Below are 72089 nucleotides of genomic sequence, written 5' to 3' on the forward strand. Positions count from 1 at the left end.
TTATTAAAATAAAATAAATATTTTTTTTTGAAATTTGCGCCAGCCACCATGGTATGGCTAGCCGAAGCCGGCCACAGTGGTCGTACACCGTGACGGTGTACGCTGCATAGCAGCGACATGCGATATCAGCAGTGCCGCGCATCTGTTGCACGGTGCGCCGTTGCTGCAACGGCAGCTGCCGTGGCTGCCGCTCAATTTTTTTTATTTTAATTTTTAATTAAAACAAAACTTTTGTTAGAAATAAATTAAATTAACTTAATTTAGTCCAATTAAATTTAAAATTAAATCATATTCAATCTCAAAATCATGGTTCATCATGAAATTAATCCCCAATTCAATTTTTTATTTCTTAAATTAAATAATTTGATCATGAAATATTCATAATTAATCATGAAAACAAATAAATTGAATCCATGAATCACATGACAATCGAATTAAATCAAAACCAAAACACAAAAATCAAAATTTTAACAGTTTAGGGTTTCGCGAATTTAGGGTTGGGGGAGGGTCGAAATTTTTGAACCAAAAGGGGGAAAAATTCGGTCCATACTAGTTTAATTTTGAGCACATCAATCAACTTTTAATCATTCCATATGTTAAATCGCATTTAAAATAATAATTGACGCATAATTAAATTATTCTCCCTCTTTATTAAATTAAAATTTTATGCGGACATTCAAAGAATTAAAATTCAATATACGTACATACAAAGGCTAACTGATACCACTGTAGGACTTTATATACTCTAAGCAGAATTGCATGAATCATATTCATAAGAATCTAAACATCAAGATCAATGTATAACACATAAAAGATCATATAACTTTACCTTTGAAGCGTGATTCCACGTGCGATCGAGCAAGAACAATGGGAGATAAAGAACCCCAAGCGTGATCTCTCTACTTGGTCCACGGGCAAAGATTAAACCTCCACTAATGCTAGTTAGTTGTGATTTAATCTTTCAATAAACCTTCTACGGAGAAGAGAGACACGAACAACCACGAACAAGCACCACACGCCACATAGGGTGGGCGGCCGTACTGACGTGAAAGGGAGGGCTGTGAGGTGAGGAGAAAGATTAGGGTTTTGGGATTTGGTTGCCTTAATTTACAATTTACTGAATGTTAATTGTTATTTCAACCTTAGTCATGGATCTTATTTACAGACCGATCATATCTCTAAATAAGAGTCCATGTCAAGCCCAAATACCTTGTCCAAATCAAACTATTCTAGCCCAACACTCCATATTGTATGTCATGATCTCATGAGACCCATTAATGGGCCTCTTAGATGTTTAACCCACTACTCTTGTTGTGTGATCTCATAGCTTAGGATCCATTCTATTGGGGTTTGGACTATTTAACTAGCCCATATTTCATTTATCATATCTAGTAACAGATAATGACGACCCAAAAAAACAAACATATTATCTCCATTATAATGATCCTTGATGTATCTAGTAATTTACTTATCGAAGACATAATTCCCTCATTTAGGGGGGAATTTTGGTCTTTTTTTTTACACGGGAAATTTTGGTCCTACGAGTTCAATTTGAGTTTAGAATTGACAAAAAATGATCGTAAATGGTTCATTTTTCTTAATAAATGATCGTAAATGGTTCATAGAGCCAAAGTGCCCTTAAACCCGTGAAGATTAGGGGTGTTCAAAAAAACCCGACCCGGCTGTCCCGACCGGCTAACCCGCTGTCCCGGTAAATACCCGATGGGAATTTTAGGAAAAAAACTTGTTTTTCCGGGTCGGGTACTCGTCCCGAAAAAACTGCCTTCTATCCGGGTCGGGACATGGGCCGGATTTTTTCAGAATCAGGTACCCGATTACCCGAATTAATAAATTAAAAAAAAAAATTCGCACAAAAATCCTTACTTCCTCAGACCAGCCTCCTTTCATGAAATTAAGGTTCATTCTCATACTTTTCAATCTCCTCTCTCTCTCTCCGCCGCTCCCTCTCTTCCTCTCTCTATCTTCCTACCTCTCTTTCTCTCTCTCTCATCCTGCTCTGTCTTCTTGCCTTCTTCATCCTTCACGTGTCTGCAAACACCACACTTCTCTAGCTCTCTTTCTCTTTCTCTCCTTCACTCATAGTCACAAATCATGCAAACATCAACAAAAATCAAGAGTAAACATTATCAACCCACAAATTAAATCATGTGAAGAGTTGTGGGTTAATTAACATCAAGATCAGAGCAAGCATTTATCCAACGATAGCCATGCAAGACAGTAGGCTGATGAAGATTTTGGGAAGGTTAATTTTCAATTGTGGTTTTTGTGAAGATTTGTAAGTTGATGAAATTATCAAAGATGAGGGTTTATGGATGATTTTCAAAATTTGAGTTTTTCTTTTGTCTAATTTCTTTCTCTTTTTTTTTTTTTTTTTTTTTTTTTTTTTTTTTTTTTTTTTTTTTGACGAACTTTGATTTTGGTTTAATTATGTAAATTGATGAAATTAGGATTTGTTACTTGTTAATGATTAACCTTATTATTACTACTGTACTATGTGTATAGTCTTTGTTTTTTAAAAAAATTCAAGTTAATTATGTGGGAATTATACAAATTAATCTTTGATTTAATATGGTTGATTACTATGTATATCTATTTATTGTTGGGATCTTGATTGCCTGATTGGGGTTGTAATTCGAAAGAGTTATGTGTTTTTTTAAGTATGGTTTGTGTTTGATATATCTTTGGAAAAAATTCGGGTACCGGGTACCCATGTCTCGACCCGATAAAACCGGGTACCCGCTAGGCGGGTACCCGGTTTTATCGGGTCGGGACACGGGTCGACTTTTCAACTACCCGAAGACCCGGGTACCCGCATTTTCGGGTACCCAAAAAGCCGGGTACCCGGATTTGAACACCCCTAGTGAAGATTATGTTTTGCGCACAAAAATCGAGGAATTTTTTTAAACTGTTAAATTTAACAATTTTCTTGATGATAGGTGGTAAAAAAACATTTTTTAGAATTTTTTTTTGTAATAAAATAAAACTTTTAGAAGTTTTGGTGGTAAAAAACAATTTTGTGTTTTCTTTATTGTGGTAAAAGTAAAAAATTCTTAAAATTACAATTCATAAACTTCCTCCATTTTGATGAGTGTTCAGTTATTTATTGTAGTTTTGTAAATCATGGAAATGAAAAATAAGGACCATGCATATGGGACTATGGGTAATAGGAGGAGAGAGATAGAGAATAAGAGATTTATAAAATGAAATTGGGTCACACAAAGTGGAGTTTTAGATGATAACAAATGAATAAAAAACTATCAGAAACAAAGTAAAAGTGAATAGAACTTACAAAAATAGATAAAAATGGAAGTGGAATTTTTTGAAAACAGATGGAGCAAAATTAAATAATTGATATCTTAATTTTTTTTTATTTTTTTAACAAATTGAGATCTTAAAATTTGATACGAGTACTGCCCAATTTTCTAACATGATGGAAAGAGCATGTTGAATTAAAAAAAAAAAAAAATGTACGACAAACTGATAAGGTGCATATCTATACTAATATTTAAAAACATGAAATTTAAGGACTCTTGTCCTCTTCCTAAATATTAGCAATATTGAATTTAAGGGAGCAATCAAAGGTATATTTTCTAAACTTTATTTACAATTTTTTTTTTCAAATTTCTTTTTACTCTTTCGCTATTTTTGTATTTAATCATTTTTTTAAAAAATTGTAATTTAGAATTTTGTCTAGGTTTTTACAAATATTTATATAATTTTATTTCCGTTTTCAATGTTTACAAATAATTTTTTTCTATTAATTTTACTTTATTCTAGTTTTATCATGTGTCACTTTTTTTTTTTTTTTTTTCAGATTTTGATTTTTTATTAAGTTTATGTAGGATTTTAATATTTTAAATTTTTTTTTGAGATTTGTTTTAGAATTTTTGGGTGATTGGTGCTTAATCGCTTTCTTTTTAAAAAAGAAGAACTGTGTATCAAAATTTCGTTTGGATTTTTAATTGAGTTGCATAATCAATTTTCTTTTTAAATGTTTAAAGATTGAGTTTTTTTTTAAGTTCTATTTTTGTTGTGAAATAGTGAGACAAACATGAGAGATTGTGAGAGAATTAATGTATGTATCTTTATTCCATATGATAAGGGTATATATACATACAATATAATTAGGGTTTGTTTGGATAATAATAATCCCTAGATCTAGAATATTCTGGATGATACAAGAAGGATAATGGGCATCCACCCAATATTTCATAACATTCCCACTTGGATGTCCATTATTAAAGATTGTGCCTCATTAAAACCTTAATAGGAAAAACTCTATGGGATAAAAACCCAATTAAGGAAAAAGAGTACAACATTATTCGTAATACGCTTTAGATACTGCCTCATTAAAAACCTTACTGGAAAACCCAATGTGGGACAAAACCATGGTCAAGGGAAAAGGAGTGCAGCTCGTATTTTCTCCCCATGATGAATACAAACCTGATATCTTCTAGTGCCGCAACAATGAATCTAATATGGTTGGATAGATTCTCATATGTAGTAAAATATCATTTGCTTATCTTTGATCCTCCTAAACTGAAATTGCATCTTCAAATCTTCAAGTCTTCACGTGAACATGTGAAGTGTCTTCATTTCATTGTACATGTGTTTATCTCTAATGTCATTATTTCAAATCTCTGTTTAATAGTAGATTTGAAAGTTAAACTTATGCGGTTATGACTTTTTCTGGAAGTCATGAATAATAGCAATCGATAATCATTATTTGATCAAACATTCATTAATAATAATTTGATGACAAAACTTGATATTATTAATGTCGTTCTTCAATCTCATATGAATTACAATATAACACATGTAATTGTATACGCTAATCATGGTGCTTCTGGGCCATAAGAAAACATTCTCACGCATAAAGTTCCATTGATATTCTCTTGACATTTCGTAATTGACCAAATACCTCTCTTGTAAATACAAGTAGTAAATCTAACTAACTTTTATATGCTCAAACTTTAGGTTGAGATCGATGTCAATGATGTAGTCACATAGACTTTTCAAGAGTTTGATAATAATTTCAATATTCAAGATATAAACTTTGTAGGGCTAGATATTTAAATACATCGTATATAGGTTCTTCATGATTTCTTCTTACATGATTCATAACATGTAATTAAGTCAGCATCATCAATAATTTCATCACAATTATAAACCCATTGGAATATTAATATCTCTTTCTAATTTTCCATCAAAGTTGTAAATATGCCTTACTATATATATAATGAACATTTACATATACCAAAAATATTATATAGAAACTAATGCATGCAATTTGAGATATAGTAAGCATGGTAACATACTAAACAAAAATTGTAATGAGTGATGCATCTAACAACTTCCGACACATGCAATGAATAATCCATTAACCTATGATTCACACATGTATATGAACATACATACGACTCTAAATAATGCAAGACACTGTACAATGTGGATTATTATTGGTCCATGTTAAACTTATGATAATTATCATTATGTTATTCATCGGTTCATGTTAAACTTATGATAATTATCATTATGTTGACATCAAAGTGGACATATGTTTTAGATCCCTTATTCACTAGTCCACTCTATTGTGCATATGCATATTATTCATCGGTTCCATTATGTACCGGTATCATAAAATTCCTTTAACGTACATTTCGCATGCTATTTTACTATGATATCTGAATACATTTTCTTATTAGTACCATCAAAACTTTCTTACATCATAAGCCATCTATTGTAATAATTCATATGTCTATAATACTGTTAGGGTATTTCATACACTATGGTTTTTGTATACTATTACACTATTAGTGTTAACACCACTATCTTGCCAAATATCATATCTATTAGACATATCTTTATTTTGGAACCAATCATACAACCTACACTTCAGGTGTAGTGATTCAAGTATAATAGGCAAGAATTTATCTCAATGTATACACATAACTAATGCGACCAAAATGTATCTTCAACACTATGCAACATGAGTCATAACTTAATACAAATCAAGTCGTAAATGTGCAACATATCTTGATAATATATAGACAAAAATTGACATAACTTCTCAAACTACCATTATAGGTATCATAATTATTATTTTATTATTTTTTTTAATTTTTCTAACTTTTGCTAGTTCGTTTTTCTCCACCTAAGTTGGTAAAATATCTCATTTGTAGGGGCATCTAATTCTATACCAACTTAGTAAACAAATTTTCATTATTAATATTCACTTCATTAGGAGGATCACAGTCAAAATTTATTTCTCAGAATATTTGTATTAAACAAATTCTATCTCTTTTAGAGAACAATTTCAATGAAGAATCAGTTCTTCATTAACTTTACATTGCATGTGTATTTACTATTACCCTTTTCATAATATCTTCTGGAAAAACAATGTTAATAGGGAGACATGTGTTTTACAGTTATACATTTTTCCTTATTTTCCAATTTCTTATGTGCGGACATATAATAGCCCCAATCAAAAGAATTGTTGTACAAGAATAAATCACTTGCTTGTAATTTTACTAGGTCGTGATCTTCAAGATCTTTGCAAACTTAAATAATGTATTTGGTGAGCTTCTGGTCACGTGATAGTTGACAATAATATATAAGTTATTTTGGTGAACTTCTTGTCACCCATTACTCTTTTATATACGAAAACAAAACCTATTAACTCTTGAAATTTCATTTATACAGATTATTATGAATTACAATCCAAATATAGCTAAATCTCAATGTTATGTCTTGCCATTCAATTCATTTCATATATCTAATATTGCGACAGCGTCAGCACATTATCAAATGAAACTTCAGGTTTCCATAACGAGTAATTATTAAACCCGGAGGACCTAATTTAACTATCACATCCAACCACTTCTCTAAATTTTAACTCTGGTAAGTTTTCCGACACTAGTGATCACTTTATTAAAGTTACTTTATGTATGACCATGAATGTGATGTGATATTAGATTACCAATGTGTTTCTTTCTAAAATTGGCAAGACATTTAATTAATACTGTAGACACCTACTTTTGGCCTCTTGTCCCGAAAGTAAGTGCAATGATGTTACAGAAATCCGTTCTTCATGTTAGATCAAAGTTGAAGTGTTTATAGACTACGAAAAGAATTATGAAGTAAGTTAAAACTTATATTTGAGACCAATTTATCTTAGAGCCTTGTCTGATTACTAATTAGGCCTAAAACATGTTCATACATGTTTAAACTTGATTAATAACGGACCCAAATGCGTCAAATGCAATGATTGGATCCAATGGAACCTACATTGTTGAAAACCGAACCAAAAAGATAAAAAAACCATCAAATTCCCATGCAAGGCCTATGAAGATGGATAGCCCTTTTAAAGAGCTTTCCAAAAGTATATTATAAGCCCAATTTCGAGCCAAAACGAAGAAGTTATGATTAAAACACTAAATCGGGCCCTAAAACCGACACCCTTGCACTCCAACGGCCATAACTTTTGATCCATAACATATTTTAACCTAATTCTAACGGCATTGCAAAGTAGACATTCATAGCTTTCCAATGATATCTCACGCGCTTTAATACAACTCCACAATCAAAAGTTATGGAAGTTTTAAAAACGCATTTTCTTATAAGGCAAACCGCAAACCAGCGTAACTCAATCAGTTGCGCGCGCCTGGCACGCGCGACTCATTGAGATGCGCGCGGCACCCAGCGCGACTCAGAGAGTTGCGCGCGCCACCTGACGGCGCGGCTCTAAAACCCTAAACCTAGATCCCTACGCCTATAAATAGGGGTCTTTGTTCAGCGTTATGAGGACAAAAAAATTCAGAATTAAAACCCTAGTATTCTCAAAACCCTAATATCTCAACTTCTCTTACTATCATAATACTTTTTCTTCTCTCTTTCCAAATACTTTCCAACGCTAATTGAATCCATTGAAGCTCTTGAATGTACGAAGAAGAAAGAAAGTCCATAAACACGTTAAACGGAGATTTAACATAAAAGAAGGACGGTTAGTTTCCAGAGCACTTAGATAAATCACTTTTCCTTTATTGTTAAATAAATTTAATTGAATAAATAGTTTTGTTTGATCACTTTAAACAAACTTTTAATTAATTAATTCACATAGTATTCTTTTGTTAATCAAGAATAGAATTTGATAATCAATTGTTGTTTAATTACTTAAGACAAGGCGAATATTGTTTATTTTGTTCTTTTCACGAATATTGATTAAACAAAGAATAACGACTTTTGCAATGTAATTCCTACGTGATTAATGCTTGTAAATAAAATCAACTAACTTATTCTTTAGGTATCAAGTTGCATATATTGTTTGGTAATGAAATTGTGAAAAAACAAGAGCTAGTAGAGGTCGTACTAGGGCTAAGATAGCGATTCTCCTCTAAAGGGAACGTTATCTTAGTACCCTCGCTCCCGAACTTATTTCTGGTTCATGTAGACCAATTTGGGCATGGGTAAACTTACGATTCGTGCTAATTATCCCTTGAACTCTACTTGGGAGAAAGGCATGAACGAGGTTTATGAGTTTTTCCTAAAACTCATTGGCGACTCCTACTTATTTCTTACCAAAAAGCGTGATGAGAGTATCATTTCTAATTCAAGATCTCCCAAACAGTCAGGAATTCAAATTCTAATACACCCTAACAAGTGTAAAGTCCTAGGATTTTAAATGGTCATGGGCATCTAAGGAAGGACCCCCTACGATGGGATCACCCTCCTTACAAATACTCATACTCCACTAGAGCATTGATTGTAATCTCTATTCATGCTAATCTTGTTGGACAACATTTTTATACGCTTTTGGAGTACTATATATAATCATAACACATATTAATATACTAGAAATGATCTATCTCTTCAAGAGATCCATCAAAATGTGTTACTTTATCAAATTTGTCATTGTCAATTATTGCTCCTTTCCTCTTTCAAGGATTCTTATCGTTGTAACCCTTTGGCTTACAACACTTTAGGTCTGCTAGTTTCAATAGCAACTGATCTTGTCCTTCTAGGACATCAACTTATATGTACATTTATAGATAGTATATAGGTAATGACATTTATTCATATCCATCTTTAGAGTGGTATCATTCTAAATATTTGATTATATCATGTGGCCATCTCTATTAAATAAATCATTGATATTTAGGCTAGTGCATGTACCAAACTGACTATCAACATATTTAATTATTCATATACTACACGTATCTTCCCCTAATTCTTGCATATGAGGGTATAAAAATAGTCAAACAATCTTTAAATCCCTTGCTCCTTTTAAGCCATATATTCTTTTAGCAATGCATGTATCAAACAAAGCAAAGTTATTTTTTTCCTCTAGCCCAATTATATGAATTTTTATATTGAAAAATTCTGAAAAGTATGTCATGCTCAATTTCTTAAATTCATACAATTATTTCTTACTCAAATTAATATTATGTACTCATGTTTACATTTCTTATGAACTTTTCCATGAATCATGATCAATAAAGTCAACAAACATTCTTGTTATCCTTTTCCATCATACATCAATATCTCATTCACTTCGGTGGATGAATACATCTTAGTTACAAATATTTATTTTTTGAAAACCATAGTTCATTATTTTATATATTTATCAAAAAGGTAGTATATTCCATTCTTCAAATTCATTCCACATATAATAAAGAATAAAGTTATAATAGAAGAAAACAAAGCAAAATCACCATTATATATAGATGCAAACTTTATAATTAAGACATCTGATTTCGGTAGGAGGACGGAAAAATGAACTATTCATAAGGTGAGTATGTTGATAGAAATTAAAGAGTATATATGAATATAATTAGCATGCAAATTCACCCCTTTTCAATAGATTAAATTAATAATTAGATTTGATCAACCATCTCATAATATTTTGTATAGTGTTGCTTTGAGGAGATCAACAAAAACAAAAAACAAAGTGGTATTGAAGTCTAGTAAATTAAACAAGGCTACAATATATTACATATAAATGGAGAGCATCTATGATTAGATATGCACAGTCAACTTTTCTATAAGTTCAATAATTTATATAACCATAAAACTAACTATAAAGAGTATAATACTTTAACCATCAAGAGAGCACCCATAATAAATATATATGCAGTAAGTTGTACTTCAATTCATCAAATTATGCTACCAATATGACAAACGCCTATTATATAGGTTAAGATTTGGAATTTGATCTTTGACAAAACCATCATGCAATTATGCAAGACCTAAAAACAAACTAAGCTTAGGAATAAAAAGAAAATAATAATACAGTAGGATTTATAAAGGAAACTGATTCCGTGAGGTTTGCATTATCATTAAACATAATATATACAAGCTAATTAAAAGTTAGCTAGGCAGATAATCTCCTAGCTAAATCCCTTAGTACATGGGAAAACTATTGACTAAGATAAAGCCTAACTAATTGCTGGACTATGGCCCTGTTCTTTTGAGCTTCTGGGCATAGCAGAGTAGGACTATGTTTCCACACACTGCGGAGCAGAGCAGGATAGAGCAGAGCAGATTTCAGCAGAGCAGAACAGAGCAAGGTAGAGCAGCTCTAAAGAACAGGGCCTATGATAAGTACAAAGAGTGAAGATATATACATTAAATATAATGCATATATTCTGACAATTTAGAAAACTATATAAAACTGAAGATATCACGAATATTCACTATAATCCTAATTACATTAATAGTGGTCAATAATATTATATGTACTATACATACACACATGTTTCAAAGCATCTATGTTGTTTGCAAACCACAACTAAGTCAACAAAACATGAGACCTCACCTAATGAACATATACATAGTATTATCAATGTCCGTCTACTTAACTAAGCATAACAAAACATGGCAAGCAAAGTGAACCATTGACTCTGAAACTCGACACTAATACCAAACAAAATTTCAAGATAATTTGTTCAATAATGTTAGCTACCGCTAAAGTCTTATAGTGATAATTCAAGGCATATATAACAGACTATTAATTGAAACGGAGAAACCACATACTCCTTAATGATACAATTACGAATTCTAAAACTTATAACCAGAAAAGTAATTTATTTAAAGAAGAGCCTGACTACTACTACTTTGTTAATTCATTAATAAACTAAGCCCAAAACTAATGTGTACTTGATACAACTATATACTACCTCCGATTTTTTTTAGTTGCAACTTTGTAATATTTTATATCTCTCAAATAATACCCCAACGTTGTAACTAAAAAAAATCGAAGGTAGTAAATCATTGATCAAACAATAAGGCAGTGACTAAAGTGTAAATTAAAGATTTATTTTAGTTTATAATATAAACCAATCACAAAAAATAATTAATGATTATTGATAAAAAAAATATATATGCCATCAAATAAACAAAGTAGATAGTAATCACATACAAGTACAGTGAAAAAGAAATACATGCATGATGATATATAGCCATGAAAAATAAAAAAAAAGTAATATTATGACACAAGAGTTGAAAGGAATGGTGTCCTTCGAACAAGTGTATTATTCTGATAGCGGGTTCAGAATTATTAGAAAGCTAATATATTCAGTAAGGTCAAGTAATCGGAATGCCTGGGTGGAGGCCACTTCCAATCAGTAATATTAATATATTAAATATTACAGCTTAATCTTGACTGAACCCTTCGGGTCACACCCAAGCAAAATATACGAATCGACTCGACGAATTAATTCGGATGAAATTAATTCGTCGCCCGAGTGTTAAATATTTAGACATCGGTAATTCGAGCTAGGAGCGTCGAAACTGATCGTCGGAAGTCGAGTCAAAAATAATAAAAAGACAAGACGCGCAAAATAATAATAAATCGACCATGTTCCCAAAATACCCCTAGCATCGGAATGCCCCGAGCATCCGAATGCTAGGGGCAAAAATGTCCAAGCATAGGTGGCTAGCAAGCGCACCAAGCCGAGCCTAGCATGGCTGGCTAGGTGCGTGCTAGCGCACTGTGCTAGCAGCCACGCACAGCAGCAGCTAGCAGCCGTGTGCACATGGTGCGTGCAGCAGCAGCAGCTAGCTGCTGCAAGCTAGGCGTGCTAGCAGCGCACGCACTAGCAGCCACGCACAGCAGCAAGCCTGCACCAAGTGCGTGGCTTGCACGCACAACAGCAGCCCGCATCTTGGTGCGGGGCTTTGGCTCAGACTGGGCTCGTGGCTGGGCCATAGGGCCGGTCACTATGGGGAAGCTTGAGGAATATGGGAGCAAGTGGGTAAGGACATGTGGCACAAGGAGAGTATTGAGTGGGGAGCAAGTATGGTCCCCTACTCTCCATGTGGTCCTCACCGACCCATTTCACATGGTAATGCCACTTGTAGATTTATTATTAGTTTGCAATTTTAATTTAATTTAGCTTTAAATTAATTTGTGGAATTTCATGATCCCACATTGATGGGATAGAAATTCCCACTCATACTTTCCTCTATAAATACCAACCTTGGGATTTGGAGTAAAGTGCTTGAGTGGGAGTTAGAAAGAGCATTCCATATTTTGGAAAAACTCTTAAACTCCATTAACACTTGGGTTTTGGTCGGACCTTGCTAACTCCAAGGTAGCGGACCTAAAAAGTCGTGTTCGTCCTTTGTGGGTGGATACCGTTGGAGGCACGACATTTGCGGTGCTCAAGGCTTTCAAGTAAGAGCCCGTTTTGAGAGTGCGAAGCTCGCTTCAAGGGTATGATTCGTTCTTCCTTTTCTTGTGTTTATTTATTTATGCTTTATGGTGTTTATTAATTACGAGTGGTTCCTTGGGTCGGGGTTGTTTTTGCGGTGAGTCGGACTCACCAAACCCCAACAGCGGTATCGGAGCCCCTCTCGTTTATTTTTATAATCATGTTTTTCAAGGTTTATTTTGGCTTATTTTTCTGGTTTAAGTTGCTAATTAGATTAGTAGCTCGGTTTTTTTCCCGTTTTTAATGTCGAATTTGGCCCAGAACCCAGATTTTCGCCCAAAAATAGTGAATTTTGGGTGGAAAAGGTGTTCTGGAAAGATTTTCGCCCAAAAATAGTGAATTTTGGGGCTGTGATTTTAGCCAAATTCTGACCAGAAATGCCTTTTTTGAGGGATTTTTCGTTTTTGACGAAAAATTTTAAGTCTTTTCTAACCTTGAAATTAATGGCATAACTTGTTGATTATGTGGTTGATTATTTGCATTATTTTCTGCATTTTTAAGTCCCCTTAAAGCACACTTGGTAGTATTTGATGCTTAAAGGTTCATTTATTTTCACATAATTGCAAACTAATTGCTTTTTAGTGTGAAAATTTTTGTTTTGAGGCTTCCTAAGTGTTAAAGATTCAATCTTTATTTGTGATAAGTGATTGAAACTTTAAAAACCACTAAATTCCATGTTATTTTGTGTTAAACTTTGTTGTTTTAATCATTTTGAGTTGATTGGAAACATAAAGTTTCAATTTTTGTGATAGAAATTTGGTTATCTTCATGTTGGAAGATATAATTTTCAAGGATTCACAAAATTTAGATGTTGGAATTTTCATTTGAACATTAAAGTTCATATTTTTCCAACTTCCCCTTACTTTGTCAAATTCTCAAGTTTAATTTAAATTGATTAAATTAAAAGTGAGAAATTGCCTCAACTTTGTTATTGCACCAAGCTAAACCAATTTAATTAAGAATGGTTCTTGGAATTATTTTGGTTATTTGCACTTTGAAATTTTATTAAGTTAGACTTGTTTAAAATTTTATTTTTTTTCTCATTGAGTTAGTTCTAAAATTAATTTAGAATTAATTAATTATGTCTCGCAAAATGGGATCAAATCCCGAGGCCATGGCACGCAAAACGAGGCAAAGAACCACCCTTGGCTAGCCGGGCTGCATAGCAGCCCGCATGTGGCTGTCAAGGTGGCTGCCCCGCCTTGCGTGGGGCCACACGCGCGGCAGCAACACACGGCCGCAGCAGCCACGTACCAGCAGCCATGGCTGTGCGTGCGGCAGTGGCAACAGCCCATGGCTGCTTGCCGCGAGCCGTGTGTGCGGAGTTTTTTGTGTGTGCATATGCTTGGTGCGGTGAGGTGAATAGCCGTAGTATGCTTGGTTTGCATGAGCCGCGATTATTCGACTTTCCTTGGCAAAACGCTTAAAGCGAAAGCCACTTGAAATACGGTTGGCTTAATATTGCTTATTTTGCCGTTTTATTTATTTTAATTAATTTTGTTTATTTTAATTAAAATTTTGGGAGGCTAGGCCTCGGTTTTGAGCGGCATTGGCAAAATTTTATTTTGACAAATTTGGGTGCTATCGACTTAATTAATTGGATTAATTAAGGGAAATGCGGAATTTAGTGGGAGCTTCAATTATTAATGACGTCAATTACATAATCGGTTAAACAACTTTGACTAGTTTTAATTAGGCGTGTTAATCGGATTAACCACCTAGATTAGTTACTAGTGCGCGCGTTGTTTAAATGCATTTTACTTGTTTGATATTGTAAATTGCATGGGCCATTCACAAATAGTGAATGGATGAATGGAATATATATATTCTCTCTCACAGGTTTTATGAAATGGTAACTAGTGGGACCCGATTAGGATAGAAAATACGGACTACGTGCCGTTATGTATTTTTGTAAATCTAAATACGGTCTACGCACCGTTTAGTATTTTTGTACCTTAATATTTAGATTATTCCTAGTCGTAGACACTAGTGTTTGCATAGTTTGGTTAAGTCTTGAAGACGGCGTATCTTGGAAGACAAAGCCTTGAATTGCAAATGAAGACCTTTTGAAGATTTGAAGAATTCAAGGGGTCATGCTAGTTGCCAATATGCATCTATAATTTCGCTTTATATTTTATGCTTATAAACATGTGAATTATTCGTTAGATACATGTTTAGGTTTTCTTTATGTTGCGATGATTAGTTAAGTTCACTTAAATCAACCAACATAGAAATCCTAGGTCCTTAATAATATTGAGTCAAACTTGCCTTTCCAAAACAACACTTACCAACCGAACGAGGGTGATGGTAGGCTACGCCAAAGCGAGGTGCCATCACTTCTCCAAGGCTCATAAGGCACACCGGGTGTGCACGTTGGTTTTGGTTTAACTCATCGGTATGAGTGAGGAGTCCTCACATACCGTGGCAAAAGAGATACATCGTCAAAGATGCATTAGATGCGACGATTGTCTAACCAAGAGTGGCTTAGAGCCATTAGCAAGGCAATGCTTACCCTAGAAGATTGAGTGTTAAGACAAGCCAAAGCATGCTTAACCACTCTTTGTTTCTTCGGATCTTGGAATCGCCTTATTTTCACAAAATAGCGACAATTTTACGTGTAAATAAGACGCTAAATAAGTATTGAAAATTTGCATGAATAAAATTCAATCTTATTTAAGTAATTTTGAATGGTTTTTCATTAAAATTCTTTCAATTGTAGAATCATGTCTTCAACTAATGACAACGACCTTATGTACCCAGAACTTCCCGAAAAGTTACCATTTTTGCTCAATTTGGTGAACTTTTAGGAATGGGAAGATGAACTCCGAAAGACACTCAGAAATTGCTACCTAGAGCATATCTTGGACACTCCGATCCCCAGTTTCTACTCAAAAGGGATCATGAGTGATGAAGCTCATGAAGAATGGAGCATGGATTGCAAGAGAGTTTCGAAACTCATGGCAAACTCCATCCCGGTTCAATGGAAGGAGATTTTCTCCGACTATTTTCCGGACATGATGCTTAAAGCTCTTGAGGATGTAGTCAATTTGAGGGTCACCAAAAGTTCTAGGGGCAATTATGATGGTCACGTGGAGGATGTGACTAGGTCACTCTCCAAAATGAGGATCAAGCCACCGCAAGATGGTTGTCTCTCGAAAGAAAGACAAGAGGTGTGGGGAAAAGTCTATAATGCGAGACTTAGGCCCGGAATGCCACTTCAAGCTCATGTAATTAACATGACAAGGCTATTCAACCATCTGGAGCTAATTGGCAAACCAGTGGAAGAAGAGCAAGCGGCTCACATGCTTCTTAGCTCTCTTCACTCGGGATATGTGGGGCTTAAAATGCGTCTCACCGCCAATAGGGATACACTGTCCTTAAGGGAAGTCATCCAAGAGCTCCAAAAGACCTATTCTTGCAAGAAGGCTAACTTTACCCTTAGACCAAGGAAGAAGGAGTTCAAAGACAAGAGGAAGATGCGCTGCTTCTATTGTGGTAACCCCGGACACTACAAAAGAGAATGCAGCGAGTATTTGGATGATGAGGCAAAAGGAAAAGTAACCTCAACCTCAGTTATCATCTTAAACACTTGAATATAAGCAATTTTAAAAGGTATTAGATACCGAAAAATTGACTCACAATACACTCCTTTTTCAGGAACCAAGTGAGCGGTGCTTTTTCATGTGGAAATGAGTACACAAGTAGGATGAAGGTGATCTATCCAAGAAAACTTGTAATCTCATGTTTTGTCTAAAGAAGTAGAACTTATTTAGTTTTATGCACCATACTTTTGATGTATTTCCGACGTTGGACGTCGTTTTCATCAACCAAGACTTTTGTTTTGATGTCTTGAATATATTTATGGAATGACACTTTCACGTGTTTTTAGACAAAATGTTTGATACCAATACAAAGAAAGCTAAGACTACACCGTCTAGTCAAACTTACTTGTGGCACTGTCGTCTTGGCCACATTAACATCAAACGCATCAAGAAGCTTCTTCAAGAAGGTATTCTTGACTCATTTGATTTAGAATCCTTTGAGAATTGCGAAGGATGTTTATTAGGCAAGATGATAAAGAAACCATTCTCCAAGTTGGGAGAAAGGGCCGGTGACTTGTTGGGACTAATACACACCGATGTATGTGAGCCAATGAGTACACCCGCAAGGAATGGTTATCGGTATTTCATAACCTTCACGGACGACTATAATAGATATGGTTATGTCTATCTAATGTCGCACAAATCTGAATCGTTTGATAAATTCAAGGAATTTCAGAACGAAGTTGAAAACCAACTCGGTAAGAAAATCAAAGCGCTTCGATCGGATCAAGGTGGCAAATATTTGAGCCAAGAATTCGATGACCATCTGAAAGAACATGGAATACTTTCAGAGTTGACACCTCCGGGAACTCCTCAATGGAATGGAGTATCTGAAAGGAGGAATCGAACCCTGTTAGACATGGTCCGATCGACTATTGGTCTTAGTGAACTTCCAATCTCTTTCTAGGGACATGCACTTTTAACTGCGGCACTTACACTGAATCGTGCTCCGTCAAAGGTAGTGGAAAAGACTCCATATGAATTATGGACAAATAAACCTCCAAGTTTGTCTTTTCTCAAGATTTGGGGATGCGAAGAATATTTCAAGAAACTCATTTCTGACAAACTTCATCCGAAATCTGACAAGGTTTACTTTGTGGGTTATCCAAAAGAAATCAAAGGGTATTACTTCTACAACAAATCCAAGAACAAAGTGTTTGTTGCTCGTGATGGTGTCTTTTTGGAGAAGGAGCATCTCTCCAAAATGACAAGTGGGAGGAAAATCGAACTCGGCGTAGTTCGAGAGGACGAGCAACAAGGACAAGTTGACAATCAAAGTGCTCACGAAGCATCTGTTGACATTAGTCAAAGTCAAAATATGCAAAGTCAAACCGACGATGCAAATGCTCAGTCCATTACCCTACGTAGGTCAACTCGGCCAAGATCTCAACCTGACAGATATCTCGGTGTTGTATTAACCGAAGATCAGGACATCCTAGTAGTGGATGGAGATGAGCCGGCAACCTACAAGCAAGCTATGACGAGCCCCGACTCTGCAAAATGGCAAGAGGCCATGAAATCCGAAATGGACTCCATGTTTGAAAATCAAGTATGGGACTTGGTTGATTTACCTGTAGGTTACACACCTATCGGATGTAAATGGATTTTCAAGATGAAAACCGACAAAGATGGAAATGTATTCATTTACAAAGCAAGGCTGGTAGGAAAAGGTTACAGGAAAATTCACGGCGTTGATTATGATGAAACCTTTTCTCCAGTAGCTATGCTTAAGTCCGTTCGAATTCTTCTAGCTATTGCTGCATATTACAATTATGAAATATGGTAGATGGACGTCAAAACCGCCTTCCTCAATGGAATTTTGGAAGAAACTGTGTACATGACACAGCCTGAAGGTTTTGTCGACCAGAATAATCCTAAGAAGGTATGCAAGCTTAAGAAGTCCATTTATGGATTAAAGCAAGCAAGCAGAAGTTGGAATCTGCGATTTGATGAAGCCATCAGTATGTTTGGTTTTATCAAGAATCCAGATGAGTCTTGTGTTTAAAAGAAGGTTAGTGGGAGTGACATCGCCTTCCTAGTCTTATATGTCGATGACATTTTGCTCATTGGAAATAGCATTCCGTTGTTAGAGTCTGTAAAGGCTTGGCTCGGGAAATGTTTTTCAATGAAAGACTTGGGAGAGGCTCAGTACATACTAGGAAACAAGATCTATAGGGATAGATCAAAGAGGATGATAGGAATGAGTCAAAGTACTTACATCGATAAGGTACTAGCTCGATTCCAAATGGAAGGAGCCAAGAGAGGGCACCTACCCATGTCACATGGCATAACCTTAAGCAAGAAGCAGTGTCCAAAGACACCTGATGAGCGAGAAAGGATGAGTCGTATTCCATATGCTTCGCTTATTGGATCGATCATGTATCCCATGATATGTACTAGGCCGGATGTATCATATGCCTTGAGTGCTACGAGCCGATACCAATCAGACCTTGGAGAGGCGCATTGGACTGCGGCCAAGAATATTCTGAAGTACCTGAAAAGGAACAAGGATAAATTCCTGGTCTATGGGGGTAAAGATGAATTGGTTGTTGAGGGATATACCGACGCAAGCTTCCAGACAGACAGAGACGACTCCAAGTCACAATCTGGATACATATTCTGTCTCAATGGAGGAGAGTTTAGTTGGAAGAGTGCAAAGCAAAGCACAACCGCTGATTCTACAACTGAAGCCGAGTACTTGGCAGCCTCTGAGGCAGCCAAGGAGGCAGTTTGGATTCGCAAGTTCATTGATGAACTTGGTGTTGTACCCTCCATCAAGGGTCCAATAGACCTCCATTGTGAGAACAATTGAGCTATTGCTCAGGCTAGAGAGCCACGAGAACATCAGAAGGTCAAACATGTCAAGAGGCGATTTCACATGATTCGGGAATGGAAGACAGAGGCTGAAATCAGAATTTGCAAAGTGGGAAAGGATGACAATGTAGCCGATCCACTTACTAAACCCTTGTCTCAAGTGAAGCACAACAAACACATTGAGGCAATGGGAATCAAGCATGTCGCGAACTGGCTTTAATTTCCATATTATAGTGTTTTAATTAAATTTTGGACAATGTTAATGTAAAGCACTATGAAGAACCATTCAGTTTTTGGAGTAATTAAAATTTTTCATGCAATTTAATTCACTCCATCTCTATTTAATTGTGGTTTAGAATTAAATAATGAGTCCATTCCCGATTTTAATAAATATTCAAAATAGGGTATCAAGTCAATGGCTTGGATAAAGAAATACCTATTAAGTGAACATTGAATATTTTAATCGAAAATTATCCCTAATCAAGGTCATATTTTTTTGTGGACAATTAATGACCATTAGAGATTAGTGTGTAGTATTATTTATAGCACCGTTTCTTGTGCTATGAGGATATAAATCATTTGCACAGGTATTGGTTTTGAACCATACTGGATCGACCTATGAGAATACTTTAAGAGATTTAAATTCGTCATAAGTATTTTTCTCATTATTACTATCGGAACTCTTTTCCTTGACCATGAGTAGTGGGAGGTCTCTTGTTTGAGTACTAGTCCGCTTTGGTATCCGCCAAACGTCTGCCGTAACTGGGGATTATAACGACAGATATCGGGCGGCTAGGTCCTCTTAGTAAGAGAAGCTACATTACAAGATTGGAAATGTCCCCCTACTAACAATAGGGAACATGTCTTGTTGTTTACAAGGCCTCTCGAAGAGCGAGACTGTGAAAATGCATGGCCGTGCTCAGATTGATTTTAGAAATCATCTACTTATTGACAGTCAAACTCGGATTTCGAGAAACACTTCTGGACGTAACAGAGATGACGAGTAATCTTACTATGTAGTTCATGAAGAGACATGAAGAGACATAGGAAAGGGGCTATACACTAAATGCACACTTGTCCGGAAGGACAAGTGGGAGATTTAAAGGAATGGTGTCCTTCGAACAAGTGTATTATTCTGATAGCGGGTTCAGAATTATTAGAAAGCTAATATATTCAGTAAGGTCAAGTGATCGGAATGCCTGGGTGGAGGCCGCTTCCGATCAGTAATATTAATATAATTAATATTACAGCTCAATCTTGACTGAGCCCTTCGGGTCACACCCAAGCAAAATATACGAACCGACTCGACGAATTAATTCGGAAGAAATTAATTCGTCGCCCGAGTGTTAAATATTTAGACGTCGGTAATTCGAGCTTGGAGCGTCGAAACCGATCGTCGGAAGTCGAGTAAAAAATAATAAAAAGACGAGACGCGCAAAATAATAATAAATCGACCATATACCCAAAATACCCCTAGCATCGGAATGCCCCGAGCATCCAAATGCTAGGGGAAAAAATGTCCAAGCATAGGTGGCTAGCAAGCGCACCAAGCCGAGCCTAGCATGGCTGTTAAGGTGTGTGCTAGCGCACCGTGCTAGCAGCCACGCACAGCAGCAGCTAGCAGCCGCGTGCACGTGGTGTGTGCAGCAGCTAGCTGCCGCAAGCTAGGCGTGCTAGCAGCGCACGCACTAGCAGCCACGCACAGCAGCAAGCCCGCACCAAGTGCGTGGCTTGCGCACACAGCAGCAGCCCGCATCTTGATGCGGGGCTGGGCTCGAGCTGGGCTCGTGGATGGGCCATAGGACCGGTCACTATGGGGAAGCTTGAGGAATATGGGAGCAAGTGGGTAAGGACATGTGGCACAAGGAGAGTATTGAGTGGGGAGCAAGTATGGTCCCCTACTCTCCATGTGGTCCTCACCGACCCATTTCACATGGTAATGCCACTTGTAGATTTATTATTAGTTTGCAATTTTAATTTAATTTAGCTTTAAATTAATTTGTGGAATTTCATGATCCCACATTGATGGGATAGAAATTCCCACTCATACTTTCCTCTATAAATACCAACCTTGGGATTTGGATTAAAGTGCTTGAGTGGGAGTTAGAAAGAGAATTCCATATTTTGGAAAAACTCTTAAACTCCATTAACACTTGGGTTTTGGTCGGACCTTGCTAACTCCAAGGTAGCGGACCTAAAAAGTCGTGTTCGTCCTTTGTGGGTGGATACCGTTGGAGGCACGACATTTGCGGTGCTCAAGGCTTTCAAGTAAGAGCCCGTTTTGAGAGGACGAAGATCGCTTCAAGGGTATGATTCGTTCTTCCTTTTCTTGTGTTTATTTATTTATGCTTTATGGTTTTATTAATTACGAGTGGTTCGTTGGGTCGGGGTTGTTTCCGCGGTGAGTCGGACTTACCAAACCCCAACAAGAGTTTAGTGGATAATTATCCAGTCAATTAACCAAAAATAATATACATATGAAAAGAATACAAGTTAAATAATAGTGAATCTATTAAGTTATAGCACTGAAGTAATCAATATAAGTTTGGCAGATTAAATCATAGTGCATCAAAAATCTCATACGAATCACCAGTTGTCTTGAAAATATTGCACATACATTCCAACTTTTATCGATGGAAAATAATTAATAACTAAGCATTGGAGTATAAGTGTACCTTTGTTTATCTTTGAGATATGACTATAATCAAACGTGCATGGCTCAATTGGATAGAAAGTGGTGCTGATAACGTGTTGTGAAATAGGGAGAAACACGAGAGATCGAGAGATAATTAATGTATGTATATTTATTCCATATGATAACGGTATATATACATACAATATAATTAGGGTTTGCTTGGATATTAATAAACCCTAGATCTAGAATATTCTGGATGATACAAGAAAGATAATGGGCATCCAGCCAATATTTCATAATAATTTTTGGTATTTTTTTATTTTGTTATGTAACACCCCCAAATTACTCTCTAATATTTAACAGTAATAATCTAGCTTTAGGGAGTAACTTGGGAGTATTACCGCCACGTGATTACATAAGGCTTTAACATAGTTTTGCAGCGGAAAACAGTACTTATCTTTTATTAGTAATAATAATAGTAATAGTAATAGTTTTGAAACACTTCCAAAGTAACTACAACACTAATACTATGTTTACTAAATTAAACTAGGTGATCACCGCCCATCGTTCCCAATGCAGCATATAGTTCACGTTGTCCGATCGCCATCACCTATCTACTTATTAAAATGATAAGTAGGGCCAAGCCAAAACAAAACTAATACGTATTAGCCAAAATGTTAAGTACATACAAATGCTAGACATGTAAATCAATTTAATTAATTAAACATGTTTTCGAAGAGATTTAAATTTAATAAATCATAATTTATCCAAACCATTCATGAATAGAAATTCATGTATAAAAGCTTGTCAAAAGGACCAATTTCAGAAATAATTAACTTTCCAAAGATAATTCCGAATAGGATGGATCAATCCATATTTTCATAAATCATTTTCCCATGTAAGTGTGCATACCCCCCAACCTAGTAACTCCTTTACATAGTGCTATCAAAGGGAAATACTAGGTCATACAAAGTCCATAGTCTTCAACTTACTCCGCATAGTGGGAGTTAAAAATCCAAAGATCCAAGGAGTAAATCCTGTTAAATAAACTTTCCAATATCACATACTCGGGATAATTTAAACAATAAAACTTCCTTATTAAAACATCTTGAATATCAGTACAAGTTTATAATCAACCATATGAAATATTTAAACATTTGAGATTAAACACTTAAAACATGTTTCACCGAAATATATTTCACAATCATTTAAACATGGTTCGAAATCACTTAACATGTAAATCACGTTGCATATAAAAATCACTTTTAAAAGATCTAGCCAAGTGTACGTACCTTAATCTTTGCACACAAGTACGGAACTCCTACTTACGAACTCCAAAATTCGTCCTACAATAAACCAATAATCCTAATCAAATACTTTTCAACCCATAGACACGAGGACTTAGAATAACGAATTTGACAAGTTGTGCATGAACAATTTATTATCGTAACCTTTTTATAAAATTAACACATGTATTTATGAAATTAATAATAATAATAATAATAATAATAATAATAATAATAATAATAATAATAATAATAATAATAATAATAATAATAATAATAATAATAATAATAATAATAATAATAATAATAATAATAATAATAATAATAATAATAATAATAATAATAATAATAATAATAATAATAATAATAATAATAATAATAATAATAATAATAATAATAATAATAATAATAATAATAATAATAATAATAATAATAATAATAATAATAATAATAATAATAATAATAATAATAATAATAGGAAGTAGTAGTACTATACATTAGCAAGTAAGTAGTACTTATATATGTGAATAGTACACTAGTAGAAAAAAGGAGATTGGCACCGGTTCAAAACCCCTCAATGCCACCAGTTTTGAACGAGTATTTGAGGGATGCCAATAATCGTATGAAAAGCCACTGGTTCATTTTAAACAAGATTAAATCGAATTTTTGGTGAGTTTTGAGGTGGGAGAAGGGTAGAGGAATAACACCCTTCCTTATCCCCCACCACCAAAAACTCATCCCTCCCCTTTGTTAACCTCAAAGTCCACCGAAATTTGATTTTATCTTGTTTAAAATGAACACCCCATAAAGGTTGTATTATTACAAAATAATCCAAAGGTTTTATTATTAAAAAAGAATAGGCCAAAGGTTGTATTACTTTTAGAAATTTTTCCTTATTTAAATCCAATTTTCACCACAATTTTGTACTTTGTTGTAGGTCTTAAAATAGTGAGCTGTTGATTAAAGTTTTGATGGGTTTTCTGTTGACTATGGGTTTATGTAGTAAGTTATTGTTTGTGCAAATCATATCCACTATACCACATGTTATTTACTTATTCAGATTTCATAAGTAGTTGAATTCTAGCCATTGATTCTTTTACACCACTATATCTAGATTCTATAATGGTTGAAATATGATGCTTAGTTTGCAAGTTGGAATCATTTAAAGTTTGTCCTTTGGTTGGGAATTATTTTGATTATGATATTATTTGAAGGTAAAGATGGCGGCTCAATCAATAATAAAGTTATTCCTTTTTCTCCCATTATTTTAGTAGCACACTATACATAAAAACGCCCTGTTCAATTTTTCTAAATCACTAGAACTGTGTGGGACTTATAGCTTGTTTTATCTTCAACAGTTTTTGTGATTAAATATAGGCATCGTGTCTTTTCCATGAAACAACAAGATCAAGCCTTGCACCATGATTTGATTTCAACTGCAAACCTTCTTTGGCCAGAGAGATTATAGACTCCAAGTTTAGATGTCTTGTGCTTCTCTGAAACTTATGACTCAATAGTTTGTGTTTTACTTTATTCATTAAAGTTCTTAGAGATGGGGGTATAAATTGTTGCTTCATCCTTTCTTTTGGAGTCCTGTTCTTTGATTTGAACAATACCTTTTTATTTGATCTACAAAAGATTAACTTATTAATCTATAAAGTGAAAAATGCAATTAGCCTACCATTAATTATATTTTTCTTTTTTTTTTTTTTGTACAGGGTTGCTTTTAAATTCGAGGCAACACATGTGACAGGTTCAATAACATTGACATCATTCAACAATGACAGAGAAATTGTTTGGCAAGACCGCGACTGAAATCAAAACTATGAAAGATCTTGTATGATTCCTTTCCATAATGATTCTTTAAATAAACACTTAACTTAAAAGAAATTGCAAATATTATATTTATAATGAATGTTGTTAATAATATATATATCCTTGTTAGTGCTCTGTTTCCATTAGAACTATTAATACATATGCTAATTACAAATATATTGTGTAGGGTGATGTGGTTGCCTTCCAAGCGATTGAAGAAAGACTCAGGAAAAAGACAACTTTTTTTCAAACTCGGTCCATCTAATTCACTAGGTTCAAGAAGTGTTTTATAATGGTCACTCAAAACAATCGAGATTGTTGAAGATGCATCCAAAAAGGATTTAACAAAGTCAAATGTTACAAGAAACGATGAAATTGAATTTTCAGATTTAACTATGAATATGGATTATACATCAACCAAATCTCGTGGGAGTGCTTCAGTTGGTGTGGAACAAGATGCTATAGCTACAGGTAAAGATACACCTGATTCAAAAGCCAAAGACAAAGAGAAAGGGAAACTCTCACAAACAACTACCCTTAAATTCTCATTGTCCCTAAAAGGTAAGAATTCTAACACATATTTATAATAAACGAGTTTTCTAAATTATGAATAGTGCATTCATGAACATTGATACACCTATATGCCAATTTACAAGAATTGTTATAGCTGATGAAGGCCATGGAAAAATCACTCAGAGTCCCAAGAATGCAACTCCCAAAGACTTCAGTTCTGCTGCTGACAACAACTTGATAATCAAACCCCTTGAACATTCAACTGTTGAAACACCTGTAACTGTGAAATCTCAAAAGATTTCACCTGATGAATGGGCCCAAACTATGTCGCACATGCATGAGTGGAAACAAACAGTCTCTAGTCACTCCAGCACATAATGAAGATAAGCGAAATGACTCGGTTCGTGTAAAAACTGTTGATCGAAAGAAGCTCCATTTCACAACATCACCTTCTGATGAAAATGCAGATCATGACTCCGCTAACAGAGAACCAACTACTTTAGCAACATCCGCTCCTGGAAAATCTGATACACCAGACAGTGATGCAAACACAGCTGCACCAAGAATGGAGATGATGTCACAGAGACCTCAACTGACTCTCTTGCCAAAGGAAATTAGCATTACGTCTTTCAACAATAATGCACATAATATAGCTAAGTGAACCAATTACTGTAAATCACTTATAAGTGTGATATAGTCATGTCCTCTATTTTAAAATCTTTTTCTTGCATGGTAATTACATCAGTGACATCTATTAAACATGGGGGTAATCACAAAACTTAATATTTTGATAAATTGAACGAGCGTGGTTCAGACTATGTATTTCGTTCAAAGCCCTTTTGTTTCTTTAGTATTGCTCATTATTGCGTTAAAAAAAGTTTAGATGAAGGTAGGAATGTAAATAGGGTTGCAAGGATGTTGAGTTAAATCTTTTGAAGAGTTTTTTTAGGAACATGTACAATAATAGTTCATGTTATTGGAAAACACTATGAAGGTTAGTATTCTATGTTGTTCAAAAAAAAACTTGCACTTATGTAATGTTTATTTATAAAACGTGATAGATATAAGATCTATAAATTATGGTAAATCAAAATTGCTTTATTATAGATGTTGTTGTCACTAGAAAAATGTTTAAGGTACATTTTAGAGGCCGAACACTTAAGACTTATGAGTTTGATAAGGGATTGATGACAAATGGTTTTTCATACGTATTCTATTGCCTATAACTGCTTTTTGGGGGCTAAAATCTGCTACAATTAGCAAAGTTATATATTAGCAAAGTTATAACAACTACATTAACATAGATAATGTCTCATATCATATGTACGCTACATTTTAGCCATCTTATAGAGATCTTTTTGGTGGATTAGTATTGTGTACTGATTTCCATATTGCTGTTGTAAAATGTTTACTTGGTGATCAACAAATGATGCAGATTGCACTTTTAGAAAATTTCTTGTTCTCTATTTTTTCTCACAGACAGTAACATGCGCTTCTAAACGTCGGTTGATGAATGCATAACTAAATAGTTTCGTTATTATTTATCTTTGGGATATTTTTTTTCCTTTTTTTTTTGTGGAACCAAACAGGTGTAAACTCACCTATCTATAGTAAAACCTTAGATTGGACCTCTATCTCATCATATGGTCAATGTCCTACTATTTCATCATTTCATCAAAGTTCATTTTTTATTTTTTTTTATTTTTTATTTTCTATAATCATTTTTGGAAAGTAGTGGCAAAATGAATAATGATTTAATCTTATTGGAGAGGTTGTGCTTTTATCTGTTGGATATTTTTAAAAAGTTATATTGGAGAGGTTGTGGGTATATTTTTTATCTACCATAATATTTAACTTGTCAAAGTATTAAGTTCGTACATTTAGAAAATTGAACCTTAAAACAGTTCAATATATTAAAAAGAAAATAACATAAAATGGTAGAATCAGTGGCGGGTCTAGGGGGTACATAGAGTTACAACTGTACCACCATTCTGCGAAATAAAAACTGATACAAAAAGAGACCGCCTGTATCTAATAGGCGGCCTCTTAGATACAGTAACCTACCAGTCCTACCACAAGTCCACAACAACCTAATCAGCGCCTTTTTTGTTGTACAAGTATTAAATTCTAAGAGACCGCCTATTTTAAAACTGATCTGAAGCGGTCTCTTAGATGATATATATTCAACAATAGTGCTATTGAACAAAGAGACCTTTTGTTACAATAACAGGTTTCTTATGTGATATTGTTTATTTTTCCAATTTGTACTTTTGATCAAAGAGATCTATTGTTACCATAACAAGTTGCTTAGACAATTTTTTTAAAAAGATATTTCGTTACTCAATTATAAGCCTTGTTGTCGGAAGATAGGGTGCTAGTACACGCAAATACTAATACAATAGTTATGGAGTAAATGGTTTAACTCAAAATTTAGTTAAGAAAAAATTATTACGCTCCACATATTACTTTGTTTTTGTAAATTTTTTTATTAAACTTAATTCCGTACCCCCATTACCCAATCCTGGATCCGCCACTGGGTAGAATCCATCGTCAAATTAGATCAAACTCAAAACTACTTTGATTATTCCTTGTCAAAAATTAATGCAGGTATCAAGCATATTTTGGTTACAGTTTCTTTTAGTGTAATATCTAACAGAATACGAAGCTTGTCTATCATTCATTTTCAGCAATACAAGAAGGGATTCACATTACAATCATCAGACCACCTTCAATATTGCAGCCCATGAGATCCTAAATCCTAGAAACATCTAAATATAATTATGTAATTGCAGTGAAACTCAAAATTTCAGTTTATATTTGACATATAGAATCATGATAGTTTAATTTACATCCTTTCTAATGATATAATTTAACTTTCATCTTTCTCATATCAATCAATAACTATATACTAAAAGACACACCAACCATGACATGTGTCATCTACTGGTGTGTCTTTAGTATATTTTTATTTTTTTTAAAAAAATAAAAATTTATATTAAATGTTAGGGTATGAGCACGCAGCGAAAATGTAAAATAGAACGAGAAATTAAAGGTAAAATGTAAGATAAGCAATAAAAGGAGACACGATATTTAACGTAGGAAAAACCCTCTAAATAGAGGTAAAAAACCCACGACGACAAGCACCAAAAAATTCCACTATAATAAAATGAGAGTACAAAGTTACCCCAATAATAGGGTATTGAGATACAACTCTTACAATTAAACTCTCAAAATAAAAGAAAAGAAAATAGTGGAATAAATTACAAGGAGGAGATTAACTAGGGAGACTAGTGTAAATGGATGAGTAATCTTGTGAGTGGGTAAATTTGTATAATGGAGGTTGAATGTATATTGGTTGGATGCCTCAATATGATTCAAACTCCAACTATTTATAGTTGGTTAGGTCTATGGAAATGGATGCCCCAAGATGTATGAAAAATTCTCTAGATTTGCTTGCATGATAATATTGCTTCTAGAAAAGTTGACCATTTTCTAGAATAATCAACATAATTGTAAAATATTTGACATACTCTAGAAGCAAGAAGAATTGTATTAGGCTTCTTCAAAACTTGGTCCATATGAAATTTTAGGCCACATCTAACATTAAAGATTCAAATATTTAGCATAAATATAAATCTTATGTTATATTGAGAAATTCAAATTTATCACAAAGATACAATAATGTCAAAGATATGAATAAACATTTCCAAGATCAATTATTATCTCCTAGAATTAAGGAAATAAATCACCAAGAAAATATCTACTAAATATACCATGATTATCATAACATATACATAACATATACATTATGGTGATACAAAATTATGCAATCTTAGACCTTACAAAGATACCCTTCAAAAAAAGCATTCCTTGACTTAACAAAAATAAGGAAAATTCAATTTTAAATTTGCAATCTTAGACTTAACAAAACTACCCTGCAAAAAAAAAAAAAAAAAAAAAAAAAAAAAAAAAAAAAAAAAAAAAAAAAAAAAAAACTAAGATAAGAAAAGGTTCGTTAATATAAATATAAATTATGCAATATTACATTTAACTTTACAGTTGACTCACTTTTGATAACAAACAATTAGTAGTTCAGTTATATACTATTATGTGTGTATTTTATTTTAATATAGATGAAGACTATATATTTACCTTAAAGAAAGTGAAATACTATTATATTGTATTGATGAGGACATATAAATATCATATCAATCAATCAACAATTGATCAATAACTAAAAGACACATCAGTAATGAAACATTTCATCTTTTGGTGTATCTTTCACCTTTTTTTTTGAATAAAATTCTGTTAAAACTAATCTTATGCAAACATAATTCTCTAATCTTATACAATACAATTACTTAAAATAAAAAAGATTTGACATATTTATAACATAAATATTCTTATATAGCTTTAAAATAGCATTCTTAACATAAATTTGATAATTTCCTACATCATTTTTTATCTAACATATCTTTCGTAATCTTTTATTTTGATCAAAATTTGACAACTACATTTCTAGAGTTTAATCAATTAACCTATACTAAAAGCGAACCTAAGATGACATTTGTCACGATGTCATTAATAATTTTCCCTCCTTTTTGCACTTTCCTTTTTTTTTTTTTACCAAATTTTAATGACTTCCATTTTATAAGCTACAATAATACTTATTTCTATTTTGACAACATATCTAATCCAATCATACTCAATTAATATTTTTTTTAACATATATTCTATATACTATTAATCTTTTAGTTACAAGTATACAAACATAGATTAAAAATAAGGTATTAAATATTAAGGAGTATCAATTTTTTCCTCCAAGCTCCAACATTAATCATTTGACATTAATCGTTATGCAATGTGATTATTAAAATTAAAATAAAAACCGCTACTACTCACTATAAATACATTTTTAAAAAGTTGATTATGGAATACTAATTATCCTAAAGTAATATAGATCAACTAAATTTTCATTTAATGCCGGTCAAAGTGTGTCAACAAAAATATAAGGACAAATGTATATGAGTTCGAATAAGGGTACTAACCTTTTATTTTTTTTCCCTTTTTTTTTTTGAAGACATATACGGGTACTAACCTAAGCTTATATTTTCGTTTTCTTATATAAAACCCAATAGTTTTTAAATTTCTATTAATAAATTATTTTTTTATAAAATTCAAAACAATAACCTTTACGCATTTGGTATAAATTAAAATTCAAGTTATTTTGTCACAAATATTTTTTTTTTGATATATTGTTAAATTAACAACCATTCTTTATTCCCCTCAAAAATAAAAATAAAAAATAATTAAAAACCATTCTTTATAATTTTTGTTGTAAAGTTTAATTATAACCGTGCATGGCACGGGACTTAACCTAGTTTGTTTATAAAAAACTATTTATAAAGGTAGTTTAATAATGGTTTATTGAAAATTATCGTGCATGGCACGGGAACTAACCTAGTAATAACTTAAAATGCAATATTTCTCTCTTAAATTGCCTCTAATATTTCGGATTCTTACAACATTCAAACACTACGCAAACATAACTACCGTATAACAAAACCACCGGATAATCAATAACTATATACTAAAAGACACACCAGCAATGACACGTGTCATGCTCTGGTGTGTTCTTAGTATTTTGTATTTTTTTTTTTTTTTACAATTTAGAAAATTTTATTTAAAGAAGTTATTTAAAAGAAATTTTTTTTGTCAACCAAATAAAGAAATAATAATATTTACCTTTCTTATGTTATTACCCAATTAAGTACGGATTAATAAGGAAATAAATAATCTCTGTACAGAAGTGTAATTATGATGGAATATAATTTATTCTACAAATATATTAACTTTTTATTTTGTATGCCATAAAGGCATAAATTAATTTATATAAAGAAAATATGGAGTGATTAAAATAACCGTGCATGGCACGGGACCTAACCTAGTTACTTAACAATAATAATCACCGCTATTGGGGGATTGCGCGAAGCACGCTGGGCCCCAACTAGTAGATTTAAAAATAAATAAAATCCACACTTGCATAGAGAGCTAATTAGAGTTAAGAGAATAGTGCCTATAACAAAAAATGACCATGGCATATACTAAGTAGGCCATATTCTATTCATTTTACAATAATAATATGTTTTTTTTTTTTTTTTTTTTTGAAGAATACAATAATAATATTCAATTAAAGCAATTTCAATTTATTAAACATATGTAACTTTAATGAACAAAATATAATGGAAAATTAGTAAAAAATAATTTTTAATTAGTAACAATATTTTCAGTTTATAAAAGATAATTTAAGTCTAGTAAAAAAAATTACAATTCAGCAAAAATAATTTCATTTAAGCGAAGATAAGACGAGTTCCTTCAAAAAAAAAAAAAAAAAAAATAACAAGAATGGATTATAAAATGTGACAATTAGTCAATTACTATTAAGAGACAATCAATAAGAAGAACTGAAGAAGTCAAGTAGGCTTAAATGGTAATTAAATCAAACTGTCAAATTTACAGATTTAACCATCACAAAGTTTATCCCATAGTTTACATCCCAAAGTTATGACATAGCTATAAGAGATTAATCTTAATTTTTAAGCATACAATTGAGAGTTAGAACCAATAACTCCAACATTAACAAATAACAAGGTGCTTCAGATATAGCTCATAAACACAAGCAATAAAAATGAAATGTGTAATGTATATCGATTTTCAAGCATAAATATCGAGTTTACCTGTTTCGGTTTCACATTAAGCTTCCATGATCGATCATCATCGAAGCACCATTTTTGTAGAAGAAGATGAAAGGTTCACTATGCAAGAGAAATGATACCAAAATTGAACTTATTATGGTTTCAAATTAGGCATCATCTCTCCTGCGAAGTAAACCTTTCATTTCTTCTTTACTGATGTTTCAAATACTAAACAAAATGATTTTTGGCACACTTGTAGTCAATGTTATCATGACTTTCTTTGTGTGCCAATGATTCTTCAAGGTTTGTTTTTATGTGGCTAGCCAAGTGGGATAACAATAATCAATAATTGGGGGAGTTGCATGATTATCTTCTGCGCCACCTTAAAACTTTTATCTCCTTTTTCTATGGCGTGGGTTATTTATTTTATTTATTAAATATTAAGGAAACGTGAACTATGTGGTTTTTATCTTCACAATTTTATTACGTCAGGCATTCGACGTCAGCAGGAAGAAGACAAAGAACATGAATACATGATAAGTTACATGGTTAATTGATAATGGTTATTTATCTGGATTTTATTTTCGAAAAGTAAACACTGGTTACATCATACACACGAGTGTACCTATCTATGGGCACATCAATCTCTTGCTCGATGTCATAAAACAATTTCATATAAAATGATGAGCTAAAAGGATAGCTCAATGCACCCGCACAAATTACGGTTGTGTTTCAATTGTACTAGTGTTTCAATGATTGCATTTATATAACTAATACTTTGTATAATATTGCAGTTACCTACTTACGTTTCAGGTACGTGACTGCTTTCAGAAATGGCCACCGAAAACTTTAATTAATTGCATTGAAAAAATTGCATCCATAAGACCATAACAGTGACAACAGTGGAAAACAAAAATTCAGCCCGTATATAATAACTTTCCAGCACGCCAGACGCTGCAATATTCAGTACAATGTTAATTAATCTAATGTTACATGCGTTTTCTTTTTCATATCGACCCATCCTCTGTGGTATAATAGAATAAAGACTGCATAGCTAGCAGAAATCTCAAAGTTATGGGCTGATGAACGCCAATGTACATTCAATATCAAAAATTATTCATGATCACTACATTTTACGCTTGCCACATTTTGCACATTGATTCTGATGACAACCCTGGGATCAATCATATGACCGGTTTCTGAATTCTAGGCTTGCCACATTTTGCACATTGATTCTGATGATAACATACCATACCAGCTTCTGTAAAATCCTGCAATGAGACAAATAAACATGTAATTGAAATTCATAAACTATACAAACATAACTGGATAACCCTTTTTTGTTCACCCTACTTCCACATATTTTAGGATAATGAAGTTCAGTTAAGAGTTAATAAGCTCAAACTGTATAAAGTTACGTAAAAAAACTAAGATTTGGAAAGTTTATAATAAAAAAGGAAATATAAGGACTACCAAGTTCATATAGACATATTAACTAAAATAAGTTAATTAGGCTGTCTTCTGCATACCAATATAAGCTATAATTCTCTGTCAATGTCATTTTCTGCTTTTGCTGCTGCTTTCTCTGTTTCTTCCAAAACAAATGCTTTGAGTGATTCTACATCTCGTTTCCCTAAAATAATAACAAGACCAAAGGGAGAAATAAAGCGTCAGAAAATCAAAATCTTATCAACTACAATTATTACAAACCTTTTAAAAGTAATTACTACCCAAAAACACTTGGAAAGCACTTTTTACAAAAATACTGTACTTCATAATCTAAAATAGCAAGATTTTCCAAATTTCATGTTTTGAATGTCTTTTCAGAGAAATGTTTTTTCATGAACACATTACTAGTGGTCATTACAAAATGCAAACAGAAAAACAAAATCAAGAACATTGAATTCTACACAGCTGAAGTACAAAACCATATTTTCAACCAGATACAAGAATGATGAGCACAACACAAATTCTTCATTTCACCTCCACGATGGTAGATTTCTCAACTCACTTACATGGTTATAAATAAACCCAACCCTAGGAATAGAAAGGTCATAGTACCTGGATGCCCATGATCAGGGAAAAAAAAATAAGGGGTGGGGGGTGGGTTTGGCCTTCCACTTGATTGCTAGTTTAGGTGTTCTAAAATTCTAATACAAAGATGGGATTAGAAAAATAACTAGAGAAGGTTATCAAAAAGAAAAATAACTAGAGAAGACGCTTATAAAGAAAATTAACACTATTAAGTATAACAACTGGACACATACCTTTGTTTGACATATGTACAAGAATTTAGTTAATATTGTCAAACAGTAACTTCTGGTCATTAACAAGCAAATTCAAGCCTCTTCACATGCTAGAGTGCTAGACGATTCCCTACGTATCTTCCACCATCCCAGTGTAAAAGCTCACATTGAGTTCTTTTTTTTAGATACCAATATTTTAGTCCTTTATGAGAAACCAAACTCATTGATGAATGCTGTAATGTGCAACTAAATTTTCAATATATTAAGGGATGCTTAAGTTTGGAAAGTATGTTTTAGTTCTTTCCTTTCATTTTTATTTCTATATTCCTTTCCCTATCTCATGGATGAGCTGATAACCAAAAATATCAACTCTTTTTGCACAGTGAATGGCCAGGATGTTTGGAATTAGTTGCTAGCAATCATATATGTTCAGTGAGTCCGTCCAAAATGTGTTTTGGTGTACTTGCAGATCAATAATGTTACATATGGGAGAGATAGGGGAAGGTAGGCTTTATGAGGTTCATATATTTAGTTCTCTGCTTTTATGATAGAAAATTCTAAATAGGAGTATTGGGATTGAGGGTCATGCAATACAGTAGAAGCCTCGACCTCACTTTCATTTGTCTCCTGGTACTTGGGTAGTATAAACTAATAAAGCTTGTTTGACATGCTGTTTTCTTACATTCTTGAGCTTTACTTTAGCAAACAAAACCTGTCCACACACAAGCAAGCAATGTTAATAGATTAAATTTATCCCTTCCCCCCCCCCCCCCAACCACCCCACCCCACCCCACCCCACAAAAAAAAAAAAAATAAAAAAATAAAAAACTAAACTTGCTCCATCACTAGGCCTTGGGGTAAAAAATTGTTTTAGAGAGAAGAGCTATGTGTCATGAACGACTTGAGTTTGGCCTCTCTACATCATAAATTAGGTTCCGGTAGAAAACTTATACTTGAATCTAAGTAGACACTCTCAGATAATCAGATTGCCCGACTGAGTTATCACTTTCGATTCTGATACCTATTTTGATCAGATTCAATCAATCAATCAATCACTTTAATCCCATAAGTGGGTCGGCTACATGAACCAAAAAATGATTATTCCATAGTCATCCACAAAAATCTCTCTCCTCCAACCTTACGATCATGCTCGTGCAAATCTATATACTTCATATCCTCCCTAACTCCTTCCAAACAAGTCATTTTCGGTCTCCCTCTCCGTCGTTTAACCCCTCCATAGTCCCACTCTTCCACTCTTCGTACCGGTGCACCCTCAGGTCTCCGCCTTACATTCCCAAACCAACATAGGCGATTTTCCCTTAGTTTGTCCGCACTGCCACCCCCACTTTCTTGCGAATAACTCATTTCTGATTCCATCTCTTACAGTGTTCCCGCACATCCATCTTAACATACGCATTTCCATAACCTCCATCTTTTTAATGTGCTCCTTCTTAGAAGCCCAACATTCTGTACCATAGAGCAACACTAGTCTTATGGTAGTCTTGTAAAAATGTCATCCTATCTCTGCAAGGATGCTATCTAATGCTAGGTGAATCTCATTTATTAAACATGTTCTGTCATGGTTCTATATAGGTCCTGCTTGCATCGCAGGTGTTCAAAGTCCAGAAATCTTTTTCCCTTTACTTCAGAAATCCTCAAGTTGATTGAAGCTACTAGGACCCTTCTGTTCTTGGAGTGTTTGATTGTCAAGGATGAAAGAATGTTGTGGCACAGAGTAGACTCTATAGGGGTTCAGACTACTTCTTATAAATAGGCTGCTATCCTTATACTTCTTCAGGCTATGATGCAAAAAGGACAAATATGGCGAAGAGGCTATAAGCATAATATTCACAGAAATAAATTCAGGAAGCATCTTCAAAAGCGCAGTTGGATGGCCAGAGATTTTTGGCTCCCGTAAATACTTAATGCCGTTAGGGGTTTCAAGGAGATTGGTTTCTACTCTTACAAAAAATGAGTCCTCCATAAGAACTTGGTATAAGATTATTTGGTAAACAAAAAGGTTAAAAAAAAAGAAAAATAGTGTGCAGAAATTTGCAAGCAAAGAATTATGCTCTGACTGGCTAAAGGGCAGTGCACTAAGATGAGCTTATTAAGTGGGGATGCAAGTCCATCCTCGACATTTTCTGGGTAGAACACGAGTTCATAAGGATTTAATCACCTACTCTTCAAATGTTAATTAGCAGCCTTAGTTTGGATTAAATAGCTTTTCTGGTGGGCTAAAGTTAGATAAGTTGGGTCTTGGCATTCGAGACTCAAAATAACAAAAAGGGTCTCCAAGACTAGTGGCTGTTATGAGTAATCTAAATATATGGTGTATGAAGGTAAAAAAGTTTGAGCTTATCATATAATCCAAGGCCTAAGGACGTACTTTCTTAGTAATTGGTACTTAAATTTCATTTCAGGCCACGATAAAGGGAAATATTATTCAATGGCAGTCCTTTTTAACTGGTTTATATCTAAAAATTTAGTAAAAAGTCAACTAAGAAAATCAGGCATAATAAGAGTTAATCATCTAACAACATTGTATTTGGTTTTCCGTTAAGCAGGAAATATGAATGTTGATCCGACGTAAAGGATTAGCCAAGCCATAGCAATGAAGCATAAACAGTTCCATATAAAAACAGACATATCATTCAGATGACCGAAATAATTACCCTGATATTTTGCAACTTCTTCACCATTGTAGAAGAGCTTGAATGTTGGATATGAATGAATATCAACTTCGGAACAAACGGGTTTACTAGTACTGCAGTCAACTTGTCCAACTTCAATCTCATCTTCCCCTTCCATGGCCTTCCCCAAGTCTTCCCACAATGATCCCAAATTCTTACTGAAATTACCCAGTATTAGAATTAATAGAAGCCAAATACAAAATAACTAAAAATAAATAAAAAAAATTATAATTTATAGTTCACCATTCACTACTAAACCCAGCTATAAATTCTAAAGTAGAGATAATTTCTTACCAGTGCTTACACCATGGAACACAGAATTTCACGAACCAAGCAGTATCCTTCTCCTTTATCTACACAAAATTCAATTGTGCAATGAATACACCAGAGACATAGTTGTCAGCTTATAAAGAACTTTAGTCTATTGTTAATAAAAGTTAGACGATAGTAAATCAATCAGCTCTCCTAAAATGGACATATGCTGAATGTAAGGGTTTAGAACATCATTTTAGAGGGAAGGGGAGCAGAACACGACTTATGCAAATAAATTCAGAGGTTGAAAGGCAATAATTTATGATTCGTTTCTTTGGAAGTATCAATTAAGAATTCAAAATATATCATTTAGTACATTGCAAACTCAACATAGGCTACTTTACAGCTTCAGCATTGAATAATTGCACTGCACAGCTGCAATTAATCAAGTATCAGAGTTTATTTGCTGCAATGCTGCCTTGTTTACAGGGTGATTAATAGGTCTCCCTTGGATCCGTTTTCACTGTTTAGTGGAAGGGTGGGTTTGAGGACTTCTTTTCTCCATCAGCAAGAGGTAAGAGCTTCCAAACTTGCATACTCTTGACTTCTAGAGAGATAATTTCCATTTCAGATGTAAGATTATGATCCAGGAGTAGGCCTCTAGCACACCAAATTGCTTCAATTCCCAAAGTATATCAATTCATATTCATTTTTGTTTATCTGCGATGCTATGACTTAAAAATGAGGGTCACATAGGCATGGATCACAGAATTGGACGTGGAATTCACCAAAAATAATAATTCAAAGATAAAGAAACAATTTCCACTGTCCAATTCACTTAAAATATACTGATAAAGAATGCTAAAAAAAAAAAAAAAAAAAAAAAAACATGTTTAAAATTATTTTCATAATGTTAATTCCATGTTATTATGTATATTAATCCTTCAACTTCACAGAATTCGTGGTCATAATTATAAGTTAAAAACATAGGGGCCTTATGAGATGAAAGTGATAGTTTCCTTATATCCAAAAGAGGTTAAAGTCAGAATTTTAAGGAAAATAAAGGAGTAAGAAGAGTTTATCTTTTCTAATGGTGTTGCTTGAAAGAAGGGGTTTGCTGGGAAATGGAGATGCTGAAATGCTGGATATGGTGTAGTTTCTAATGCTTTAATTCTACAATTAAATTATGGGCTTTCACTAGGAGCATCTGTTTTCATCATGAGAATTTTTTAAAAAGAAAACAATTCATCATCTTTTCTCTTTACTTTATTGGTTAATGTTCTTTATAAATTGCTAGAGATAATTGTGCTTGGGGGGGGGTGGGGGGGGGGGGGTTGAGAGGCTTAAGGCTGAGAGGCTTAAGGCAGAGAGGGAAGAAGCGATGGATTCTATTAATGGCTCTCTAATTGCTGATGAAATGAACTCTAATACTCAAGCTAATTCTTTCAAATTAGGGATTAGAAAATTTGTGGCAGGGAGGAAAGAAGTTATGGTTTTTCTTTGGCTGGCTAGCTGCCCTCAAATACACTCAACTAATCAACCAGGTTCTTACAGGTTAGCAAATTCAAAAATTAGTGTTCAGTATGAGGCTAATTTTTCCGAGAGTAATTTAGGAAGAATTAATCCTAATCATGGCTAAGGTGTCAAATTCAATGGTATCTAGAATCTAGTAGCTTATTTAGGGCTGCCATAGAGAAGCAATCCAGGATCAAGTCTTTTTGGGATTGACTAATTGCATGGGAATTGAAGACAGAAGAGACTACTCCCCAGATGTCAAGATTAAACTGTTACAGTCTAATTTGTCTAGTTTTCATCTCTGCACCCTCACTTATATAAAACCTGCTATTGCCACAATTAAGAAGTGCTTGTTTCACCTCAAAAATCTAAACTTTGAGTTATCCAACCTAATCCTATTAGCCCTAACCTGAGCATAATTTTGGTTGTGAATAAAAGATAAAATCCTAGTATAAGTTTACTAGAACCTTTCATGAATATTTAAACTTTCGAAGAAATTTGTACTTACAGACCTGAAGTCATTACTTTAAGGATGGAAAAAAAAATAACTTAAGGTAGAATTTGATGATTAAATTCTTATGGTCGGTGGTTTATAATGCTAATAGGGGTCATTTGGCAAAAAGAACTCTAGTGTATCAGGCCAAAAGTAAAGGAACGCCAAGGGATAGTGAAGCTAATGTCCTAGAATGTTCCTTTGGCGTTGCAGTATCATTATAAGGACTGACGGACTGTGCCATAATGGTTGAAATGCCCATGAAGCTACAGGCCTACAGCCATAATGCTTGCATGCCTTTAGAAATTTATTCCTCAAACGGTCTCTACTTTTTCAATTCTAATTTTCATGACGCTATTGTGGCTGGCGCTTGTGTTGGTACTTTTTTTTTTTTTTTTTTTTTTTTTTTTTGAGGAAATTGTGTTGGTACTTCTTGGTATCTGCATTCAATGACGGCAGCCCATGATGAATAAATAATCAAGGAGCTTATGATGATGGCGATTCTAGGCATTTTTACTTATGGAAGATTGTAAGGCTAGTCATTCCATTGAGTGGAAAAGTAATCCTTAGGGATTTTCACCAGGGAAAACTTTCCTTCATTTTTAAAGCCGGTACCACGATAGTTGCTACCTCATTTTATTGCCAAATTATTTGTAAACTAAGATTCCTCTTAATGTAGATATTTCAATACTACCGCCTGTAAGCAGGATTTATAAAAATGTTAAGCCCTAAATTAGCAAAAAATAGGTTGCTTATCTCATGGTTATATGTTTGCTTCATCATGCTAACCACGAATGTTCGATACTAATCTCTAATTCCAATAAAATCAATAGTTTCAGCAGTCCATCGATCGACTACGTCTAATGATTTATTAAGGATGAATGCACACACGTTTAACCTATTACTCCTGATACTTGAAGTCAACAACCCAATATATAATTTTACTAAAAGATTAATCATTGATCAAAGTATGTGGATCACAAATATAGTTTAACATTCACCAATTTCTACCATTGCAGATAATTTCACCAAAAATCACAATTTATAATCACAACTAAGATAAAAAAAATCAATAGCAACTGTCTTATAATGAATCAATCACAATAACCTGGATCTCAACTATACTAAAAAACATTAATCATTCTAATAAGCTAATAATTAACAAAATTACGATAATAATTGGGAAAAAAATGTAAAAAGAAAATGACAGAAAATTCAAAAAATTGAAGAATCGATCGAGAAAAATAGAAAAGAAAATTGGTACCTTGTCGGAGAAAATATCTTCAGTTAGGGTAATAACATCAGCTCTGCATCGTGTATGAATGGTGAGAAGGAGAAGGAGGAGGAGAAGACATGGTGATACTTTGAATTGAAACCTCCTGCTGTCCGCCATTGCTATTCTCATGCTTCTCTCTTCGTGTTCGTGTTCGTTAATACTCTCCAAATACGGCTTATATATATTTTTTTAGTAAGGTAAGAAAAAAGAAAGAATTAGAACCCCTCCTCACAAAGGGCGATCCTAAAACATTTACGGTGAGAATAGGGTATAAAGCTGAAGAGGTACAAAATGGAATATCCAATTTGTCAGTGACAATATGCCTAACATTTGCTATCCAATCTGCTGTTCTATTTGCTTCTCTGTAGACATGTCGGAGTTCCCAATGGGGGAATCTGCGAAGTAAGATCTTGATATCTTCTATAATGTGATCAATTTGCCATGGGGTCGACCAAATACCGTTTACTGCGTTGATAACTAGGAGGTTGTCCCCTTCATTGTGAAGATTTTGTATTCCTTGTTGGAGGGCGATAATGATTCCCTTGTGGAGGCCAAAAGCTTCAGCGACGAAGACGTCGGTGGTTCCAAGGTTGAAAGCTTTGTGCTGCAATGGGTGTACCTTCACTGTCTCTGATGACTCCTGCTGCAGCTGAGTAGTTTTTTACCGAACCGTCGAAGTTGAGTTTGAAAGAATTGAGAGGAGGTGCCTCCCATGCAACCAACTGAGTGTTGGAGTGGTTTGGGTGAGGTAGATGATGGGTTTGGGATCTCTGCATTGGAGACCCCGAGCTTAAAGAGGTATCTATGAGAATGCGATAATTCCACTCTTAGAACGCAAATTGCGCTCGGTGGAAGGTTCTAGAGATGCTAAAACTCTCATTCTTGAAAATAATAGAGTTTCATTCTTTCCAGATACTCCATAAAAGGAAAATAAATCTTCGGAGGGCGGAGTTGTTTTTCCAAAGCGTAGGTAATGTCGTTATCAAGTCTATGGGTGGAAGAGTACCAGGAAACCAGTTTTGGGTTAAAGTGTTGTTCCAAATTTCTTTGGCCTTATCACAAGTAAGAAATAAGTGGTCATGAGATTCCGGATAGGCTGAATAAAAGGTGCAATGATTGAAAGGAATAATCTTTCTTTTATAAAGGATGTCTCTAACTCCAAGACTATTATGCATTGCATTATTTGCCATAAGAAGATTTGGAGTTTAGGTGGGATGTCCAATTTCCATATCCAACGATGGGGCCATTTTACAGAATTTGGCTCTAAATCATGTGTTACCCATGTAGCCGACTTCAATGAAAAAATTCCCAAAGGCGTAGGGCCCCATACTGGTGTGTCAGTCATTTGAGAGTTAGGTAAGGGGATGCAGATGATTAGCTGTACAATATAATTCGGTAATAAAGAACAAAGCTTGCGTTTCTTCTAAGTTCGGTTGGGGAGAATAAAGTCTGCAACCTTTAAGTTAATGTTGACTTGGTGGCCTTGTAACTCTAAGGCTTTTAGGAGACTCTTGTTCATCACCCAGTTGTCTAGCAAAAAATAAATGTCATTGCCATTGCCAATTTTCCAACGAATGCCTTTGCGCAGAATTTCCCTTTGCGCAAGAATGGTTTTCCATATATGTAAGTCTTTAGGTTGAAGTTGATAGTAAAAAAAGAGGAGCTATGGAGATATTTCTCTTTTATAAGTTTAACCCAAAGATTAGTAGGGTCTGAAAGAATCTTCCAACCTAACTTAGCAAGGAATGCGTGATTTAAGGGAAGGGTTCGCCTTAAACCTAGGCCGCCATGGTTCTTGGGTTTGCAAACTTTATTCCATGCTATTAAAGGGGTACCATTTTTTTCTTTTTGCTACCTCCAAAAGAAATTTCTATGGAGGGAGTCTAGATTTTTCGCAATATCAGAGGGAAGAAGAGATGAAGAGCAAATGTAGGACGAAAGGGCTTCTAGATTACTTTGGATTAAAGTATGGCGACCTGCTTTAGAGAGGTAATTGGCTTCCCAAGAGCTTATTCGTTGTTTGGTACTATCAAGCACTCTCTAAAATCTTTTTTCATATGGTAATAAGAGCTAAAAAAGACCCCTAAATATCTTCTGAGAGAGGACTTAGGAGTCATGTTGATCTGAAATGGGCTGCATGGACAGTGCGACGACTATTTGTAATTTGACGTGAAAAAATGATTGACGATTTATGGAAATTAATTAGTTGACTAGAGGAGGAGCAAAATTCATCTAGTATTCTCTTTAAATTATTGCAAGCCGACGTTGTAGCTTTACATAAAACTAAGCTGCCATCTGCAAAAAGGAGGCATGGAATATTAAAATAGCGAGGAGCAATTTTGAACCCGATCCCTGATTTAATTTTTTGGCTTTCTTGGGATAATTTTCTAATTAGAACTTCCGTGCATAAGATAAACAGATACGGAGAGAGGGGGTCTCCTTGTCTTAGCCCTCTTGAAGGCTTGAACCATTCTGTAGTTTCTCCATTGATTTTGAGAGAATATGACACTTTGGTGACACATTCCTGGATCCAATAAATCCATTTCAAAGGGAATCCAAAACATTTAAGGGTTTCCCACACAAAATCTCATTCAATCCTATCATATGCTTTTTCCATGTCCAGTTTTAGTGCACACCAACCCGTCTTATTTTTTTATTTATGGAAGGTGTTAAGTATTTCTTGCACTATAAGGATGTTGTCATGTATCGAGCGATCGGGGGTAAAAGCATTTTGTAAGAGGTTGACCGACTTTTTTAGGATCGGACATAGACGATTAACCATGATTTTTGCGAGGCTAATTGGTCGTAAATGATTTGGGGTTTTTGGGATATCTACCTTCAATAATAGTGTGGTTCACAAAGGGAGGAAGCTGCCCATGCGAGAAAAAACTCTGAATCGCTAAATTGATGTCGTTCTCAACTATTGGCTAGTAGGCTTGGAAAAACTTAGCCCCAAAGCCATCTGATCCGGGGGATTTATTTGGGTTTATATAAAAAAAGGCTCTTTTTATTTCTTCGTTAGAGATTGGGCTTATGAGGGTGTTGCAATCGTTTGGTGAAACAATTGGTTCAATGAACGAAAGATCAATTTGTCGACTAGTTGGTGAATTAGAACTGAATCTATATTTGAAGGATTCTTAGAGAAGATTGTGGATTTCCTCCCTAGATTCTACCCAACTGTCATCTGTATTTTTTAATCTATAAATTGTATTAAGAGCTATCCTTTTACGCATTTTATTATGAAAGAATCTTGTATTTCTATCACCTTGCGTAAGCCAATTTTTCCTAGAAAAGGCACCCCAATGTCGTTGGCAAAAAAGTAGAAGTTTCTCTCTTTGGCGTAACATTCTATTCATATGACTTACTAAGATCGGGTAAAAAGGTTGTATGTGTAACGCTTTTTCGAGATCCTTTATTTTTTCTGAATTAAGTATGAGCTTATTATTATTGTTCCCATATCTTTTTTGTGCCCATTGTTTTAAATTGACCTTTGTACGGGACAATTTTTGTTGAATTCTGTATAACCTTGATCCCTGAATTGGTGATGGACACGTTTTTTTTACTATTGCAAGAGCATCGGCCTCAAAAGTCCAATGGTTTTGGAATTGAAAGGGTCGATGAGGCACAATTTGATCATTATAATGAGAATCATAAATTAGAGTAGCATGATATGATATTGTAAAGACATCAAATTTTATTTGACTCCGTGGGAAAATTCGAAGGAAATCATTATTTCAGACTGCTCTATCAAGTTTTTCATATATAACTCTGTTATTGACACATTACTTCCATGAAAATGAATTTTGGGTATTAGGATCGTCTATTGCATGGGTATTTGCTATAAAATTAGGTAGACGTTGTAATTGGTGAGGAAGAAATGGCCTTCCACCAATTTTATCATTTACACACAACATTTCATTAAAGTTTTCTAGAATAATCCTAGGCACAGTAATATTTGAGCTAAATGAATTAAGGTTATCCCAAAAATCATTTTTATTAGACTCTTGAGTTGGACCGTAAATGCCACTTATTAACAATTCGCAGTTTAGAGGTATAAAAATAATATTTAAGTGGGCACACCTTTCTGTCAAGGTAGTTTGATTAATACTGATTTTATTAACATTCCAACACACCCAATGCCACCCGAATGACCATTTGGTTCAATAACAAACGTGTGATCAAAATGTAAAGATTTTAATATTCTCTTACTATTAGCAGTATTCGTCATTGTTTCCAAGATAAATATTATGTCTGGCTTATGTTTATTTTTTAAAAATATTAGTTCGGCCATAGCCTCGGGTCTTTTCCCACCTCGTATATTCTAGCATAGAATTTTCATAATGATAATGTATGATCATGTAAGAGGGCCTTTGCCGCATTAGATTCATCACGAGTGTCAAGCACTCGATTCTATTGGGGGTTTGCAGCCCCGGTTATATAATATAAACTATTACAAACATACATTTTCATGAGAAACATAAAATAAGACACAATAAAAATTTCCAGGAAGTGCGAAGAAAGAAGAACATTAAGTCAAAAGCTTCTTTCCAGTAGAAATTTGCAGCAATCCACCTCTATATTTTGGCATGACCTGTGCCAAAAAGAGCAAAATACATAAGTGCACCACTGTATACATAATTCATATAAAAAATTACTAGAATAATCAGTATTAGTACAAGAGACACAACATAAAGACAAGCCCTCAGTCCCATGGAAAAAAATAGTCCATGGCTCATCCTTGGGACAAGGCATCCAAGGGTAACTACAAAGGGCCGCTCCCCTCAAAACTCCTACAATTAGTCTCATAACCAAGAGAATATGGTGTGACAATGAAGGGGAGTAAAGAGAAGAAGGGTCCTTTGCTTCTGCCAGCAAGGAAGCATAGCATAACAACAATAAAACTTAATACAACCTGTAACCAAACCCAACATAGGAAGACCAGCTGAACATAGTGAAGCAGGGTGCAAGGCTTGAGAATTATAAAACCACAAATACCAAGGGGGCAACTCATTATTATATAGAAGAAATAAGAGCAAAAATAATGCTGAATAAATAATATTCCAATGGAAAACACTTAGCAGTACCATAGTAGCAGTAAAAGTAAATTGCAAAAGGACTGAACACATAAACCGATAATGCAAGAGAGGGTAAACTAAATAGAGACGTTGCATTAGCTTAAAGATAATGAAATTACAAAAGGAAGGATCAGCATGATAGTTAGCAAGATATCATAGGTTGAACCTTATAAGGAAATAGATAATGAAAAGAAAATAAAAAGTACATACGAAATTAGTAAAATAAAGAGCTAGTAGCTGGAATCTCAAACCCAAAAAGCAGCACACATAGCCTAGAGACTTAATCATAATTCATAATAGAAGTAGGGGAACCCACATCCCCATCATCACGTTTCCTCCTTTTAAAATTTTCGGACTTGTTAGTGTTAGAGGAAGGAGAAACATTCATGTCAGCATTGAAATTTATCTCGGGGGATATGGTGGATAACCCCCAAAGCATTGAAGAAATCCTCATCTAGATCATCCTCATCATCAACAAAAGTCTCTTTTTCTGGAACAAGAGGATTAAGAGTGATTTTTTCCCCTTTGGAAACCTGAAACTCACCCAAAGAAGCAAAAGCATTGCTGATGGGAACAGTAGCTACCTCCCCATGATTTGAAGAAGAAGAAGGGGACTGATTGAAGTTGGTAGGGTTAGGATTAGTAGAGTAGACAGTGTTGTTAAACCTAGAGAAATGGCTAGTAAAAGCACCTCTCCCAATTTTCCCACCCCTATTGAAAAATCTAGGTCTAGCACGACGTTGTGGCTTGACATGTATCCAGTCAGAGTGAGGGAAAGGGGCTTGTTCACCCTAGTGGTCCAGATTGCTAGCCTCAAGCTGAGCCACTATGAGTTCAAGAGAAGAAGTAGGCTTTTTAGGACAAGCCTTTAAGGTGTGGTCTTTATTTCCACACAAGGGGCAGACTTCATGAACTCCCTCATAAGAAAGATAAAAAAATTTATTTCGCTCACCGATATGCATAGAGAGAGTACAAGGGACAAGTTTAGAAATATCTGTATTAAGACAGACCCTAGCAAACTGAGCTTTATCATCATTTCTTAAAGTATACTCATCAAGCTTGATTAAAGTACCTATGCTAGAATTCAGAGAAACACAATGATCCCAAGTCCAATACTCAGTGGGAAGAAAAGGGATTTTAACCCACTGATCAACATGAGTAATCTCATTATCAAAGGTGAAAAAGTTTGGCTTCCAAGGAATGAGTACCAGATTAAGCCCCTGAGCAAACCAAGGTCTGTGGGACCAAACTTCATCTCTATCAATAGGGTTGGTGAATTTGATGATGTACCAACCATGGGCTAGGTACCTAATAGAGACTTCCCCATGAATGAATTTCCACTCTCTAACCAACCTAGAGGTGACAGCAGCATAAGGCACAAACTCTCCCCAAATTTTAGCATAAAAGATTCTTGATTTGTGATCAGCTATGGTAGCTTCAGCAAGTGTAGGTGCATTGACAGTTATACTGGAGTGGACTGTATTTGAAATTGGCAGTGAAGGAGGACGTGCACAGTCTGAAGAAGAGGGAAGGGCAGGAATACTAGGACGGTGACCTCCTAGAGAGTTGAGGGTGTCACTGGATAGGTGGGATTGACTGGTTTCACAATTAAGGCTATCCATACTATTAATTCCACATTCAGCAAGTTGAGATTTGGAAGGGCAAATGGCAGGAGAAGGATGTCGTGTTGTAAGAATAAAGGCATAACTAGGAGGAGGGGGGACGTCTGACATGAAATTTATACTATAAGTAGTAGGAAGATGAAAGTGAAGAAAAAACAAAGCACAACGGAAACAATAAGCAAAGAGGATGAAAGAAACACTAAAGATAGATGTTGCAACTAAACATAAGCAAGGGTATAAATAGACAGGAAAAACTGTTCCCCAAGTAAAACCACCAGAGAAATGAAGGGACAATAACAAACCATGATAAAAATAATAATTAAAACAGAACGAAGATCACACATATTTTTCGAAAAAGAGAGAAGAACAGAAACAAAAATTGGGAAGAGTAAAGGTCCAATTCAAAATTTCAGAAAATATAGAAAAAAAAGGCAAGTAATTTAAACATGCAAGTAAAGCCACAAAATTAAGTAAAAGAAGGTAGAGAGACTTCCCTGAGATCCAATTTTTTTTATTCTTAATAGTATCGCTTGAGATTGCTTGTTGTATATTTGCGGATTTCCCCAGAAAAATAATCATCACATCTACTCCATAGACGGAGACGAGTAGCGTATTACCCAAGATCTGTAAGATCTTGATTCGTAGAGGCCTTTTGGGTTCACCGATATTGTAATTAAAAAGCTTAATATGGTAATTTATCTCATAAAGTAGATAATATTTTGGAACAAGGATATAGGAGATCCATAGTTGACCAATTGAAGGGATAATAGCATAATAATTGCTAGTGCTAATTAGGAAAAGCAGGGGGGAAGATCGAGCATAAGTATGAGTCTTGGGGAAGTGAAACGGCAGCGGAAGGGGATTTTCTTTTTCGTGGCGTTTCTAGGGTTTTCTTTTGGGTGGGGTTGGGTGTTTCTTTCTCTTTCTCTTTCTCTCTCTAGCTTTCTTTTTGCATCTCATGTTTCGACCTGTATTAATTAATACTCCAAATACGGCTTATATACACTAAGGTATTTTGATGATTGTTTTTCAATTATCAAACTAGATTAGGCTCGTGCGATCCACGATTTTAACAATATTTTTTTATCTTATTTGTGTGTAATATGTACGTAGTACAAATAATTTAAGCAAAATCTAATAAATTGATAAATTAATAAAAAGTGGAAAACTCAATTCATATAATCTATTAATCGATATAAAATATACGAAGTAGGAGAAAATTATAATGTTTAAAGAAAATAAAATAGTTCGACATCATGTTGAACCAATTTCGCACCTGATTTTATTGCTGATGATAGCCTTCTTTTCATATGGGAAATGAGGAGGACTAATAGGGTTCTTGAAATTCTGGCGTCGGACCAGAATCTGGATATGGAGAAATCGGAGGTGTCTTTTAGCCGAAACATTAATCATGAAAAGAAAATTTTGCTTCAGATGAAGTTATCTTTTAAGGTTGTCGATGGACATGATAAATACTTAGGGCTTCCAACGTACATTGGAGGGTCTAAAAAAGCCGTTTTTCAGAGTATTCATGATAGGGTCTGGAAGAAGCTCAAGGGGTGGAAAGAAAATTTTTTGTAGATAGCGGGAAGGGAGATCCTCATTAAATCGGTGGCCCAAGCAATTCCTACGTATGCAATGCAGTGTTTTGCTATACCGATGAGCATCCTTGATGTAGTGGAAAGATTGTGTAGGAACTTCTTTTGGGGGCAAAAGGGCGAGGAGAGGAAGGTTCGTTTTGTGGCTTGGAACAAGATGTGCCGGGAAAAAAAAAAAAGGGGATTGGGATTCAGAAATATGCGCATTTTCAACAGGGCTATGTTAGCTAAACAAGCTTGGAGAGTTGTGACCAATGAGAAGTCCCTTATGTCTCGGGTCCTCAAGGCTAACTATTTTCCTCACTCATCTTATTTTGATGTGAAGCCGGCATCAAATATGAGCTTTACTTGGAGGTCAATTTTAAGTGTGTGTGATGTGATTGTGAAAGGAGATAAGAAAAGGATCGGAAGGGGAGTTACTGTAAATATATGGGATGACCCTTGGGTTCCGAAGCTCCCTGATTTTCGTATTTTCTCGAGCAAAGGGGATGGTCTAAATCTGCCAAATTATGTGTATGAGCTATGGGATGACAAGAGATGGAATGTTGAGTTACTGGGAGAATTTTTTTCTCAGAGAGAGGTGGAAACGATATGTAGCATTCCTATATCTTTGTTTGATGAAGAGGATGGGTGGACCTGGAATTATTCGAAGGACGGTTTATATAGTGTTTGCTGCACATATAACTTACTGGTGGAAGAGGAAGAAAAAAGTAAAGTGTCCTCATCAAATGTGATTAGTCAGTTCCCATACAAATCTATCTGGTGTGCTAAAGTTCCCCCAAAAGTGAGGTTGTTTGCTTGGAAATGTATGAAAAATGGTGTCCCTGTTAGGAGTAATCTGGTAGCTAGGGGGATGGGAATTGACAATATATGCCTTATGTGTGGGGAGGGGGAGGAAAATCTAATGCATATGCTGCTTTTGTGCTCGTCTGTTGCACCTTTGTGGAGATAGTCTGCCCTCCGTTTGAAGTTGCATTATGAGAATGCCTTAGACTTGCGTGACTGGTGCTTGAAGATGAAAATATTTAAAGAAGATGCTTGGTGGGATATCTTTTGGAGCTTGGCGTGGGGGGTGTGGATAAGAAGGAATGTATGGGTTTTTGAGGGGACAAGGAGTAACACCCTAGAAAATTCCTTCCTTTTAAAATACCAGTTTCGCCATATTTAAAACTTTAAATAGGAATATCTAAGACATTACCACCACCGTGATAACGGTTAAGGCAAGTATCAAAGACACACATCAGAAGATTAATTTCAAAACATTTCAATCCAAGTCAACATTGAGAATAAAACAACGAAAGTAGAGTCAAACTAAAGTCAAATGAAGTAAAATTAAGTTAACCTATAACTTGGAACCATTGTAGACCCTTATTAAAACAAAAACCAAAATTCAAAACCCTTTTCATTAGTCACATGTAATAAATAAAGTTATAAATAATAAGCAATAACACATTCATATACTTATAGAAACTAGCATGATTCGCTCTTCACTCATGCCCATTCATGAAAATGCTTCATCACGTGAAAAGCTTATCTTTACTTGTTTCCACTACTCTCCATTAAAAATGGGTCATTATAGGGACAAGGTAAAGAGAAGGCCAATAAACACACAATCAGCAAAGCTGAGTACATAAGCGTAATTAACACACTAACATATAATTTCCTATCAACACACAACTTACCTCGTTGCACCTGTGTTTCAAGCATACAACATTCAATAACAGTTCTAACAAGACACTACATAATTTATTTAATGTTAACTATGCATCGAACGGGCTCCCCCCTCAACCTCCCCCAAATAAATTTGAGGTTACTGACACGGGAGTTAGCCGTGCCAGCATCAATAACCACTCGTAAATGGCGGAATTCCTGCGCATAATAATAATAAAAGGAATGTACAGCGTCCTGTACTCCAGTAGAAGTTATGGTTAAATATAAAACCCCATAACTCCCCCCATATGTTCATACTCAAGGTATATACGTTCCAAGAGTTGTGGTGCGTAATCTCTTTCACTTTACGTTATTTACAGATTATTATACTAGGTGGTGACTCTCAAACCATAATCATTCAATCAACAATAATATTCAAATATTCAATCAATCAAATATACCAATTTAATTCTTGAATAATTAGTGACCACATAATATTTAATGTTGAAACCTTTTTAATTCTACCTCGGTGCCAATGACACCTTAAACGCACGAAGCACCACAAATCCTATCCCTCGGTGTTAAAAAAACCTTAAGTGCACTAAGGCACCAACATACAATTTATTCCCCATGTACATAGAAACTTATATAGCTCTTTCCTCATGCTTATAACATCAATAAAAATTATATGAACCATAAATAAATTCCTTTTCAATATTCCAAAACAAATTAAACATTTAGTTTAATTAAACATGCTCTATAACATGCCATAAATAAATATGTAGTTCATAAATAATATTCTAAACTATTAATTTCCATTCAATAATCCGTCACAAATAAATCATGCTTCATAATCCAATCGTCAATAGCATCCAGATCATAATTTCCAATCCAAACCTAGCATGATACTACTTGTAATCAATCAAACACATTTAGCATGCTATTATATTAACGTAATTATGCTAAGTACACGAAAATACCTTGTATATGATCTTAGAATCGCCACGACTAATAAAAATCACTCACTTCAAAGTCTCCTACATTAAAATTATAGTAAAATCCACTTTATACAAATTTCCAGCAATAATATATACTATTATAAAACCCCTCATAATTTAATTAAAACATGCTGAAATTATATTTAAAACATCATAATTTAATCCCAATTAATGGGTAATTAAAAATTCCTTACAGAAACTTGATTTTAAGTGCTCTACTAAAAATTCCAGCACTATATTTTGATTAAAACTTGCTGTAATTAAGCCTTAAAACACTTTAATCAAAGGTCTAAATTATTATACATCATAACCCTTCAATAATTTACAAATCAAGAACCTAGGGTTTCAAAAATTAGGGCTTTTTAATTAAAAGCATAATCTGAAAATTAATTAACATAATACTTATAATCAAACATTAAAATCAAATCCCAAAATTCATAATTAACAATTAGATTTAAGCCTAGATTAGTTTTTAACAATAAAGATTAAATTTTTTTTAACATTCGAAAAAAGGGAGGGGGAGAGCAGCGGCAGCCAACGCTGGTGGCTGCCTACTGGCGGCGATTGATGCTACTGGCGGCGGCCACCTGCTGCCGATGGTTGGCAGTGGTGGGGGGGGGGAGGAGCAGCCGAAAAAAAGAAAAGAGGAAAGGGAAAAAGAAGAAAGAAAAAGAAAGAAAATAAGGAGAAAGGAGAGAGAAGTTTACTTTGGGTTTTCTCCACTCTGGGCAAAGTTGATTTGCCTCATAAGTGGGATATTGATACCCCTTCTCTACAAACCCTTTTTCCCTAAGTTTCCTCTTTTAATTTTCCTAATCCCGTCCCTATAAAACTTTACTAAATTAAAACTTTCCTTAAATTAAACCCCAACTTAATTAAATTAGTTAATTAAATAAACTTTCCTTTTATAATTCTTTTTAAACTTATTTAAAATAAATAATTAAAATGCATTAAATAAAACAATTCAATTTAATTAAATACTTCTAAAAATACTTATTTTAATTAAAATACGTATAAAAATACGAGATATTACACAAGGTTGCCTGATTAGGATTCTATCCATAAAGCTTTATGCTTTGTTGGTGAATATGAAAATGCAATGGAGATTGATGCTCTACCAAAGCCGATGCAAAAATTGGAGACTGTGTGGAAGCCCCTGCTGCTGGAACGTACAAATTAAACTCGGATGTGGCTTTTTCTAAACAGCAGCAAAGTGGTTTGGGAGGGGTTCTTAGGGACGCAGAGGGGGACATTGTGATGGCGTGCTGTGCAGCGTGGTCAGGTGTGTGTGAGGTAGAGGTTGGTGAGGTAATGGCGATGAGGCAGAGTCTTCTGTTTGCTAGAGAAGCAGGCTACAACAAGTTTATTCTTGAAACTGACAGCTTGAAGTTTTCCGCCACATGAATAAAGGTATTACCCCATCGACTCCGTTTGGCAACATGGTGAAAGACATCATCAAGATCGTTTCAGGTTGCCAATTTGTGTCTTTCTCTTTTATTAGAAGATCGGGTAATGGTGTTGCGCATAGCTTAGCAAAGTTGAGTTTTAGTTATGATGAATGTCGTATTTGGTTAGAAGAGTAACCTCTTGAAATTCATGAGGCCGTTTGTAAAGACCTTGAATCTTTGATGGAGTAATAAAATGCTATGCTTTCGGTTTGTGTCAAAAAAAAAAAAAGTTCGACCTTCCTTTAATTTCTCCAATGGAATTTGCATAATTAGTCAATTTAAATATAAAAATTGTTAGGATACAAAATAATTAATTCAGCATTTTCAAACTTTTATTTTTGTTGAAAAAAATGATGTCATTATTAGTTTTGGTGGGAAATTTTTTTATAAGAGCTTGACATGTGTATAGTAATGACATCAACGATAATTATTTTAGTTATATTTATAGATGAAGAATAAAAACTAATCTTGAGTTAGTTTGTTATACGATATACCCGAGTATATATAACAAATTCTACCTCTTATTTACTTAGTATTTATTTTTGAAAAATTTGATAATTACCACCCATTGTACTTCATGTTTTAGGAATTACTGCTAACAATTTTTTAATTTTTTTTAATCAATAATTGTTCAAAACTAGAGTTGTCAAAAACTGACATGACCCGAGAACCCGACATGAACTGGCAATGATCTGAACCTAATCTGTCACGAACAATGGGGAGAAACTAATGACCTGTAACTCGACCTGAATCGACTTGGTGATAACCGACAACCGATTCAATACTTTATGACCTAAACCCGAACCTGCACCCAATCTAATAGTAACCGTCAACCGATTTAATCCGACCCGTCAACAATCCTAACCCGAGTTAGTACCCAACTTGAAGACGGTTATAACCCAACACAACTTGTTATTGACCGAGTCATGAAAGGTTTAATAAAATTTTACACACCTTTCGTTTAGCTGGCCGGTACAGTTCTGTAAACCCTCAATCCTTAACAAAATATTGGTACAATTTGTTCAGCTTACATACCTTTTGTTCTCTATTACTTTGCATATAAGCTTAATAAAATCTTGATAATGTTTGATCAAATTATTAAAGGCGTAATTATATAGGTTCAGCTTCAACACATCGATATTTATTCGAATTGAATTTGAACCAAAACCAAGAATGATCTAACTTTTATGATTATCTGACCAAATAATTATCTAACACAACCCTAACCTGAACCCAAATGTACCATCTATTAACCCGACTCAACACAACCCAAACCTGAAATTGAACCCGATCTGAATTTAACTCGAATCGAACCCAACCTATATACGAAAAGGTAAACGACCCGGAATAATCTAAACTGAAATTGACCCGACCTGAACCTGAACCTGATCTGAGGCTAGATTGACCCGACATAACCTGATCCTAATTCAACCCAAAACCTTATTAGACCCGACCCGAACCTGAATAGAATACCCAAATTGACAGCTCTATTCAAAACCTTAAATTTTACCACTTGTTTGCCTAAACACCCTTGCATGAGCCTTAAAAAAATGCACCCTTACATAACGTCATTCCATTCAATTTCCTTCTCTTTTCCTTTTTTTTTTGTGGGTCCCTCTTTAATGACAACCACCCATTGTTAATTATCCCGAATGCCACAATATAATTAAATCCCTTATTTAATTCAAAACCCTATTTTCATTTCAAAACCCCCGATTTAAGTTTTCGAAAGTATGAAACAACAATACATACCTTTTTTTCCTCAATAGCATTCAAGTACTGAAGCTAGGAAAATGATTTTTGAAACCCTATTTATTGTTTTCTCATTTCGATTTTAGGTTTTTACCCAAATTTGAGAAAAAGTAATGAATAAAGAAGGAAATATTGTAGGAGAAGGAAAGAAATAGGAAAAATTTAGGAATGGGCCCAAAGTGACATCATGCAAGAAAATTGGCCAAAAAGGCGGTAAATTTTGATTTTAGAAAAATATTGGTGGTAAAATTAGGAAAAAAAAAATTGTTGGTGGTAATTGCTAAACGTGAACTATAGTATTATCAAATTTTCCTTTATTTTTTAGGAAAAATTATCAAGAACTACATGCTTAATAAGGGTATTTGTGAACAACTACTCGCTAAAAAATTTTATCAAAAAAACTACCCTTAAATTTAAAAACTTATATTAGCACTACCCATTTCAATTTTTCGGCAACAAACTCCGGCGAGTGGGCCCCACTTGTTCAATTTCTCTCTGAAAATCTCTAATTGAAGAAGCGAAAACAAGCTGGCTCTGCAATTCATGAGTAACTCTTCTCTTTTATTCCATTAATTATGAATTTTGATGTTAGGGTGTAACGATTAGCAAAATTAGGGTCCTTAGAAATTGGGGATGATTTGAAATTGGTTGAATTTGTTGCTTTTAATTCAAATTGGTTATCCTAGGGTTACAAATTAAAGTCGAATTTGTCATTGCGTCGTGTGTCTTTTTAGAGGGAATTGAACAAGTGATGCCCACACGTCGGAGTTTGTTGTCGAAAAGTTAAAATAGGTAGTGCTACTCTAAAATTTTTAACGAGTAGTTGTTCACAAATACCCCTATTTAGCGTGTAGTTCCTGATAATTTTTCCTATTTTTGGGAAATTATCATTGGTACATCCCAAGTTTGAGCTTTTATCAATGATACACCTACTTAAGTTTTATTAATTATCAGCGGTACACCTATACTTTCAACTAATTAACTACAATAAGCATTTCGTTAATTAAATGTTAGTACTCCCTCTGTCCCATAATACTTGGGACGCTGAGGTAGACACATAGTATAAGAAAATTTCAAGTGAATCCATTTAAAACATTTGTTTATTGTATAAAAGATTTTCTTTAAAATTAAATTTTTATATTGCTAGAGATCAACAAGTGGGGTGAGTGTGGGGTAGGTGTGGAGAGAGAAAATGTGGCATTTTTTTAATAATTGGTGGTCCCATTCCATATATGGTAACGTGTCAAGTATTTTGAGACGGACGAAAATGGGAACTGTGTCAAGTATTATGGGACTTAGGGGGTAATAGGTTAAAAACTATTATTTTGACCAATTTTAATTCCCTCCTTTTTTTCCCTCCTTAATTTCTCTCCTATATTTAAAGTAACTCATCCACCTCTTACATTTTATAAACGAAGCACCCTCATTTGTTCTGATTTAGGCAACTTCTTTTTCTTCATTTGACTTCTTTTTTTTTTTTTTTTTTTTTTTTTTTTTAATATTTAAAGTAACCCACCCACCTTTAGTTGCACCATTTCCTGATCCAAAGCCTTTAACGTATTATAAGGTTCGTTTTACTTTGTTAATAGGTCAAAGTCAAGAAAATTCACAATTTTAAAATTTAGGGTTATATTCAGCAAGTTTCATCGCTTAATTTTTGAATTTTATGGTCAGTTTACGATGTCATGGCATTATCTTTCTTTCCTTCGGGGTTATATTCAGCAAGGTTCATCGCTTAATACTCTAGCTCTGAAATCCTTATTGCATTTGTTATGATTTTCTTATTTGGAAACCCCTTGAAAGAAAAACACTCATTAGTGGCATGAATATAATAGAGCTAAAGTGTCATCTACACATCATCATATATATCTTCCCAGTCATCATCCTAATGCGGTGACAGAATTACTCCTTACTTGACTAGTTTTTCAGATAATGTGATTGCAATAGTAACTTCTTTCACTCCCTATATGTTATCCTGCACAATATCCATGTTAGCACTCACCTTGAAACAATTCATTTCATAAACTTCATACTCAAAAGGAGACTCTAACTCTAAAAAACAAGAGCTGACTTTAAATTTAAATTTAAATTTTGGATGTAACAATCATCATCGTCATACCTATGAAATGTTATCGAATAATAAAACATGTTACTTCCTTGATATTAAATTAGTTACAAAACTTCATATACTTTTGGTGGTCTTCAAGAATACTCACTAATCATTGATCATATATATCAAAGTATTTAAAAGTTTTAACTTATATAAATTTACAGAACAAGTTTATAACTTACTGAAGAATATATTTTCAATGTTTTTACTTTGTATAAATGCTAACCTCACATATATAATTGCTAATAGTATTATTATTGTATGAAAAATGTCAAACATAAGGTCATGAGTAGTAATATGTATGTTACCTCTTGCCAAAAGCAATCCTGCATATTTTGGAACTTGCAAAACTCATTAGCACCTCGCTCAAGTTAACAATTTCTGAAGTAGAAGACAAGGCAGTAATCATGCTCAACACTTCTTCTTGTCGAAACTGAGTCAAAGCATCCACTTTCTTGGAACTAAAAACATGAGCAACACATACCTTCTTTATTTCTCTAAGATAATCAAGGCTATAAGCAAAAGCTTAATCTAACCCACTATAACTCAACTTTTGCGAGCCTAACTTTGGTGGCCTATAAGAGAAGTTTAGATCTTGTGTGTGTAGGACCTCTTACGTCGTCTTAGCTGATTAAACCACCACAACCGTACCGGTACACTTCCTAATCTCAACGACAAGACCAGACCATTGATTTTGATTGTCAAATTGGTGTACATTTTCGAGTAGAGGAATCCCTTTAGGTCATTCATTATTGAAAGATAATAGAGGGAATTGCAAGAAAGACTAATAGTAGTATACCATGTTTTATTTATCTTTGAAGAAAGCCTATGATTATTAGAATAACTTCAAACTATGCAAATACTACAAGTTTGATTTATATACTCGTGGCAATAATTATATAACGCGTTGATACATTTTTTTATTCATAGTCAAAATAATGAAGCGTAGGAAACTAGGATACGACTCTATCTCTATTTCACCATTAAACTTGATTGTAAATTTCTAATATTATGTGTGCTAGCAGCTAGTTGTGTACGTTTGGGAAAATTGTTAGTCTTATAATATAAGTGACGCGTCACACTTTTGGTACATGTAATCTTGTTATTAGTGATCTCATTGTAATATGTACTCCTTGTGAGAAAATCAACAAGATAATAGCTATGATTCTTTTTAATTTTACGTAATTAGAAGATTTGTGTAATTGAACCTAGCTTCACGTATATAAATTAACCGAAAAAATTACTTTTATGTGGTGAGTGGTGATAAGATGAGATATGTTTTGAGCACGCAAGATCATTTACTACAAGAAAGAAGCTTATTTTTGATGGTTTTTTTCCATCAGAAATCCCTTAAAATCCATCGTAAACTTAATTTCTGACGATTTTCCATCGGAAAATGTCTATCGAAAAATTCCAACTTTTTTGATGGAAAAACCTTCAAAAATGAGTTTTTCTATGGATTTTAGGCCCATGGAGTTTGATTATTTCCTATGGCTTAAACAATTGGAAAAATTATATTTCCGATGGTTTTTCAGCCATAGGAAAATTTCTATGGTTATGAAACCGTCGAAAATTATTCAAATTTCCTACAGGTTAAAACCATCAGAAATTTCCTATGGCCAAATGCCATAGAAAAATTCCTGTGATTCCAATAGCTTTAACATATGAATATCTTTTTGTTTCCTTTTATTATAACCTGCATAAAGTGACCTGTTTTTGGCAAACCTGGGTATATAAAATAATCATTTAATATAGCTAGAAATACGTAAATATGTATAATAGGTTCATATATTAGGTTAGATTAGAGTAGATTAATTGTATACAAAGAACTAATACTAATGTTGCTCGATTAGTTATATATACAAACTGCAAATTTACGCACAACTAGAAGTTAGATACAAGCTTCGGTAGCATGAGGCTGCAACGTAGAACAAGTGTCGTTGTTGAATCTAGATATGCGGTTCATCATTTTGCCTATAATCTCCTTGTTTCGTCTCTCCATTGTAGCAATCTGGGAAAAAACCTAGGCTAAGACCTGGGCCGCAACCTACTCTTGCACTTGAGATTCGACCCAAGACTTAACCTCGGACTCCATTTTAATCCGCATGTTTTGCACCCTCTTTTTAATTGTTCCTACATCTGAATGACAAGGGACGATGTGTACTGCTAGGAAGAACTGGTTCCTCAACCTTAAGGGGTGTCGTAGTAGAACTCTCCACTTTGACCAAGACCCTTAATAAGCCCTTCTTGTGCCCACCAACAGTCTCCCAATACAGCTAATTAGGGCTCTTTTTAACCCATTGACTAGTTGCTTCCTCTTGTTTCTTTTGGTAGGTCTCCTATAATTTGTTGTGATTGATAATTTGTATATAATAACGATACAAGAGAGCAACTATGTACAATTAAATCACGATTAGCATATTATTATCAAATTAAAGGTTAGTTTGTAGCCATACATGCGTTACATTATTTCAAGCAATATTGAGTATTAACTATATATATATGTCCCCGTCCAGCATACCATCGATACCTTGAAATGATTTCATGAAACTACTTCATATCTTCCTAATTATGCACATAACCTATAGCATAGACATTCATTACTTATTCTACCATATTTAGTATGATTTTTTCCCCAATTAAATTTTAAATAACCCAATCAGATCATATTCACTTTGACGCATGAGATCATTAGACGGGTCGAGTTCACATTGTCCCCATCCAACAACCATAGATGCATGTATAACATCAAATTAAACTTCAGATTACCATACTAGTCCTACTCTCTACGTGCCTAAAATAGGCGGCAAAGAACGACTGAACTCGTTTATTGCCCCATAAAATGACCTATCCTTTTGAAGAATCTAACGCAACTCCTTAAATCTTGTTCTTTTACCCATGTCTCTCTCATCTCCTTGAAAATCTTCTAGAATCAAAGTGCATTCCTTGAATTTGTGAGCTAAACATCCCGTTATATCAGGTAAACCATACCCATATTAAAATTTTGTTCCTTTTTTTTGTTGCATACTTAAGACGAGTAGTTATAAGACTTGTCTTGAGGAGCCAAAAGAATATCGTACCTGTACGATGCATATCATAATCACCAATTTCGTAAAGATGATTTGGCAATAAACCATCACCAACAACTCATTAATGTATTTCTTAATTGTTTGATGCGTTAGATTCAGCAATTTGTTTTCAAGCTTATAACACATCGGTTGTTGCAAGTAGAGCACATTCTACAATAATAATATATGGATCAAGGGCAAATCTAAGATTAAAGTTATGAACCCCACTTAATTTTTTTTTCTTTGAAATTTGTCAAAATATTTAAAATACGATTTATTTACATTTATTTATTTGTAAATTACCACCCAAAAAGCATACCTGTTTTGAAATTACCACCCCATAAATTAAAAACGCATTTATTTTCCCACCTTTTTAAAAAAAATCTGGTGGCTTTTCCGTCAGTGTGCCCCACCTAACTTATTTTTCTCTTTTTTTTTTCTTCTTTTCACTCGATTTTACCCTCTAACTATTCTATTACACTCAAATAAACCCTTCTCTCATTAAATTTCTTCAATAAATTTATGAAAAATCATCAGTCTTCTCCTTCTTTCTTCATTGGTTCTCTGTCAAGTGTTCAACCACCCTTAAAATTATTAAAGTAAAACCCTAATTTCATAGCAACAACTCAAAATTTCATAGAAAGCCTAATTCAAAAAAAAAAAAAAAAAAAAAGGAAAATTCACTTTGGTAACACTACTTTTTAATTTTCTTAGTGGTGAATTGCAAAAATTCTTATTATATTTGGTAACACAATATTTTTTATTACCAGTAATAATAACTATTTTATAAAAAAAAATCCCTCCTCAACCCAGTCACCTCCTGTACTAGTGTTTTGGTGCATATTTAGGTATAAAGAAGGCACTTTGAAGCTTTTGGACAAATAAGAAAAGAAGTTGGAGGCAAGAGGAGTAAATAAGGGAGTTATGGAAGAATGAAAGAAACAAGGAAAAGAGTCCAAGAGTGAAATAAGAGTATTTGGAAGGATTTTTGCAGTAAGGTCAATTTCAAATGACCATAACTTTTGTTCTACTCAACATTTTGAAGTGATTCAATTTGGAGATTAAAGTTCATCTCAAGAGCTTTCTAAAGACTGGTCACATTCCTTATTTTGTTGAGTAATGAAGACGTTATGACCTTTTGAAAAGAAGGTGTTTCGCTAGAAAAGGGTTGCACGTCCATGCATGTTACTGCACGTCCGTGCCAAATGAAGCACATCCTTGCAGCCCCAGTTTAAGCTGGCAGCAGCACGGGTCAAATTCTAAACAAAAAAAAAAATTCTCACTTCCTCCTTCCTCACCCACGACTTTTCCTCCCTTTCTTTCTCTAAACTCCTTTCCTCCTCCTCCATACTCACTCAAATCAACCTTAAACACCCAAATTCTCACCCAAAATCAACATAATTTCACAAAATCTATACTCCTTTTCAACAATTTCCCAAACTACTACTCCTTTTTCCACATTCAAATCCAAAAATCACCTAATTTCTCAAACCCTAACCCTTAAAAATCAATTTGGGGGGTTTTCTTGTGGGTTAAACTTTGAAGCAATTGGTTGAAGGAGAGCACTCAAGAAAGCATAAGGAAGGTTAGAAAGGTTCATTTGCGGGTTTTACACCCACGATGCATTCAGTATAATCGTTCCTTCCTTTCACTACTTTATTTCTTGCTTAAATTCTTGAGTATTGTGTATGAAATTGCTTGGAAATATTGTTTGAATTGGTTATGTGTAAATGATAGGTGATGATTGTTAAGCATTGTTGAAATTTGGATAGATTTGTGATTGTTGTGAAAATTGAGTTTTTGTGACTAAGTTTGAATAATTTGGAGTTGTTGAGTTGGTGAATGAATGACATGATAAGCATAAGCATGTTGTTGTGGTGAATTGTATGAGATGAAAACATGAATTTTCAATGTAATGATAAGCATATGCTTGTTGTCGAATTGTTGTGAATTAGAGTGGTAAAGTCCTTATTGCCTATTTTGAGACTTGCTTGAATATTGATTCTAGGTGGTGGACTTAAACCTTGACTTAATTTGTGTGGTGTTTGTTGGTGTTGTGTGAACCTTGATTTATTGGCTTAGTAGACCTAGTACTCTTTGTGTGGTTGTTGTGGTGATTTCCTTGTTTTGGTTTGTTTGATTGCTTTGCATAAAGACCGACCATGTCTTGAAGAAACCGACCTAAAAACACCAATGCTAGGTGCCGCAACCCATTGCCTCCTCCTCCCGTTGCTCCACCACAAGTGGTTACAATGGGGATTGTGTTTAATGACCTAGCCTTCTTGGCCAACTATGTTAGGAATAGTAGGAGATGAGGTGAGTTAGGCCAACCAAGTTTTACAATGATGACGTAGTCGACTCCTTAGGGGTAGGGGGAGATGTAAGAATGCTTTTTGAGGGTTTCGGCCTAGGACCGGGCTAGATTTTCTTGCCCTCACCTATAAGAGATTGACTCTTGAGTTCCTTTCTACCCTCTAAATGCATCGAGACACGACCCGGACCCCCCGGTACATAACTGTAGGGAATATTTCAAGCATTATCCCTAGCTTGAACCCCACTGTGATCATAAACTTAAGTACGGTGGCGTCCAAAGGGAAAGAAGATAGAGCAAAAGAGTTGCCAACAAGTTTTAGGAACTTGTAAACCGTTCACAGGGTGAAGGTTACACCCCTTAACGATCCAGGAGATCGTTAACTCTAATAGGTCAGGAACCATGACTGGTAGTTCGGGGATGAAGGTACAAATCCAACCTAAAAGATATTGAACCTGCCCTAATAATAGGCCTCTACTTTATTCTGATCGTATTCATGTGCGCTTTATGACTAACATGCAATCAATAGGATTAACCCTAAACCTGTTTAATCTATGTTGGTTGAATATTAATGCACAAATAAAACTATTATTGGCGATCACTTGAATTATAATCATATTAACCCTAAACAAGATTATTAATTATCTTATTAAGCGTGATTACAAGTACCAATTCCCTTTAAACATGCATAAAAGGCGTGATCAAGCAATAACAATAAATATTAAACAACATAATAATAATCATAATAATTAATCATGATAATAATAATAATAATAATAATAATAATAATAATAATAATAATAATAATAATAATAATAATAATAATAATAATAATAATAATAATTAAGCAGAGAACTTCGGACATGACCTGGTTACGAATGAAGAACTGTTTCCTAAGAGTGGCCAAAGAGGTCTTAGGGGAAGTAAGGGGAAGAACTTCGGTACAGAGAGATACTTCGTGGTGGAATGAAGAGGTGAAAGCAGTAATTAAGCAAAAAAGGGAATGCTATCAAGCCTTAGGAAAATGTAGGAGTGATGAAACCTTTGCAGCGTATAAGGAGGCTAAGAGTAAGGCAAAGGCAGCTGTTCGCCAAGCAAAAGAAAAGGCATATCAGGAGGTTTATGAAAAGCTTGATTCCAAGGAGGGAGAAAGGATCATTTATAAGATGGCAAAGAGAAGACAAGAGGCAAGGAAGGATATTGGCATGGTGAAGTGTGTCAAAGATAAGAACCAAATGGTCCTAGTGCAAGAGGAGGGCATCAAGGACAGGTGGAAGGGGTACTTCGATGAATTATTTAATGGAAGTAATGGAGTTGTGATAGGAGATACCTCTATGAGTGATGAAGAAATCAACATGGAGTATGTGCGAAGGATTAGGAGAGTAGAGGTGGAGATTGCACTGAGGAAGATGAAACCTAAGAAGGCGGTTGGCCCTGATGGGGTACCGATAGAGGTGTGGAGGTGTTTGGGTAAGATTGGTATTGATTGGTTAACAAACCTTTTCAACAAGATATGGACGGCTACAAGGATCCCACAAGATTGGAGGAAGAGCACCTTGGTCCCGGTTTATAAAAACAAAGGAGACGCTCAAGATTGTTCTAACTATCGAGGAATTAAGCTTATGAGCCATACTATGAAGTTGTGGGAAAGGGTGATTGAACAAAGGTTGAGGGCATGCACAAGCATTTCAGATAACCAATTTGGTTTTATGCCTGGGAGATCTACTATGGAGGCAATCCATTTGATAAGACAAATGATGGAGTTTTATAGGGTAAAGAAGAAAGATCTTCATATGGTCTTTATTGATTTAGAGAAGGCATATGACAAGGTGCCAAGAGAGATACTTTGGTGGGCAATGTTGAAGAAAGGTATCCCACGAAGGTATGTAGACCTAGTTAAGGATATGTATCGGGATGTGTCAACAAATGTGAGGACATGCGGAGGGTTGACAAAAGATTTCCCTATTACAATCGGATTGCATCAAGGGTCTGCATTAAGCCCTTTTCTTTTTGCAACGGTTCTAGACGAATTAACTAGACCAATTCAAGATGAGGTTCCATGGTGTATGCTGTTCGCAGATGATATCGTTTTGGTGGATGAGACTAAGGATGGGGTTAATGTCAAGTTGGAGCAATGGAGGCAAAGGTTGGAATCTAGAGGGTTTAAGCTAAGTCGGAGTAAGACTGAATATTTGGTATGTCGTTTTGGCACTCAGAGGGGGACAAGCAATGAAGTGGTGAGTTTGGATGGAAAGGATTTGACCATGAGTGAATGTTTTAAGTACCTAGGGTCGATCATCCAGAAGAATGGTGACATTGATCAAGACGTGACCCACAGGATTAAGTCAGGGTGGCTTAAATGGAGAGCGGCCACGGGAGTGCTATGCGACCGCAGCATTCCCTTAAAGTTGAAGGGAAAATTCTACAGGACTGCCATAAGACCAGTGTTGCTCTATGGTACAGAATGTTGGGCTTCTAAGAAAGAGCATATTAAAAAGATGGAGGTTACGGAAATGCGCATGTTAAGGTGGATGTGTGGAAACACTTTAAGAGATAGAATCAGAAATGAGGTTATTCGCAAGAAAGTAGGTGTGGCGGGCATTGTAGATAAATTAAGGGAAAATCGTCTGCGTTGGTTTGGACATGTAAGACGGAGACCCGAGGGTGCACCGGTGCGAAGAGTGGAAGAGTGGGACCATGGAGGGATTAAACGAGGAAGAGGGAGACCAAAGATGACTTGGTTGGAAGGAGTGAGGAAGGATATGAAGTGCATGGATTTACGTGAGGATGAAGTTTTGGATCGTAAGGGATGGAGGAGAAAGATTTATGTTGATGACTACACGGAATAATCAAATTTGGTTCATGTTAGCCGACCCCACTTTTGGGATTAAGGCTTTGATTGATTGATTGATTGATTATTATTATTATTATTATTATTATTATTATTGTTATTATAATCAAAATAATTAAATTAATCATGTTAAAGCACAATATTAATAGCAAGATCCTAGACATGATACTAACAAGATTAATAACAAACCCTAGCATGTCACTAAACAATAAAAATCAAAGCTTTTAGCCCTAACATGATATTAGGAAAGAAAATAGGAAGCATTCTTTTAATCATACTTGATTTAAGGAACTTATTATTTACCCTAAACATGATCCTAGGAAGCAATAAAACATCCTAACATGATACTAGGAATCAAAATAATAACATAAGCATGGTTTTAAATCATAATATCAATTAAACAATTAAAGTACTTACTTGGATGCCTCGTACCTCTTTCTAATAACAAAATACACGCGTTAGTAACTTCAAGGAAAATGATAAAACAAACAATTAAATTAAATAATTGAAAGAGAGATTAGGGACCAAACCCTCAGAAATATCAAACCTTTCACGCCTAGGGCGAAAGCAACTTCGAACTTGGCTAGGTGTGTCTAGTGCTAATGTATGAGGAATTGTGTTTGTAAAAGGGTTGGTTTAGAAAGAGAGAGAATCAAGAAATTCTTGATGAGAGTTGATGATTGAAAAAGGGGAGATATGACCTCTATTTATAGAGAAAAAAGAGGGTCGAAGAATAAGAAGATAATCCGAATTCGAATCGAAATAGAACTCGATAGACAGCAATTTTTGCGGATTTTGTTTTTATCATATCTTTTGATCCAGAAGTCCAAATAAGGCATATAATATTTCGTTGGAAAGCTCTTGAAGTATACTTTCTAATGCAATTAAAATATGATAAAAATATTTTGTAAATAAAAAGATATGGCCGAAGTAGTAGGACGGTGTCAGTTTTGGATAAAGTTTCATATCTCATTCATACCTTTTTCGTTATAGCTCGGATTTAATATTATAATATATCATTGGAAAGATAATTCCAAGATCTATCCAACCATAAAAGATTTGGATAAAGATTATGAGGCACTAAAATAATATATAACTTCCTTTGAACATCTTTAAATTCGAATAGAATTAGGATTTAAGAAAAAGGAAAGTTTTAAAAAAGAAAAGTTTTTATTTAACTCAAATTCTTTAATCTTATCTTTTCAAAAAGGATAATTAAGATCTTTTAGAAACTTATAGAATCTTCTAATTAATCCTAATTATTTTAGTAATAGGATTAAACCTTTGGACCCTCCACATAATCATTGGGTCGTAGGTAAAATCCGGTTTGGGCCTAGTTTAGTATGTTGGCCATAACTTCCTTATTATTCATCGGAATTGGGCTTATAATATATCGTTGAAAAGGTCTTTTCAAGACCCATCCAACTACACCTTTATTGGACCCATATCATGGACTAAACTAAACTGGAATGCACATTTTTCAAAAATAAGGTAAGAAAAGAAATATTTTCAAAAACAGAAAGAAGAGATATTTTAATAAAAAACATCCTCATCACTAGACTTTTCACACTTTCGCTTTGTTCGATAATCAAATGACATGAAAGGTATTCATCACTGGGTTGGTTTTGGGGAGACACATTTGGGTGTCTACAATAACCATCCAGCTCATGAACGTCAACCATAAAATGACTATTAGGAGGGTTAACCAAGCATTTGGGTGGCCAACGACCAGAACCATAGGACCCAAGGATAGGCACCCCTGTAATGCGGGAGATTTTCGGCGAAAAATCATGAGCCTTTTCGAGCACAACCCTAGGTCCGATAAGGCCACAACCATTATCCACCCCGGTTTACCCTTACCAAGATAGCTTGAATTCAAGAGGTTGTAATTTCTTTGTTTCATGCCGGAAATGAACTTGTGACCAGTCGTTGGAACGATCTTGAGATTAACTTTAATGTCCAATTTGAGTCACTTTAAAAGGTTGAGTAGTTCAAAAGTTATGGTGAGTTGAAGTTGACACTTACACAAATAACCCTTGAAGTTGACACTCATCCTTCTTCCTCCATGGCTCTATCAACCAATATTGCCCATCTCCTTCCTCACTCATGCTTGATCACATCCATAGTGCTAAAAATAGCTACATTTCATCAAAAATACAAACAACCCGTGAAGCATGGATGGTACAAAATTTGTAGAAAAAAGGATAAATAATGAACTTTGATGTTGAATGATAACAAAAACAAGGTTCAAAAGTACCCTAAAATCATACCAAATAATATGTTATCAATTCCCCCCAAGCTAGATTTTGTTCGTCCTCGAGAAAAATAATAATTTCAAACCAAATGAGGGAATAACTTGCTAGAATCAGATCAAGGAGGGGCAACAAGGAGAATGTACATACACACTAATCCACATGAGAGTGTAGTTAAAATCGGAATTGGGTGAATTCTGCAACATCTACCGGCGTTGGTACCCTGGGGGCTCAAGCTCCCAAGGAGGCCCGAGACAATGAGTTAGTATTATTCCTCCCTTTCTCTTTGTGCTTATACAGTTTTAACATTGGGGACAATGTTTATGATAGCTTGGGGGGAGTCTTTGTCATGAGTCATTGGTTCATGTGTGTTCTTGTGTTGGCGTCGAATTTGCATGTTGTTTGTTCCCTTTCCCTAACCTATTTTTGGATATTTTTTTATTTTTTCAATTTTTTTTGTATTTTTCATATATAAGAAAGCAATAGAACTAACCTAGAAAGCAATAAATCTAAACTAAGAAAACACACCAAAAACAAAAGAGAAGAGAAAAAGAAAGATACCAATTCCAAAATCTCCCCCAAGCCAGAATTAGACAATGTCCTCATTGGCTTGGGAACTAGCCCAGCATAGCTAGTCCTCATCATCCTAATCCATGGAGCCGAAACCTCCACCTCCACTGCCACCTGCACCACCTGCACCAGAAGAACTACCACCAAAATAATCAGCATGAAAACTCCCCCCCGCCGGTCCCCCAAAAGGAATGTCCTGGCCGTACCCATGGAAGGAAGAATAGTCAGTATAAATGCCATGGGCAGTGGGATCCCTATCGTATCCCTGGGGTGGAGGCTGAAACTAATCAGGGTAAATGGCATCATCGGGAATGTTGCCCCGACGAGCATAATCATCATACATAGGGTAGAAAGCTCTACCCTGGTTCCTCTCAAGGTACCCTAACCTATGGTCAATGGAGCCTACCATCCTCCTAAGGTTAGTGTGGGAATGCTCGATAAGGCTTAAAGCCTGACCTATACTCTGAAGGTCCCAAACTGGGTCAGAGTCAACATGGGGGACAGAATGAGACATGCGAGGTGGAAAAAACGCTACCTCAGGCTCATGCTGGGGTGGTGGAACTGGTGGTAGTATTGGTGGTGCTTGTCCCCTAGCATTGGCAACTAAAAGGTCGTACGTGTAAGACGCTTTCCCGGGGGGAAAGACGGTCAAATTAGGACTAGGTAGGGAAAAGATGGGCAAAGGCTGCTCGATCCCAGTCCTAATACACCAGTGAGGTGTCTGCTCACTATCCAGTTGTACCCACCCCAACTCCTCAAAATACCTAGCAGTCATATAGGTGTCCGGTCCACAGTAAGTCATATGGTGGGGTCCATTCTCAACAAAACCGACCTTTTTAACTGCTATCTTAGTGATAAGGCCTCCTATACGAATAGGGGTACGAGACTGGGTACTGGTTGTGGCATGTCTACTCAGGTGGTGGATGATGTATCTGACAGGCTAAAGTCGTATAACCTAATCAAAAATAATTCCTAAATCTTCTAACTAATGTAGATAGGGAAGTAGGGTCGAATCCACAGGGAAACAAGTCTTTCTATTCCTAATTAGTGACAGGGTAAAGTCGTATCCCTAAATCAAAAGTAATTCCTAAATCCTCTAACTAATGTAGATAGGGAAGTAGGGTCGAATCCACAGAGAAACGAATCTTTATATTCCTAATTAACTAATATAATCTAGATTATGAAGTAACCAATATATAAATTTGAATATGAAACTAAACAACGAAGATCAAGAGTAGGGGGAAAACAGTGAATAAAAGGACCTAGGGCATAGGTTCACCAATAAATAATATTCCAGGGTTGAATATAATAATCATTCATCAATGCATAATTAATCAGATCATAAAGGGCTTTCGCTACGTATTACAATCACACAATTAACTTACCGATATTAAATCTCATCTTTCGAATCTCGACTTAACCATTTATAAATTAACCTGCCTATTGAAACTAGACCTAAACATCAATTCTCATATGTCGAATCTCAAATCAATATTGTCAAACTCATGCATAAAAGATCAGGCCTAATCTAGTCACAGAGCATTAAATCAATCAATAGGAAATTAATCTAGCATTGACAATCAGCAACAATAAATTACCCCTTCATATTATTTATGGATCCCCATAAACCCTAGAAATAAAACTACTCACACATAATAGAAACTAAACTAATCAAAGCAATAAAGCAAGACATGATCAAAGGAATGAAATAAACAACTAAGATTAAGAGAAGAGAAATAGTTACCAAATAAATCTGGAATTAAGAGTAGATTAAGAACAAAGGTATAAGAGAGAGAAAATCTCATAAAACAATTAAGAGAGTAAAGAAAGAGTAAGAAAGTGATAGATGCTAAAATCGTATTACGGAGGAGTATTTATACTCCGTACAAATCCTAAACTAAACAAACTTAAACGACGAAATTAACCCCTAAAAATTACACGCGCCCGATCGGGCGAGGCACCGCCTGATCGGGCGCGCCTTTTTGCTCTTCAATACAAATATCACGCCCGACCGGGCGCGTCACCGGGCGCCGACCTTTGCTTCTCCCGCCCGGCCGGGCGCGCCTCCGGGCGCCAGCCTCTTTGGCCGGGCGGCTCTCTTGAGCCACTAATTGGACTACGATTGGGCTCCAATTCTTCGGGCCAATCTGGGTTTCCTCTTCGGGTCTTGAATACTCGGTCCAAATGCCCCGGTATCACACATACTGAGCCCTTAATCACCGGTTCGATGACTCTAACTGGCCCTGGGCTATAAACTCTGGTCGTGCTTCTCCAGTGCTCGTGATTGCTCCAAAATCTCGGGAAAATACTCCAAAAGTGTAAATCCCTGCAAAAGTCAACCAAATCTACGAAAACACTAGAAAACACCAATTAGTAATAAAAGTGGCTCTAAAGAGCCAAAAACACTACTAATTATGACCAAGGGACGGGGGTAAAATACTATATAAAATAGACACATCAAACTCCCCCAAGCCAAACCTTTGCTTGTCCCTAAGCAAAGATCTCATCAATGAATCAATAAATATTCTTCACCCCAAAAAGTTAAAATCAAGCACAAACGATTCAGGGTAAATCAAATAAACATGCTTCAAAATCAACCAATCAAATCCATCCAATTACCTTTCCTCCCTAACAATTGTCAAATAGAGCAAACCACAAGAGCATATAGAATTCAAGATTAGTGCTCACACACTCAACTCTCATTTATGTGGTGAGTACAAGATGTACTCGATCGCTCTCCAACCAACCCTTTTATGTGAACAATGCCCTCCCAACTCACACTCTCGTGTGTATAAAACAATGAACTCTCAACCTACTAGTCGACTCGAAATATGTCAAATCATAACTTGCATTGATAAACAACACTTTCACATCCATATAATTCTATGCACAAGGTCGGAAGGTCTTTAAATCTTGTAATGTAAGGCTAGGGTAAAGGGTAGAAATAATTTGGGAACAAGTGAGAGAAAAGCTATGCTTAAGGGAGCAAATCCTAATAAAACCCATGATCAAAATAAATAATGATCAACATCTCCTACATAACCAACTCCAACATCAATCACCAAATATACTCCAAACATAATAAACAATCCCAACTCTTACAATTTCACTCATAAAAATATAATAATGAAGAAGTGGAGTGAATAAGCAAACTTTATTTCTAAACTTGAATTTTTCATTTAAGCTGTATTTTTTTTTTCTTTTGATCAACCTCCAACTAGAACATTTGAACATTTAACATTTTTTCTCTTTTTGCCTTTTTTTTTCCTCTTGAAGTTCACTTATTTTTTCACTTTTTTTCTTGAACTTCTCTTTTTTTTCATAACATCATGCTTTATTTTTTTTCAAGAAAATATAACTCTCAAACTCATCAAAAATAAACATGATAAAAAACAAAACAACTTCTCAAATCCCACCCAAATTGTGCAGATAATAAGCGCACTACAAACTCCCTCACCTCATTCACTAATAGCTCTCCCAAACCAAGCTTGAGACTAGTAACCAATGGGGAAAAATAGGCTTGTAATGTGGCTCATAAAACAACAAAAAGTCAAGGCAACAACATGGGTAGCAAGAAGGGAACAAATGTATCTACAATCATCTAGAGGCTACCTAAAAGAACAGATGCCTTCATCCTCCTCAATGTGCATAATAATGAATTATATAAACATTACTTATAGTTGCAAACCAATACTCAAATTCATTGACATACCAGGAACTAACACACACTCCTAATCAAATCAACTAGTCAAGCACTATATTCACAAGTAGTTGGGCAAAATTGACGCATGTTAAGGTTTCAAGGCAATCAAACATCAAATCATGATCAACTAATCCACAATGCTTATTATCATATACCAAGAATCAAAACAGTTTTCTCAAGTAAGGGGCACAGGGAAGCATGATTTACAATTCATTGGAACGTATTTTTGGATTTTTTATTTTTCTATTTTTTTTATTCTTCATAAATAAGAAAGCAATAAAACTAACCTAGAAAGCAATAAATCTAACCTAAGGAAACACACCAAAAATAAAAGAAAAGAGAAAAAGAAAGATACTAAATCCAAAATCTCCCCCAAGCCAGAACTCTGCACCTCCACTGCCACCTGCACCTGAAGAGCTACCACCAAAATAATCAGCATGAAAACTCCCCCCCCCCCCCCGCCGGTCCCCCGAAAGGAATGTCCTGGCCGTACCCATGGAAGGCAGAATAGTCAG

General features: G+C 34.8%; 1 protein-coding gene across 1 annotated transcript; it reads right to left on the reverse strand.

Annotated features, from left to right (window-relative positions):
- Window positions 1-32996: 32996 nt before the first annotated feature.
- On the reverse strand, window positions 32997-40737 carry LOC145559563 (protein disulfide-isomerase 5-1-like). Its single transcript, XM_081620973.1, has 5 exons — window positions 40555-40737; window positions 37325-37383; window positions 37013-37188; window positions 33621-33724; window positions 32997-33362 (listed from the first exon to the last, which is right to left on the reverse strand). The coding sequence occupies exons 1-4, from the start codon at window positions 40693-40695 to the stop codon at window positions 33630-33632; spliced, it is 471 nt and encodes a 156-aa protein (XP_081477099.1). The 5' UTR covers window positions 40696-40737; the 3' UTR covers window positions 32997-33362; window positions 33621-33629.
- Between the last annotated feature and the right edge of the window lie 31352 nt (window positions 40738-72089).

This window comes from Chenopodium album, chromosome 9 (assembly GCF_948465745.1).
Source record: "Chenopodium album chromosome 9, dcCheAlbu1.1, whole genome shotgun sequence".
In the NCBI taxonomy this organism is placed as follows: Eukaryota; Viridiplantae; Streptophyta; class Magnoliopsida; order Caryophyllales; family Amaranthaceae; genus Chenopodium; species Chenopodium album.

Bases quoted from the DNA above. Each gene is read 5' to 3' on its own strand.
- LOC145559563 (XM_081620973.1), bottom strand. From the start codon at position 40,695: ATGAGAATAGCAATGGCGGACAGCAGGAGGTTTCAATTCAAAGTATCA. The intron at 37,384-40,554 runs GTACCAATTTTC...AATTTTGTGTAG, and splicing joins AAGATATTTTCTCCGACAAG to ATAAAGGAGAAGGATACTGC. The intron at 33,725-37,012 runs GTAATTATTTCG...TTATTATTTTAG, and splicing joins AGAAGTTGCAAAATATCAGG to GGAAACGAGATGTAGAATCA.